Raw genomic sequence first — 60,948 nt, forward strand, 5'->3', positions numbered from 1 at the left:
CATGGACACACAGAAAGAAATGCCTATATAACGCAATGCTTTCATCTCGCCACTGAAAGCCAAAGTTCAACTAAAGCAGTTTGGCCATAGAAGGGGGAACCAAAATGTTTAAAGCTATTGAGATTTGTCAGGATCAGGGCCAGCGCTAGCACTGGGCATATCCGGGCGAGTGCCGGGATCCAGAGCTGCTGGGGGAGCCCACATAAGGCTTTACATAAGGAATCTATAAGGATTGAGGGAGATTTATATAAAATAACCATGAGGGGGCTGTAGACCACCATCTCCGAACGATATAGAGAGACCAAACCATCCTCAGACATAAAAATCTCATCAGTGTTTGTGTGAATGACGTAGTGTGGGTGAATGACTTTCTGAACTGGTAAGTGTTAACAGTGCAACATAATAAAAAGCAAATTGCCAGCACTCCAAAATCCCATAAGGTAACCCAAAGCACTGAGCATATCCGGGTGAGTGCCGGGATCCAGAGCTGCTGGGGGAGCCCACCTAAGGCTTTACATAAGGAATCAATACGGATTGATGGAAATTTATATAAAATAACCATGAGGGGGCTGTTTGATATGATAAACAAGGGAATATTTTAGGAAACCGGAGACTGTTTTGGTTTCAGTATTTATAATGCCGTCATGGGAGTTCACTCTAAAGGGGCCTACTGAGGCTCTGTCTCCCAGGGGCCTACTGAAACCTGGAGCCAACCCTGGTTATGATTCACTTGCAACCCTGAGATAGCTATCGAAAGTTTGGCACAAGTTAGGTAAGGAGGTAAGCGAAGAGAAAAGTGTCATCAAAATGCAATCAGCAAAATGTTAAAAAAAAAGCAGCCAAAAATGCCACCTTTGAAAGTACCTTGAGGGTAATAAATCACAACACTGTAGACCACCATCTCCCAACGATATAGAGAGACCAAACCATCCTCAGACATAAAAATCTCATCAGTGTTTGTGTGAATGACGTAGTGTGGGTGAATGACTTTCTGAACTGGTAAGGTTAACAGTGCAACATAATAAAAAGCAAATTGCCAGCACTTAAAAACCACCAGCCTGGTCCAAAATCCCATTAGGTAACCCAAACCGGTCATGTCCTGCCTACAAAGAATGGGCTGTGTGCCATTGCTTGTGGCTTGGCTGACATGAGGTAAGCAGTGTCCAATTCCAGGGGCGTCCACACAATGCAGTTACAACTGCATCTCAACTACATTGTATTCAGTTTTAAGGTGTTTTTCAGTAAAGTATCTTAATTCGAGACGCAAACAGGGGAATTACATTTATTGAACAGGTTTCCCCTTCAAGATCAAATTCACCAGTTCGGGTTATGTCTTTCGAATTGAACCTAAAGCAACATCAATACTGATTGCAATGCAGTTTTAACTGCAACATGTGAACACACCCAAAATCAAGAACCTGCACCAAAAAAAAATTACAATGTAGTTGAGATGCAATTTTAGCTCCAACTTGTAAACTCCACCTCTGGGTGTAGGGAGGATCTGTGCAAGCACCGCACCATGGACATGCTCAATAGAAGGCTACGGATCCAGTCTCTTACTTGTGGACAAAATTAACCCCTTAAGGACCCAGCCCTTTTTTGTTTTTGTGTTTTTATTTTTCACCCCCCACCTTCAAAAATCTATAACTTTTTTATTTTTCAATGTACAGAGCTGTGTGATGTCTTATTTTCTGCGTAACAAATTGCCCTTCGTAGTGATGGTATTAAATATTCCATGCCGTGTACACATTTGCGCCATTTCTTGTGGGCTTGGTTTTTACAGCTTTCACTGTGCGCCCCAAATGACAGATCTACTTCATTAATTGGGTCAATACGATCACAGGGATACCAAATTAGTTTAGGTTTTATAATGTTTTCATACATTTACAAAAATTAAAACCTCCTGTACAGAAAAAAAATTCTTCATTTTACAGTTGTCTTGCGCTAATAACTTTTTCATACTTTAGTGTACAGAGCTGTGGGTGGTGTCATTTTTTGCGACTTCTGATGACATTTTCATTGCTTTTATTTTTAGGACTGTGCGACCTTTTGATCACTTTTTATAGAATTTTTTCTACTTTTCAAAATGGCTAAAAAATGCAATTTGCGACTTCGGACGCTATTTTCCGCTACGGGGTAAAACGCAGTGAAAACGGTTATTATATTTTGATATATCGGGCATTTTTGGACGCGGCGATACCTAATGTGTTTAGAATTTTTACTGTTTATTTATATTTATATTAGTTCTAGGGAAAGGGGGGTGATTTGAATTTTTATGTTTTTTTAATATAATTTTTTTTTTTTTACTTTTTTTTATTTTTTTTTTTTTTACTATTTTTCAGACTCCCTAGGGTACTTTAACCCTAGGTTGTCTGATTGATCTTACCATACACTGCCATACTACAGTATGGCAGTATATGGAGATTTTGCATACAATCTATTACAATGTGCAGATCGCACATTGTAATAGATAGCCTCGATCATGACAGCCTCGGATCTTTGTGTGATCCGAGGCTGTCATGACAATGGATCGCCGCTCCCCGGTGACGTCACGGGGAGTGACGATCGGAGCCAAGATGGCGGCGCCCACACACCGATCGCAGGTGTTAGCGACGGGCGTTTGCTTCATGAAGCAAATGCCCGGTGAGTATGAAGAGGGCTCAGCCCGCGAGCCCTTTTCATACTCCCCCATGCGCAGCAAGACGTAAGGGTACGTCTTATTGCACTATGGGTTTAACAACTCTACTATCTGCCAGGTTTGTCTGGTATGTTAATAGTGGCATTATGGTGAATACAATATTTCTGTGATGGGCCTCATTGTCTCTTGACATAAGAGAAGTATGAATTTTTTATTTTATTTTGTTTCTTGAAATTTTCAGTTTAAGTATACATGCTTCCACTGTTTTAGAATATCACAATACAAATGTTAGCAGCTGCCTAACCTCTTAATATACACATTAATATATATATTAAATATATTTTATATATATATATATATATATATATATATATATATATATATATATATATATCAGGTAATGTCCATTGTATATGAAAATACCTTCCATGACATTTATCTATTGACTTATCTAAGTTCCTCTTTGCTGACCCTACCTACTTGTATTGCCCGTCCTTCTGGCAATTAGGAGCAACCACATGCACTCACTCACAAATATGCAAGTGCAACACATTAACACAACTTGTACAACTCCACCTAGTACACCTAGTTCCACCTTGTGAAAGTGGCATGGTCAGTTACCAACGTCAATATTTTGCCTAGCATTTAGTATTTCATGGTATCCTGGGCCAACATAATGGGTAAGAATAATTTTTCCACAATGGCATGGTTTCTCAGCAGGGTATGGCTTCCTTCTCAGGTACATCACTAGATGCCCCTCACCATTTACAACCTGTTTCAGCATTGCTCCCAGGTCTGCATCAGGGGCTAACAGCACTGGCTGCTGGGAAAGTGCTAACATTAACCTCTGGACTGCCTCCTCTGCCTCTGGTGTCCAGTGGATCATCACTGGCATCACCTTTCATCAAGTCAGTAAGACACACACATATCTCAGGGTTAATGCTAAGGCCTGCTTCACTTCAAGAGTCTAGTACTGTTTGCACAGAGATGACTTCCTGGTCTGAGCTGTGAATGACCAAATCTTCCAGGTAATGCACCACATAGTCATAATATGACTGCAAGATTTGGTTCATCCTCTGAAAGCTAACTGGGCAGCCCCAAGGACTACCAAGTGCCCCGGGACTGCCTGATGCTCGCAGCAGTTAGACCCCTTCCGAGTCTGACTGTAAACTGTCTAATTCTGCCCCTAAAATGCAGAATGCCCCTAAAATGTCACTTTCCCATAAAAACACTTAATAAAGTATAAAAAACACAAAAACACAAAAAAAGCCTCATATTTGGTATTGCCGCGTCCGTAACAATCTGTATAATAAAACAGAATTGTTACTGGACCTGCACGGTAAATGCCGGGGGGTAAAAAAAGCAAAAAATGTTCCGAAAAAAGATAATTTTTTATTATTACCTTTAAAAAAATGCTCTAAAAAGTGAAAAAAAAATGTTACACACTCTTAAATGAGACCATTAAAAAGAACAACTCTTCTCGCAAAAAATAAGCCCCTAACCAGATTTTTCAGCCAAAATTTAAAAAAAAGTTATGAATATGAAAAGATGGTGATGCTAAAATGAACAAGATTTTCTCCAAATTAGTTTTTATTCTGTAAAATTAAATAAAATACACAAAACCCCCACATATTTGGTATCTCCGCATCCATGACAATCTGCATAATAAAACTGAATCATTATTAGATTCGTAAAGTGAACCCCGTAAAACCCCACACAAAAAAATGCTCCATAAAAGATCATTTTTAATTAATACCCTTTAAAAAATGCTCTAAAAAGTGATTAAAAAAATGTTATGCACTCTAAAATAAGACCACTAAAAAGAACAATCCTTCTCACAAAAAATAAGCTCTTAACCAGATTTGTCAGCCGAAAAACAAGAAAGTTATGCATATGAAAGTCGATGATGCTAAAATTAACATTTTCGCCAAATTACTTTTTACTGGGGAAAAAATCTATATAAATGAGGTCTTTTCATAATCGTGAAGACCCATAGAATAAAGATAACATACTAATCTTATGGTATGGTTAACGGCCAAAATTGCAAATGGTTAATTTTCCACCCAAAATGAATGTTTCAATTTGTAGACCGCACCTCCATTTTGTTTTAATCCCTATAAAACACCTAAAGGGTTAACAAACTTCTTAAAAGTGCTTTTTCATACATTGAGGGGTGCAGTTTCCATAATGAGGTAAAATACGAGTCTCGCTATTATTTAGGCCTCTCGCAGTCAATTAAAATTTGGGCAGGTTCATCTAAATACAGGTTTTGCTGATTTTCCCAAAAATTTAAAAAATGGCACCTAAATTCTGAGCCTCATAACATTCTAGTAAAATATGTGGAATCTTAAAAACCCATCCAACATAAAGCAGACATTTGGGAAATGTAATTTATGAATTTATTTGGGTGCTATGACTATCTGCATCAAAAGTAGAGAATTTAGAACTTTGAAAATAAAGAATTTTTCCAAATTTCGTTTTTTTTCATAACTAAACACAAAAGATATCATCCAAATTTTTAATTCATTTGAAGTACAATGTGTCACGAAAAAACAATCTCAAAATCCCCTGGATATCTTATAGCATCCTAATGCTATAAGCACTTATAGTGACACAGGGCAGATTTGAAAAATGGGGCCGCGTCCTTGAGTCTCGTAGGGGTTAAAATGGCCTCCTTCTTCCAGGTTGGTGCACTTTAAAGTTCACTGGCACTACTTTTTTTGAATTTTCATATGGGCCTTGCCACTTCGCTAAGAACTTACTGTGCACTGCATAAGGAGTTTCCCCTGCGTTTAACTCTGATTCTTGCCGAACAATTGTAAATTCTGTTTTGGTCCTCTTGTGATTTTTGAAGATGTTCTTTTACAGCCACCTTAACCATCATATTACTTGTGTTTAAGCTACATGTTTGATAAAACTTATGTTATCCTCCATTTCCCATGGTTACATTGAGTAAACCTGTGGTGTCTACCATAGACCATTTGAAAAAGGGAAAGATTTGTAGACACTTATGGTACAATTATGGCAAAAGAGAGAAAAACAGGGACGTTGGTGTGCCTCCAACTACTACAGAAATGTAAAGTGGTCAAATTATGAGAATAATATCAGCACTAATTGAAACAGACTAAATTATTGTATATCTACTATGTATATCTAAATGAATTAGAGGATATCTGAATCAATTAATGTAATATATAAACATATTTGTGTGAATATACATAAAAAAAGGATATAAATATACAGTATACGTTGGTTTAAAAAAGTATATTAAAAATATCCATATAAAAGGAAACACAGGAATATAAATATATATATAAATCAGTACTTTTCACAACAATGGTGAAGCGTAACTTAAACAGGACTTGAAGGCAGTGCCGAGATAGTGTCCTAAATAAACATAATTTAGAGATTTAAAAGGTGGTAGAATGAAAGGGATGGGAGCCGTCACGCGTCCTGTGTCAGGAGCGGCTGAGAGTGAAAAAGTTATACAGAGCGCGGTGGGAGATGAAGAAGAGGCTGCGCATACGTGTTCCCATGTCAGATGAGACTTAGCGGAAATACTGAGAATAATAAATGGGAGAGAAGATGTGGCAGAGAGTGCATGTGCACTATAGTGGATACGATGCAAGAATGAGATGAAAACAATGATAAATGATTAAAATAAAAGGCTGTGGGATTAGATTTTTTTTTGTTTTCACGCTCTAATAGAGAACAGCAGGTATAACAACAGGCAATTACAATCACAACCATGTTTTTCTAACACTTTTTTGAGAGTTTGATTAAACCACTTCACTAACTCATCTGTTTGGGGATGATACACAGAGGTATATGTGTGGGCAATTTTAAGCAGCTCTTTCACCACCTTTGAAATAAGAGGTGTGCCCTGGTGAGTAAGTATTTCTTTAGTGAGCAGCATGAACTAAGACAGCCAGCATATATTGGTGACCTCTAGCACACTTGGCTATTGAGCCCCACAAATTCCATAGCAATCCTTTCAAAAGGCAAAGAAACTATGGGACCACGTAAATGTGGTGTTGTAACATGTACCTGATATGTACAACAGGACGTATACCGTATATACTCGAGTATAAGCCGACCCAAGTATAAGCCGAGACCCCTAATTTCTACACAAAAAAACTGGGAAAACCTATTGACTCGAGTATAAGCCGAGGGTGGGAAATGCATTGGTTACAGCCTCCCAGTATATAGTCTGCCACCCCCTGTAGCATACAGCCTGCCCAACCCCTGTAGCATACAGCCTGCCCAGCCCCTGTAGTAGGAAAAAAAATAACACTGTACTCATCTTTCCGACGTCCCCCATAGGTCCTCTTCTGTCTCAGACTGTCTCAGACAGAAAAGGACCTATGGGTGATGTCAGAAAGGTGAGTTTTGTCTTTATGTTTTTAGTTGACTCGAGTATAAGCCGAGTTAGGGTTTTTGAGCACAAATTTTGTGCTGAAAAACTAGGCTTATACTCGAGTATATAAGGTAGTTGTCCTTCACTTCATTATACATGTCTGCTGGCTAGTAGAACCTTTGGGGAATCCTCTCCTGTGTTTTTTCAGCCCACACTATCAGAAATAATATTCTCTGGTCTGATGAGACCAACATGAAATGTTTTGGTGTCATCTCTAAGCAGTATGTGTGGAGAAAAACAGCCAAATGCAATCCCAACAGTGACACATGGTGGAGCCAGCATCATGCTATGGGGTGTGCTTCAACTGCAGGGATAAGACGACTTGGAATTGAAGGATAGATGAGTACAGAGATATCCAGGATTTAAAAAGGACCTGTCACCAGTTTTGGGACACTAAAGAACACTTCAAAGGCGCCAATCATGCAAGGAATCCCACTGTAGGAATTTAAATGCTGCGGTCACCTTGACCATGCCCCTTCAAGAGTTAACGCCACCAATTGGAGACCGCAGGTGTTACACGGGGATGTCAGTGGTGTGACTGGGGCACATTTACTGAGGCCCTTGCGCCAGTTTGCCATCGGAATTTGCAAGTTTTAGGTTTTATTGTTAACTTTTAGGTGCAAACTGCTTGCACAGGTATTTAAGAAGTGCCTGCCCGACAATTGTGTCACACGCGACCCTTTTGTACTGAAGCTGCACTACGGATCATGCAACATAAATTAATAATGCAACATAAATAGGGGGCGTTCTGCTGCTCAGTGGGACCGTGCGCCAGATTTAACTTCAAAGTCTGACAGAATTATGTTGCACGCCCCATATAAAAAGGGCACCAAAAAAAACGTGCGCCAGAAATCCTAAATCTGGCACCCCTGCACTTTACAGAGGAAAACTGCATTTAGTGGAGTTTGCCCTGTTCTTAGTAAATGTGCCCCCTGTGTTTCCCGATGCCGGTTCAGCTATGATTGAGAACTGAAATAGCAGCGACTCCACAACATTGGGGCACATGTATTATCGCATCTGCACAAAAAAAAATGCTCGGATTTTTTGGCGCAGAACTGTTGCGGATCATTTATAATGAGTTTGCGCAAGAAAGAACAGATGTTTCCGACTATCCCGACAACTCCGTCTTTTTTTGGCCCAACTGGACGTGGCCTAACGTTTCCACATTATGCATTTTTAGGCACAATTTTTGGCGCACGATAGACCAGGTAAAAATTGGTCAGAGAGCAAAATTAAGGCGCAGTGCATGTAAGATTTGGGCGCACACTTCATTACTGTCATTTTTCTGGCGCACGACTGATTAATTCCGTCTACCCAGTAATCACTAACAGCGGTGCACCACTTTAATACATCGGGCTGTGCTTTGCGGAGACTGATCTCCGATGCCGACAGTCGTCCTTGCGGCACAATTAGTAAATTCCCCCCATAGTATTACAGCTTGGAACGCTATTAGCCAGACTCCAAAATTTGGTGATTGTATACGTTAGATTACTTTAGTGGTCATACACACAAGGCAGAAAAGGGTTAATGGAGAAAGGGTAATGCAAGGTTTAATTGTATTTTGTGTGTGATTTTCCTGTTAGAGAGTAACACAACCATCTGCCTCAGAAGCAAAATTCCTGTCAGGAGAGAGAGATCGTCCTGTAACTTATATAAATGTTGTTCAGGGGAAGATTTATCAGAAGTGCCTGAGAGCAAAACTGTTGTAGTTGCTCAAGAAAACCAATCAGAGCTCAGCTTTCATTTTCCTACAGCAGTTTGTAAAATGAAAGCAGGGCTCTGATTGGTTGCCATGAGCAACTAGTACACATGATAAATCTCTTCTCCATTTTATCTGATGTACATCAACAGGGGGGCACGGCCATAGATGACAGTCAGGGTGTAGCTAACAGCAACCCAGGCCGTACACCAAAACTCCAACAATGGGGGAAATGAAAACCCACATGTCTGAAATCTAAAGTAGTCAGGAGAGGCACAATATACAACATATTTGCTGTGTGACTGGAGGAGAGGGGGGGGGGTAAGTGGCAGGGCAGAAGATGTGGACACATCTTTTGTCCCTCATGCGCTGCTGCAAAAGTTGGGAGGTATGAAATATGAAGATTACAAATCTATGTGATTTTCATAATGGCTTATGGGGCAGATGCCCTGAAGGTCCCTTTTACTATAAATTCAGTTTTGATCCCTTAATCACTAGGGATCCCACAGATTGGATTTTAATTTGGAAACATTGGTAGACTATGATAGCACAATCCCTTTAAGGCCTTATTCAAACAGCCCTGTCCCCACTCAGGCTATAACCCGGATGTAGCACATGGCCAGGTGAAGAAGGGAGGGGGAGTGAGAGTGCCCCCACATACACACATTGAAAGCTGAGTACTCGGCTAGGTCATGGGGAGACACTGTGAGTGCTATATGTGTGACCAGGTGCCAAGGACCTCTTCTGGGACCGTTCTGCTCGTGGAGTTTGGTGATCTCCATCAGATCCATAGAGATTAATGGAAAAGAACAGTCATGTGCGGCCGTCGGCTCCATTAGTCTGAGGAACGTCTGTCGGACCCCTCCTTTTTGTGATCTGTGGGGAGCAGCACTGAGACCCCCACTGATCAGCAAGTAAGGCCTTATCCCGTGGATAGGGCCTAACTTGCCTTTGTGAGAAAACCCTTTTAATTCTACAGCCATGTCTGATCTCAATCCACAGGAATAATATAACACATACGTCCCACATTAACTGCAAGAGCTGAACTGAATGGACCGGTGAGCACACGTTGTTCCGTTCCTTAGCTGCAGAAAAATAGAGCCTGCTCTATTTTTGACCATATTTACGGCCGGGCAGCATAGTTTTCAATGGAGAGGGGAAGGGTAACTCCAGCGGTAACCCCTCCTCCTTTCCAGCGTGCGAATGTAGCCTAAGTGTCATAGGGGTGATGGGTATGCAAATGAGACTGAAGAGCTTTGTAACCTCTGTAACAATGATTTTCCGTTCACATGTGACAGCCTTGTAACATTTCTGTGACAAACCCAAAAATCTGACTAGAGTCTATAGAAATCCATTTGCATACCCCCAAGACAACCCACTCTTATCTAGTCATTCTCGGTAATTTGTAAAGTATCTGTGACAGATAATTATCTCTCTTTCATACAAAGCCCTGAGATCCCCAGGTACACATGTAATGTATGGACTAAACACTTCTATAATGTGCAGAGACAAAGATACACAGATTGATGATATAAACTGACTTCTTTATTAACTACATTATTATAGGTTTTATATGTAAAGGTTGTTATGAGAAGTCCGAGCAGCAATCCTGTGGCCCTGAAGATGGTGATGATGGGTCTCTGACTCACAAACAATTGTCCTTCAGCAACTCAGGAGAGGAAAAACCCCCAGTGGAGGAAACCTCTAGGGAACCATGGCTGAAGGACTGCCCTTCCCTTGGGTATGGATGAATATTTGTGAGGACAGAGACCGGGCCCAGAATCTGCTTCTTGAAGCGCGGGTCAAGTGATCCTTACATGGTGGTCATGATGATAGCGATGGTAGAGTCATCACTTCTATCTGAAGACCCCGCTCCGGAATAGTAATCTGAAAGAAATATAATAGATTGTGATTAGATGTGGAGCAAGTATATATTTGCAGCATTCAATTTACAAAGTATAATGTATGACTGACTCTCTATTATGTCTTAGGTTGGGAGTCCGGTGCTTGGAGCCAAGTCTTCTGGGTGGTGCAGTATTACATGGCTCGGCTGGGCCGTGTAGTACACAATTTTATGATGAGCATAAATGAAAAACTAATCTCTGCTACATTGAAATATGGACATTATACTTACGTTTCCTATGATTTTATCCAAGACAGATACCATTACACACGTCACAGGGTGTTGCAGTGCTCTGTGCTGGGTGTCCAGTTCGTGGCCCATGTGGTCCCCATTACGCTGCAGAGTCCTGGTTCTCTCTTCTGGAGATGGTGAAGCCTTTCCAGGACACTGTCACTGTAATGAAAAAAAACATCCTTATTTTAAAACCCCAGGATTGTAGAGAGCAATAATAATGTTATTAAGCATGAGAGGTATTAATAAGGTTAACTGACCTGCATAGGCTGAAAGCAGGAACCTACCTGTATCAGGATGAGGAGCTACAACTACTCTATAATGATGGTAATTATTTCACTGATCTATAAAGAAATTATGTTAATAATACAAAAATTTAATTAAACAAGAATGTTTGCAATAAGTTTTGATTGCATTCCATGGAAACCTGTGACTGGCTCCTCTCTGCTAGATTAATATATTGAATTTTTTCTTACCTTTTCTATTATTTTATCAGGACAGACATTACACAAGTCTCAGGGTGTTGCAGTGTCTGCACCATGCCATTTGCTGGGTGTCCAGTTCGCGGCCCATGTGGTCCCCATTACACAGCAGAGTCCTGGTTCTCTCTTTTGCAGATGGTGTAGCCTTTCCGGGACACTGTCAATGATAAATGCTAAAGAAAAAAAACAGATATCCTTATTAGAAACCCCAGGATTGTAGAGAGCAATAATAATATTATTACAGTATGAGAGGTAATAATAAGGTGAACGTCTACTGACCTGCATAGGCTGAAAGCAGGTAACTAGCTGTATCAGGATGAGGAGCAGCATCAACCATTCTGTGCTGATGGAAATGATTTCAATGATCTGTAGAGAAATCATATTAATAATAATAAAATTGAATATAACAAGAACCTTAGAACACATTTTTACTGCATTCCATGGAGTCCTGTGACTGGCGGCCATGCCACATAGAGATAACTGGTTATGTGATAATATGGATATCATGGCCCCCCAGATGATATGATTAAGTTCTAAAGTTAGTGTTTCCATTGATGTCCCATAGAACGGCTAGAATGTGTCCAATAAAACATATTTCTTAATAATAAGATTTACTCCACATGATGCTAGTATATAGAAATGTACAGGACTTACCTTCTCATAGTCTTCGGTGCACAGCTTGGTGTACACTGATACCCGACACCCAATGACTGATGAATTATAATTCAGGACAGTAACATAAGATTATCATGTGTTTTATAGCATTTACTACATTTTATGAGGGACCTCCTTATTGTGGGCTGCAGGATATATAATAATATATGATATATAACACAAGGCAGCACAGCAGATTTCTTTTCAGTTTGTAAAAAGTTCAACAATGTCGCCTTGTTGTAGCAGCAGGTCACCATCTGACGGCTAACATCATAGAAGTGACCAGAAATAGTTTTCTAACTAAGTCTGATTACAAAGGACGGGCGGATTTCATGTGATTGTATTTAGTATAGAAAGGATACAGGTAATAACACCGATGAAGGCCATTGCGCTGGACACCATTCTTATATGGCAGATGGCTCTGCGGATTCCAGGAACTTCGTAGAGTAGTATGGCCTGCCACAGGTTGTAAACGCAGCCACAAGCAAAGGCGCAGAATGCTCCTACCCGGTGCGTCACTGGATAAAAATCGGTCTATATAATAAACAGACATGAGTTAGATAAAACTCCACAACTCTATGAGAGCGGTGGAAATAGACAATACTATATACTCAGTGATCCCATAGATTGAATAGAAAGTGGAAATGCATGTAGGACTACCCTCCACACTAAAGGATAAACTGTGTGATATGTCATTACCACTATCAGCCTACACAAGTACATGCTAATACATTGCCGGTCCTCACTAGTACATGGTAGAACATACAGATGTCCTATATACAGGGGCCCATATAATAAACCGGTGAGCCCCAACAATAATCAAACAACATCTGTACACTTACAATCTTCAATAACTTACCTCAAACACAGACATCACAGCGGTGCCAATACAGGATGTTATTCCCATCGCCAGCAGGATCCTCTGTATCATGGGCTGACGAGCTCCAAAGGCCTCAGCATGAAGCAGGATGAAATTATACTGGAGCAACATCAGAACCAAAGCTGAAAAAAGAGTCAATGATCAGAATAAACCATGTAAAGATTATAAGACAATCTTTAGTGACCAGCCCTAAACCAGACAAATGGAACCTTCCATGATGGACCATTCCATTTACCGGCATAGTCTAATCCGGCCCATCATTATCAATAACAATTAAAAACATGTCTAATTCACTTTATTTCTTATTTCTGATTGTTATTACAGACTGGCATAAGAAACAGCATTGTGTGACTAAGTCAGTTCTTTTTGATACTGGTTGCTAAGGATACACTTACTTAGCAACCACAAATTTTTTTATGAGGTCATCAGGAAATGTCACACTAGAAAACTTCTTGCTGCCTTAATAATCAGATGATAAGTTTTAGACCAGAATTATCTTATAACTTGCTATCAGCAGCAGTAAACACATATTATCATACATTTCTATGAAATTTACTTACTGGCATTGGACATCCCAAGGAATCCGATTTTAAATGTGATGTTTTCAGGATAATAATTTCCTGTTTGGCTGTGAAATGAAACCAAGAAAAGAGTCAAAAGTTAATAAAGAATGTATTGAAATGTATAATCTGAATTTTCAGTGCCTTATAATCTATAGGAAGGAGGGGTAAATTATTGATGTATAAATGTAATAAGTGATATGAGCGTCTTGTGTTTCTCCATCTTACCTGATGTACATCAGCAGGGGGGCATGGCCATAGATAACAGTCAGGGTGTAGCTGACCACAACCCAGGCCGTACACCAAAGGGCAATGAAGAGGGGGACGAACCCCAATCCTCTAAACTCCATAGTATGCAGGAGAGTCGCCGATACACAACTAATCGCTCTGTGTCATCCACAGAAATGAAGTCTGGCTGTCTGTCACTGGAATATAACCTCCTGGCTCTTTATGACATCACAGACAAGCGATGATGTCACAATGGCCTGCTCAACCAATCAGGATGCTTCTTTCAGTTTTCTTTCAATACTAAAGTTATATTCTTGCAGGTAAAAGTGCTGCTTACTTGAAAACATGATGTTTATACAGCCTATGCTTAGGTAACCCTAAATGAATGAAGTACATACAAAGCACATGATATTGTAGTAGATAAGGTTAATAAAATAACCAGGTCTATCGATTCGAACTGATAAGGTCAAAAATATCTCCGGTTAACAGTTGATAATTGCTCTTTGCAAAGGCATCCAGGCCTCTCATGAACATGTACAAATTCTCTGCGACAGAGAGAGTCATAGTCACGCCACTCTTATTGTGTCTATGGCGATGGAAGAATCGTCTATCCTCTAGGCGTACAGTATGCCCCTTGTCTATGGTGATGGTAGAATCACCTCTCCTCGAGGTGTAGAGGATGCCCCCTGTCTATGGTAATGGTAGTGCCGCCTCTCCTCGAGGTATAGAGGATGCCCCGTGTCTATGGTGATGGTAGAATCGCTTCTCCTCTAGGTGTAGAGGATGCCCCGTGTCTATGGTGATGGTAGAATCACCTCTCCTCTAGGTGTAGAGGATGCCCCCTGTCTATGGTGATGGTAGAACTACCTCTCCTCTAGGTGTAGAGGATGCCCCCTGTCTATGGAGATGATAGAACTGCCTCTCCTCTAGGTGTAGAGGATGCCCCCTGTCTATAGTGATGGTAGAACTGCCTCTCCTCTAGGTGTAGAGGATGTCCCCTGTCTATGGTGATGGTAGAACCACCTCTCCTCTAGGTGTAGAGGATGCCCCCTGTCTATGGAGATGGTAGAACTGCCTCTTCCCTAGGTGTAGAGGATGCCCCCTATCTATGGTGATGGTAGAACCACCTCTCCTCTAGGTGTAGAGGATGCCACCTGTCTATGGAGATGGTAGAACCGCCTCTCCTCTAGGTGTAGAGGATGCCCCCTTTCTATGGTGATGGCAGAACTGCCTCTCCTCTAGGTGTAGAGGATGCCCCCTGTCTATGGTGATGGTAGAACCACCTCTCCTCTAGGTGTAGAGTAGGCCCCCTTGTCTATGATGCTGGTATAACCTCCTCTTCTCTGAGCGTATAGGATGCCCTGTGTCTACTTTGATGGTAGAAGCACCTCACCTCTAGGTATAGAGGATGCCCCCTGTCTATGGTGATGATAGAACAGACTCTCCACTAGGTGTAGAAGATGCCTCTGTCTATGGTGATGGTAGAACCTCCTCTCCTCTAGGTGTAGAGGATGCCCCCTGTCTATGGTGATGGTAGAACCACCTCTTCTCTAGGTGTAGAGGATGCCCTCTGTCTATGGTGATGGTAGAACTACCTCTTCTCTAGGTGTAGAGGACGCCCCCTGTCTATGGTGATGGTAGAACCACCTCTTCTCTAGGTGTAGAGGATGCCCCTTGTCTATGGTGATGGTAGAAACTCTTCTCCTCTAGGTGTAGATGATGCCCCCTGTCTATGGCGATGGTAGAACTGCCTCTCCTCTAGGTGTAGAGGATGCTACTGTCTATGGTGATGGTAGAATCGCCTCTTCTCTAGGTGTAGAGGATGCTACTGTCTATGGTGATGGTAGAATCGCCTCTTCTCTAGGTGTAGAGGATGCCCCCTTGTTCTGGCCACAGGCCTATGTTTAAAAAGACCTTTGGAAAGATCTCTCTACTCCACATTCAGGTATTTGTACATGAGATCTTCCCTTAGCCGTCTTTTGTTCTAAGCTCAAAGATCCAAGTCATATAATCTGTCCTTGTATTTTAGTCCCCCCCCCCCCCCCTCTCCCCTAACAAACCTGGTTGCTTTCCACTGTACTTCTTCCAGTTCTACTATGTACTTTTGCACTGGTGTCCAAACCTGTACACAATATTCCATGTTCAGTCTGACCAGTGATTTGTACAAGTACAAAACTATGTCCTTCTTATGAGAATCTTTTCCTCTCTTGATACATCCCATAATTTGTATTTATGTTATTGGCAGCTGCCTGGCACTGGTCAGTAGTATTAAGTTTACCATCCACCAATAACCCCAAGTCTTTTTCTGCTGCAGTTTTACCAAGTAATTGAAAGTTTGGAACATAATTGTAATTTTTTCCCCATTTGCCTGAGTGTATAACATTAAATGCATTTACAGTAAATCTCATCAGCCATTTATCTGCCCAACCCTTCAGCTTCTCCATCTGAAAAATCTTACTATCCTTCTTTGTATTAATTTCTTTACAGAATTAAGTATCATCTCTATCTGTCCATGAGAAATTGCCCTACCAGGACCTTAACCCCTTAAGGATGCAGCCAGTTTATAGCTTAAGGCTCATTCCCATTTTTATACTCTGACTAGAGATGAGCGAACATACTCGTTCGAGCATAAGCGTACTCGAAACTTCTCGTTGCTCGGACGAGTATTTCGCCAGCTCGAGAAAATGGCATCTCCCGCCGTTTTGCTTTTTGGTGGCCAGAAACAGAGCCAATCACAAGCCAGGAGACTCTGCACTCCACCCAGCATGACGTGGTACCCTTACACGTCGATAGCAGTGGTTGGCTGACCAGATCAGGTGACCCTGGAATAGACTAGCCCCTGCCCGCGCTGCTCGGATCATTCTGTGTCTGGATGCCGCTAGGGAGAGAGCTGCTGCTGGTCAGGGAAAGCGTTAGGCTGTTCTATTAGAATAGTGTTAGGCAGGAGTGATTCTACAAGAACCCAACAGCCCTTCTTAGGGCTACAATAACGTTTTATTTTACTTTTTTTTGTTTGCTTGTGGCTGGGCTGGCTGGCATTAGTAGTGCAGCTAGTACCATATTGTGAGGAATTTGCAGGGAGACTTGCTACCGTTGTGTTTAGCTCTTAGTGACACACATATCCACCTTAAACAGCGAAGTGGGACAATTTATTAGGGGTTTGATTAGAATTAGGCAGAGTCTGCTGATTTATTTTTTTTTACCTTTATTTCTTTTTATAGCTCAAAGTCATCAGGCACAGCACAAAATCCAGTTGTGTGCTGTCAGTGTAGGTTAGAAACTAGCCATAGCAATAGGATAGCATCGTTTTGTTTTAAAAAAAATAAATAAAAAACACAAAAAAAAAAATGAAAGTTTACACTTTAATTTGGAAAATGTTTAACCCGAGGGCTAGGGGTAGAGGACGAGGGCGTGGACGTGGGCGTCTAACTACTGCAGGGGTCAGAGGCCGTGGTCCTGGGCGGGGTGAGACACCACCTGCTGATGAGGGAGCAGGGGAACGCCGCAGAGCTACACTCCCTAGGTTCATCATGTCTGAAGTTACTGGGACTCGTGGTAGAGCACTGTTGAGGCCAGAACAGTGCGAAGAGGTGATGTCGTGGATTGCGGACAATGCTTCTAGCCATTTGTCCACCAGTCAGTCTTCCACGCAGTCCACCCATGTCACCGAAATCAGCACTCCTCCGGCTCCTCCACCTCAGCCTCCTTCCCCCCAGTCTGCCCCCTCCCAGCAAAATTTGGCATTTGAACCGGCATACTCTGAGGAACTGTTTTCTGGACCCTTCCCACAGTCACAAGCCACTTGTCCGGTTGCTGCTGAGCAATTTTCCGATGCCCAGGTTTTCCACCAGTCGCAGTCTGTGGGTGATGATGACATTATTCACGTAGTGGAAGAAGTGTGTAAAGAGGTGTCGGACGATGAGGAGACACGGTTGTCAGACAGTGGTGAAGTTGTTGTCAGGGCAGGAAGTCCGAGGGGGGAACAGACTGAGGGATCGGAGGATGATGAGGTGACAGACCCAAGCTGGGTTGATAGGCCGGGTGAACACAGTGCTTCTGAGACGGAGGCGAGTCCTATAGCAGAACAAGTTGGAAGAGGCAGTGGTGGGGCCAGACGGAGAGGCAGTGCCAGAGCTGGTGCATCAGCGCCAAATGTTGCCCGTATTCAAGCTCCCGTGGCGAGGGCTAGATTTTCAGAAGTCTGGAGGTTCTTTAAAGAAACACCGGATGACCGACGGACTGTGGTGTGCAACCTTTGCCAAACCAGGATCAGCAGGGGTTCCACCACTACTAGCTTAACTACCACCAGTATGCGCAGGCATATGAATGCTAAACACCCCACTCAATGGCACCAAGCCCGTTCACCTCCGGCCGGGCACACCACTGCTCCTTCCCCTGTGTCATCTGCTAGTCAGCCCCCTGCCCAGGACCACGGCCCAAACACCTCCCGTGCGAAAACCCCATCTTCGCCTCCACGATCCTCCACAGCATCCACCAGTGTTCAGCTCTCCATACCCCAGACGCTGGAGCTCAAAAGGAAGTATAGCGCAACCCACCCACATGCCCAAGCCCTCAACGTCCACATCTCCAAGTTGCTTAGCCTGGAGATGCTGCCCTATAGACTTGTAGAGACCGAGGCCTTCCGAAACCTCATGGCGGCGGCCGCCCCTCGGTATTCGGTCCACAGCCGCCACTACTTTTCCCGATGTGCCGTCCCAGCCCTGCACAAGCACGTGTCAGAGAACATCATCCGTGCCCTGACCAACGCCGTTTCTGACAAGGTCCAACTGACCACGGACACGTGGACGAGTTCTGCCGGGCAGGGCCACTATTTATCGCTGACGGCACATTGGGTTAACTTGGTGGAGGCTGGGACCGAGTCTGACCCTGGGGCTGGTCATATACTGTCGACGCCGAGGATTGCGGAGCCTACCTCGGTCCAGGTCTCAAAGGCCTATTATGCCTCCTCCTCCTCCCACCCCTCCTCCACCTCCTCCTCCGAATTACCATCCATGGGCAAGGCGCCATCAGTCGGTAGCTCTAGGCACCGCAACAGTGCCGTCGCTAAGCGACAGCAGGCGGTGCTCAAACTGCTGAGCGTAGGCGATAAAAGGCACACCGCCCAAGAGCTATTACAGGGCATCACGGCGCAGACTGATCTGTGGCTGGCACCGCTGAACCTGAAGCCAGGCATGGTTGTGTGTGACAACGGCCGTAACCTGGTGGCGGCTCTGCAACTCGGCAGACTGACACATGTGCCATGCCTGGCCCATGTGTTAAATCTCATAGTTCAGCGTTTCCTCAAGACATACCCCAATCTGTCTGATTTGCTCACGAAGGTGCGCCGCATCTGTGCGCATTTCAGGAAGTCCAGCACAGATGCTGCCACTCTCAGGGCAGCACAGCACCACCTCCAACCGCCCGCTCACCAACTGTTACGCGACGTGCCCACGAGGTGGAATTCAACATTAACCATGTTATCCAGAGTTTACCAGCAGCGCAGAGCGATTGTAGACTGCCAGATGTCAACTTCCACCAGAACTGGTAGTCAGGTCAGTCAGCTTCCTCAAGTCTACAATGAGGAGTGGACGTGGATGTCTGATATCTGTCAGGTGCTGAGTAACTTTGAGGAGTCAACACAGATGGTCAGTGGCGATGCCGCCATCATCAGCCTCATCCCACTGCTTGGCCTGTTGAAAAACTCTCTGATCAGCATGAAGTCGGAAGCTTTGCACTCGTCACAAGAGACGGGGGAAGAAGATTCCCTTGTTGATAGCCAAAGCACCCTTAGGTCTGTTTCTCAGCGCATATCGGAGGAGGTGGAGGAGGATGAGGAGGAAGAGGAGGAGAATGTTGGCGAGACAGAAGAGGGGACCATTGTTCAGTCCTTCACTGTTCAGCGTGTATGGGCAGAAGAGGAGGAGTTGGAGGAGTTGGAGGAGGAGGAAATGGGCAGTCAGGCCAGTGAGGGGAGTGAATTCTTGCGCGTTGGGACTCTGGCGCATATGGCAGATTTCATGCTAGGCTGCCTATCCCGTGACCCTCGCGTTCAAAGAATTTATTCCAGCACCGATTACTGGGTATTCACTCTCCTGGACCCACAGTACAAGCAAAATCTTTCCACTCTCATCCCTGGAGAGGAAAGGAGTGTGAGAATGCATGAATACCAGCAGGCCCTGGTGCACAAGCTGAAACAGTATTTCCCTTCTGACAGCGCTAGCGGCAGAGGGCGTACTTCTGCGGGACAAGTAGCGAGGGAGAGTAGGCGAGCAGGCGGCTTTTCCAGCACTGGCAGGGGTACGCTTTACAAGGCCTTTGCCAGTTTTATGTCACCCCAGCAAGACACTGTCACCTGTCCCCAGTCTCGGCAGAGTAGGGCTGATCTTTACAGAAAGATGGTGAGGGAGTACGTAGCTGACCATACCATCGTCCTAAATGAACACACAGCTCCCTACAACAACTGGGTTTCAAAGCTGGACATGTGGCACGAACTGGCGCTGTACGCCTTGGAGGTTCTTGCCTGCCCTGCCGCTAGCGTGTTATCCGAGCGGGTTTTCAGTGCAGCTGGTGGCATCATCACCGATAAGCGTACACGCCTGTCGACTGACAGCGCTGACAGGCTGACGCTTATCAAGATGAATAAAGCCTGGATTTCTCTGGATTTTCATTCTCCACCAGGTGAAAGAAGCTCAACCTGAATAATGTATGCACTCCTCCTCCTCATTGTCCTCCTTCTCCTCCTCTTTGTACACTAAAGCATAGGAAACTGGCTATTTTTTTCCAGGGACAACTGGCCCTAGCTATAGTACTCTTTGTATTTAATTTTTCTGGAGGGCCACCTACCCGGTCCTCTGGTTTGAAAACTTTTTTGGACTGCCACATACAGGCACTCAATTTATTTAATTTTTCTGGAGGACCACCTACCTGCTCCTCTGGTTTGAAAACTTTTTTGGACTGCCACATACAGGCACTCAATTTATTTAATTTTTCTGGAGGACCACCTACCTGCCACGTACAGGCACTATCCAAATTAAATTGTCTCCATAGCAGCCTCCACATGTCGTCTTTTTAGCTGGCTCCACACGTTGTCTCCATTGCTACCTCCACACGTCATCGCCATAGCTGCCTCCAAAAGTCGTCCATATAGCTGCCTCCATACATGGTCTCCTTATCAAACGAACTGTGTCAGGCAGAATTTTGGGTTGTTTTCATGGCTTCCACATCAAACTTGTTAACTTTGTCGCCACCCTGCTGTGTAATCCACAAAATATACTGGCAAACTTTTATCATTTACCGATATTATTTCAGCGCTTCTTGCGCATCTGTTTACATTCCCCTCACCCGCCATATCCCAAACTTATAAGAACGCTACTACACTTGATCTTATACAAAAGGTTCTTAGAAGTGCTGTTTGGGGAGTAGCCTAGAGACAGGGGCTTGGATTGGCGAAAGCTCGCCTGGCAGCGGAGCGCCAGCTCCATCTCAAGATCCAACTAACATAGTTTTAACTGCAGCACCTTTAATCTACTACTAGTTCACTGCCTCCATACATGGTCCCCTTATCAAACGAGCTGTGTCAGGCAGAATTTTGGGTTGTTTTCATGGCTTCCACATCAAACTTGTTAACTTTGTCGCCACCCTGCTGTGTAATCCACAAAATATACTGGCAAACTTTTATCATTTACCGATATTATTTTAGCGCTTCTTGCGCATCTGTTTACATTCCCCTCACCCCCATATCCCAAACTTATAAGAACGCTACTACACTTGATCTTATACAAAAGGTTCTTAGACGAGCTGTGTCAGGCAGAATTTTCAGGTGTTTCACAAGATACATAGTGGAACTCGGCCCATCTGTCGCCGCCATGCTGGAGACCTGAAGTTGCAATCATAGCAGCGCAATATGGATGCCCCATACTGTCGCTCTTAATCATGGAACCATTTCCGTAAAAACAATTAAAAATAGAACCACTATGCTATTCCATTATTCCTAGGTGAAATATTCAAACGACCCGGCCTGCTTTGAAAATTATAATTTTTTTAAAGTAAATGCTTCTGGCCCCCTGGCCCATTTTGGGTGGGGAGGAGCTGAGAGACAGGGGCTTGGACAGGTGAAATCTCGCCTGGCAGTGGACCGCCAGCTCCATCCCAAGATTAGGCAGCCTCAGAGGCATCCATGCATGCTGCCCCTGCTGTTTCCTGTCCATTTTGCCTCCATGATCCTCCACAGCGTCCACCAATGTCTCATTTCAACTCTCTATACCCCAGACGCTGGAGCACGAGAGGATATGCAGCACATCATCCGCTTATCAAACGAGCTGTGTCAGGCAGAATTTTCAGGTGTTTCACCAGATACATAGTGGAACTCGGCCCATCTGTCGCCGCCATGCTGGAGACCTGAAGTTGCAATCATAGCAGCGCAATATGAATGCCCCATACTGTCGCTCTTAATCATGGAAGTCGTCTCCATGGCTGCCTCCACATGTCGTCCCCTTATCAAAAGAGCTGTGTCAGGCTCATTTTTCGGGTGTTTCACCAGATACGTTATGGAACTTGATCACTATGTCGCCACCATGCTGTGTTATCGACTAAATATACCGTCAACCTTTTGTTCACATAGGAAATTTAGGGTATGTCGCCATGACACTCTCTAGCCTGCCACTGCTGCCGCTGCCTCTGCATGCCGTCCCTTAGTGTCAGGGTCAATTATTGGATGTTTTAGATGCTATCTAGCCTCATTCTGTCACTCTGTCATGGCCATGCTGTTGCCCATAATTTTGGCATAATGGTGCGATTAAGCAGCCTCAGAGGCATCCATGCATGCTGCCCCTGCAGTTTCCTGTCCATTTCCATGGTGTTTCCATCCTTTTCTGAGGTTCCCAGGTGTTTGGCCAAGCTTCCCTGTGCAGAGCCTTGGTCCCCTTGAAAAATGCTCGAGTCTCCCATTGACTTCAAAAAAAAAGTTCGTCTCGAATAACGAGTACCCGAGCATTTTAGTGCTCGCTCATCTCTAACTCTGACATGCAACACTTTATATGGTTATAACTTTTGAACACTGTTACTTATCACTTAATTTTTCCTCACGTGTTGTACTTAATTTTTGTGGTAAATTTTGGCTGATAAGTTTTTGCATTTATTTATTAAAAAAAAAAAAGAAAAGATTATGATTTTTTTTTTAAATTTGCCATTTTCGAAATTCGAAATCATTGCGTTTTCATGCAGATAGATTAATCAGCCCTAAAATTTACACATTTCCAAAAGATTAAAGGAGAAAACCCATCTTAAAATTTCTTATGCAATTTCTCCCGAATACAGAGACCCTTCACATGTGGCCGTTACTTGTTTTATGGGGGCACAGCGAGGTGCAGAAGGGAAGGAGGGACCTACAGCTGCCAGGATTTTAGTTTCCTCTTTGGCCCCTTTTGTAGGCTATAAAATTTTAGCTTTTTCGTTATTGGAGATGGCATTCGTTATGGCATTTTTTTTGTGGGATGAGATGCTTTTTTGAGGGCAGGAGTAGAAAAGCATCAATTCTGTACTAGATTTTTTCCTTTTTTTGTGTGTTCACCGTATAGCCTAATAATCATGTTATCTTTATTCTATGGCTCAATACGATTAGGGGGATACCATTCTTGATCATTTTTTATTGCATTTTTGTGGAATTAAATTGTTAAAAAACTGCCAAAAATTATGATTTTTACCTGTTTTTTTATGACCTTCATTGTGTGGGTTCAATAATGATTTACTTTTATTCTGTGGGTTGTTGCGGATGCGGTGATATTATATATGTGGGGTTTGTGTTGGGATGTTCCTCCCCTTTGGGGTTCACCTGGCTGAGCACTGCACCTATGCCATACGTGCAGGTATCTGTCTGTACCACAAATTGACAGGTGAATTCAGGGCTTTGCAAGAGTGCTGAGCTTGCCAGAGCCTTTTTCCATGCAGTAAGAGTGTACATTCTTTAGTCCAACCAACTATTTGGGACAGTTTCTTTTTGGTTTTGGGAGTGGGCCAGGTGACAATGGCGTCCACCTTCCCTCGTTCGGGTTTTAGGGTTCCTCCACCCACCCTGTGTGCAAGATACTGTACCTCTGTGATAGCTATTTGGCCCTTCCTAGGCTTAATTGTCAGACCGGCTGTATGGATTCGCTAAAGCACCTGTGAGGGGTGGGTGGGTGAGGTGATCCTCCCAGGTCTGACGGAACACAGCAATGTCATCCAGGTAACCTATAGCAAACCCTTCAAACTCCTCCAGCAGCTGGTTAACCAAGCACTGGAAAGTGACAGGTGCATACTTCATACCAAAGGGCACCACTATGTATTCGCATAGTCCGAATGGAATGATAAAGGTGGACCTCTTTGGACATGGTTATCTGCCAGTATCCCCTACTCAAGTCCGTAATCATGATTTATTTGGTACTGGGGAGCTGATCCAGCAACTCATCAATGTGGGCATCGGATGCGTATGCATCAAACATGGTGATGGCATTCACTTTTCTGTAGTCTAATCCTCCAATCCTTTTGGAAATGAGGATTACAGGAGAGGCACACGCGCTGTGTCACTTCTGGATCTCACCCAGGCCTAATATTTCATCTATTTCTCTTTTTAGGTCAGCTCGCACTTCTAAGGAGACACAAAAGACTGACTGCCAGATAGGATGATGATCTCCAATGCCCAAATGGTGGACAGTGAGCTGGATTTGCCCTGATTTCCCAGTGAAGGTGGCTAGGAAAGGGCTAATTATCTCCCACAGCTGGGACTTCTGAGCCTGCAATAGCTGTTTGTTGACGAGGGCATCTTTTAGGGACCCTTCCTCCTTTACTACTGCTACCAGGTCTGCTAGGCCTTCCTCTTGCTCTTCTTCTGGCACACTGCAGACTGGCAGGGAAGACGTATCCCGCTCAACATGCGCTTTGTTCTTGAGCTTTATGTATCTTGAGGACATGATCAATGGTGACAACATATTCCACCTCACTGAGACACTGATAAATTGAATACGGTCCTTCCCTGTGAGAGATATCAAATTTCTTTCCACACCCACACTTTTTTACCAGCTTCATAAACTCTTTCTCGAGCAATCATAGCATCTTTTCTGACTGGTTGAGCCTGGGCCATGTTCTCATGGACAAGACCGGTCAGAGTTTAACCTCATGTGTACCCAATGCTCCCTCCCAGGATTCCTTATTGAGAGATAAAGGGCGCCGTACTTGTCTGCCATATAGAAGTTCATATGAAACTAAGCCAGTGCATGTCTGAGGTACTTCTCTGTAAGAAAATAACAGGTTTGTCCATTCCCAACCCTGTCCCTGGGCTGCCACAAACATCTCCAGCATCTGTTTGAGGGTTCTATTAAACCGCTTGCATAGGCCATTGGTCTGCAGATAGTAGGAACTAGCCACCAGCTCTTGGACCTGTATTTTCCTACAGAGGCACTTCATTCTACCCTTGAGAATATGTTTAACAGGGCATTGGCTACCTTATCCGCTTGGATGGAGGACAGTGCAACAGCTTCTGGCTATCTGGTAGCGTAATCTACTACCGTCATGATGAACTTCTTTACAAAACTGCTGGTTACCCATAATGGCCCTACAGAAACCCTCTAGAACAGTTCATCAATTATTGGCAAAGGAATCAGGGGAGTCTTGGAAACATGCCCAGACTTTGATAGATGATGCATGAATGGCAATAATTGGTCACATCATTCCCCATACCAGGCCAATAAAAATGCTGTTTTAAACGTTTACCTATATTTAAGAAAACAGATATTTGGTGAAAATTTGCAATAATTCTCGATAGATCCAAATTCAAAATGTTCTACTTTTTACACACATAGGAGGTCATTTACTAAGGTCCCGATTCACGTTTTTTGCGACGGATTAACCGAATTTTTCAGTTTTGCGCAGATTTTTCCTATATTGCCCCGGGATTTTGGTGCATGCGATCGGATTGTGGTGCAAGTGACGGAAATCCGGGGGCGTGGCCGAAAAAAAACCCGACGGATTCGGAAAAAACGCTGCATTAAAAAAAAAAAGTGGCGGCAGCGACACCTGGTGGACGTCGGAGGAACTGCCTTAGTGAATCCCGTCCGGACCTAAATCCACCGCAGAGAACGCGCCGCTGGACCGCGAATGGACTGGGTAAGTAAATCTGCCCCATAGTCAAAACAGCAAAAAAAACTTGATAACTAACATTTACCGAATGTCTGCTTTATGTGGACATGGTTTTTTATGCATCTTCTCATTTTTGCAGGATGTTTTGGGGCTTTGAACTTTAGCTGCGATTTTTCACATTTTCATAAAAAATGAAAAATCATGCGTTCGAGGACCTGCTCAGATTTCAAATCACTTTGGGAGGCCTAAATAATAGTAAAACCCCTTTCATGGTTTTACAGGGGTTAAAACAAAATTGGATGCAATATTAAAATGTTAATTTTGCTTTTGGTTAAATGAAAGTATTTTTCAAAAAATGTACACATACTTTGTGGATAAAATACCAAAATGCTCCAAAAAGTTTGATACCCAATCTCTCCCGCGTATAACAATATGTGGTGGTAAATTGCTGTATGGGCACACGCCAGGGCATTGAAGGGAAGGCGTGCAGATTTGCTTTGTCCCTTTTTAGCTATAAAATCTTTATTTTATGGAAATTTGGACATAGAGGGGCTTATTTTCTGCAAGATTCACTTTACAAATACTTCATTTTAGTGGCTCTTTAACTTATTGATGAGATTTTATTAACTCCTGAATGTATGGAGGAAAAGAAAATAATCAATTTTGGTTTCCTTTTTTTTTATTTTCTGGGGGCCCTACACCGTACCATAAAAATAATATATTAACTTTATTTTATAGATCACTGCAATTATGGTGATAACTCCTTTATATACTCGAGTATAAGCCTAGTTTTTCAGCACAAAAAATGTGCTGAAAATCCAAACTCGGTCTATACTCAAGTAAAAAAAATATATAAAAACTCACCTTTCTGGCTTCCCCCACTGCTGGCTATATACTGGGGCAGGGACTGCCTATATACTGGGGCAGGGGGCTGGCTATATACTGGTGGATATGGTCTGGCAGGCTATATACTGGGGGACAGGTGCTAGCTATACACTAAGGGGCAGGGTCCGGCAGGCTATATACTGGGGGGGTCTGTGACCAATGCATTTCCCACCCTCAGCTTATACTCGAGTCAATAGGTTTTCCCAGGTTTTTGTGGTGAAATTAGGGGCCTCGGCTTATACTTGGGTCGGCTTATACTCGAGTATATACAGTAGTTTTTTTTTTTCATGTATTTTTCCAATTTTACTCAAGAATAACAAGTATAGAGAAAACCTCAGTTGTTTTCATATCTTCATATCGCCATCTTTTCTGAGACATACCGTAACCTTAATATTTTTTTTTTAGTTGTTTAGGGATTATTTTTTTATGTGTTGAGTTGTCATTTTCAGTGGTATCATTTTGGCGCACATAACTTTTTTGATCACTTTTGGAACATTTTTGTAAAGGGATTTTATGAAAAATTTACATTTTTGGCAAGTTTTTTGGGTTTGTTTTTCACTGTGTTCCCGAGTGGGTACAATAAAGTTAGTATTTTAATGTAGAGGTTGTTACGGATGCAGCGATGTGGCTTTTTTTTGTGATTTGTGTCTTTTGTACTTGAATGTGTATAAGGAATTTTGAGGTTTAGGGAACTTTCACTTTTATTTAATTAATTTTATTAAAAAGACTTTATTAACTGTTTAAAGACAATTTTTTTATTTTTACAGGATGGCTTGAACAAGGGATGCTCTGATCTCTTGTTGAAGGTATACAGACATATGACACTGTGTTATGTAACACACTGAGCATGCTCTGATACTGTTCCACAAGGCTTGTAGATGGCCTTGGCACAGCAATGCTAGTACTTGCATCGGCATTAACTCTTCCACTAACACTAAAAGGGGTTTTCCCACCAAACAAGCTAGGCTATATCCACAGGTCACCCACATCACCGAAACCCCTACAGATCACAAGAAAGTAGATGTCCAATGGGTTCCTCTGTAGAACCCCTCATCGGTCCCACGCATGTCCGTTCTGCTCCATTCATCTCTGTGCAGCTGACAGAGATTTCAATCCATAGAAATAATATAACTCATTACTACTCACTGTCATATGTTTGCTATTATTTTGATCAGAATCTTACTAATACTACATTTAATGGACCATGTTGTGTATAAACCGCCTCGAGAAACATCTCAATTGGTTTCCAGGTAGTCCATGAATGTTTTGAAAAAACAATTAATCTTGAGTTACAAAATGTCTATTGCACACATCAGCCTAAGTGTCATAGGGGAGGTGGGTATGCAAAGAGACTGAAGAGCTTTGTAACCTCTGTAACAATGATTTTCTGCTGATCTATGGTCAGTAATCCATGTGCCTGTCCCCAAAATAACCCACTCTTGTGTAGTCTATAGAATAAGATGTGAGAATAATATGTACCACATATAAATTACTTATTGATGTAGCATAATGGGTTTATGCAAGGTTTCCTGTGTGTGAGTTAGAAGAGAGTCTGGGGGCCCATGTTCTTGTGAAAGTGAATTCTCGTGAATCTATAAGGTTTCTATGACAGATAATTAGATATCTCTCTTTAGGGAAAAGCGCTGGGATCCCCTACTAGACATGTAATGTGTGAACTTAAAGAGGACCTGTCACCCATAAATTAGGCACTAAAGTAAGCAGCTCCTAGTGTTTAAACAAACGCTGCAGTGTTAGAATGAGCGCTTTGAGATCGATCCGGCGTTTACATTGTACTCCTCCGCAGTGTTATATAGCATTATCAGAGGTTTCCAATAACGCTATATAACACTGCGGAGTACAATGTAAAAGCCGGATCACTCTCAAAGCGGACCAACGTATTCATGAGGGGGGCAGGATTGTGGGCAGGTTTAGGGGCAGTATCGGCCGCATGACGCGCTGCAGTCATGGTCGGCCTATGGAGCGAGCGGGGCGATCCGGGGAAGAGGCAGTGCCTCAGACCGCCCCTTCATGAATACACCGGACAGCTTTGAGAGCGCTCCGGCGTTTACATTTTACTTTAGTAAGCAGCTCCTAGTGCCGATTTTAACACTTCTATAATGTACAGAGACACAGTTAGATACACAGCTTGATGATATACACTGACATCTTTATTAACAACATCATAGGTTTGATATTTAGAAGTCCAGTGGTTGGAGCCAACTCTTCTGGGTGGTGCAGTATTACATGGCTCTGCTGGGCTGCGTAGTACAAAAAGTTGTGATGAGCATAAATGACAAACTCAGTTTACAGTAAAATCGAGTGGACTGTTAGCAACTTACCTAATGCCGAGGGTGCATAGGAACCTCCTGGGCATTCAAGATCAGGCCTAAGCTGTCATTTAATCTCCCAAAGCGGGGAGCTGCTCGCGCTAAATAAATTGTGTGCGCATGTGCAGTAGCTACGATTAAACCGATAATATGTTGGCTTCGGTAAAGGCAACAGAAAGCACAGAGCCCGGTGCATACGCTGTGGGGTTATTATAGTGGAGTGGACGGATAGCTGCTGTATTGTGGAAACTGATGGACAGGAATACAAATATCAGTCCTGATTTTTATATATATAGATATAGAGTATGATATACAGTAATTCTGGACTCAATACCTATATAATTAGAAGTACATGAATGTGAATGTGTGTGAATGAGATTACGAGAATTGGATTTGATAGAAAGTTGGTGGTTGGTGCCTAATGATATTTTGGAATTCCAGGATATTAGTAACAGATGTCAAGAAGTGTAAAACACTTTTTTAATATGTATATTAAATATTATATATTAAACATAATAAATATAAATCACTTTTTTGTGTGTAAATACATTAAATATATTTTTTAAAAACATCAAATATATTAAATGAAATACATCAAAAATATTTTAAAGGGGTAGGCTATTAGAGCCTTCTGAAGTTGTGGGAGGAGGGTTTAGACGGTGTTTTCCAAGGTCTCATTGAGACCGTTGGGTACTAGGCAGTTAAGTCGGTATATCCAATACATCTCCCTTTGGCATAATTTGATATATTTGCTACTGCCTAGTGGGATTTGTTCAATAGGGGTAATTGAAAAACCTGAGATGTAACATGCACCTCATTACACTGGATACGACATCACCACACATGTGCAGACCTTACCAAACAGAGATGACATTAATTCAGGACTTGCAGAGGGGTCACTCAGCAAGAGCTTCTTGTGGCAGCATGGCAGGGAGGGATAGCAGACAAATCATCCCATTTTCATCATCCCATATTAATGAAAAGTAGAGTCTGTACTATGCACTGTTTGCCTCACTAATGTGCGGATTGCGCCAGATTAATCAAAAGTGTCGCACAGTCTTCATTAAGCTGGGACTTCCGGGCTTGCGCTGTCTCACTGCACATCTCTCCGGAAGACTCCACCCCCAGAAGAGGGCGATTCAAGCCAAAACACGTATCGGGGACGGTGTTATCCCCCATACCTGAGCAGTTGTGGATTGGACAATGGGTAAGACTTATTTTATGTCATTTCTTCTGTTTTGTTAGCAGTGGAAATATGAGTGTGAACTGTCAACTTTTAAAGTTCATTTTCCCTGTGTCATCCATTTTACATGTATTTCACTGAACCTGTATAGGCACATGACAGTTTGTTACTTCTTATACTTGTTTGTACCCAATGAGATAACTCCTTTTCTGTGTACCCTTACCTGTGGCTTTTTGCACAATCTGCATTCTATTTTAATAGTTTTGGACTATAAATAATAATGTTCTATACCTAAAATGATTGTCTTGCTTTGACATCTTGTCTTCCATGGTTCAATAGGGGACACAATCAGTGATGTAATAAGCTGGAACACCCGGCACTGCTCGGGAAGTGTGCACCAACTTTTTTTTGGTGCACCTTTTACTTAGAGGATGCAACACAATTCTAGTTGCAGTAATAAATGTGGCGCATGGTCCAAGTCAGCAACGGAAATCCCCTTTTCGGCAGCAGGCACAATGCAACCACAACCTAATACTGGCACAAACACTTCATAAATACCTGTTCACCCAGTTTGCATAGTCAGACAGAAAACTGACACTTGAAATGCGGCCACTGGGGCACATTTATTAAGAACGGTGCAGTTTGTACTACGTGCAGTTTGCCTTTGTATAGTGCAGGGTGCGCCAGATTCAGGATTTCTGGCGCTCACTCTGCATGAATCTTGCACCCTCTGCACTGCCCCGACAGAATGCACCACTTTTTTTTTGGTGCACTTTAGGGCGTGCAACAGAATTCTGTTGGACATTGCATGTTAAATCTGGTGCATGGTCCGACTGAGCACCAGAACGCCCCCGATTTGTGTTACGTGATGACTTATGCAGCTGTGCCACAAAAGGGTCACGTGTGCAGACACAAACGTGGTGCAGACACTTCTTAAATACTTGTGCAAGCAGTTTGCACTAGAAAGATGTCCTATCTTTTTCTGGGGTACGGAGCGGTACGGTGCCGCACGTGTGCCCATTGCCGTCTATGGGGGATGTATATCGGCCGCATATACATCAGCCATATATATGGCCCCCATACGGCAGTGTGAATGTAGCCTAACATGGTACAAATCTACACTACCCGCATCAGAGAAGCAGACTGTAGGCTGCTGCCACTTACTGGCCGCAATATTTATATATCTTCCTTGGGAGCCTGGGGCCCTGGTTGTCCATCCATAATGTGGATCCACCATTGATAAGTTGCAATGTATTTGCAAAAAATACACAAAATGCTGCAAAAATACTGGTACTGTGTGACTGACCCATTTTAGAGGAGTACTGATCGTATAGTGACCTTACTGTGTTCTGGCCCTGATAGTCTACAACTACAGTAAATACATCATAGAATCCTATAGTTCTGTTAATTCATTTCATTGGACCTGAACTTGCAATTGCTGGTTTGGGTCCATGCCAAACAATGCAGGTTCAGAACTTGTGGTTCAACTCAAACCCTACCATTAAATAACCCCCTCCCCTACTAATACAGATCACGGGTGTTAACCCTTTAAATGTGGGCGGCACGAGCATGACACCATTTTGCCAAAGAACATCATTCCCTATGATGTCATCGAGGAGCGACAATCCTTGGCAAAATGGTGCTGCCCACTTCGCTGGCATCTTTGCCAGCACTAATCGCTTGTACTACTGGTGGGGATTTGGGTTTGGTACCCAAACCCCAACATAATTTTAAGGTTTAAGTGAATTTTAAACTTCATCAGGTCCACTTATCCCTAACCTTAATACTAAAACATAATGCAAGTGCACCACTAAGGCTTCATTGGTGCAAACTCATGTGATCAGTAACAAGCACCGCATGTTTCACATTTTTTAAATGCAAAATAGGTCCTGGGGAAGATTTATTAGAGGTGTCTAAGGTAAAACATTTCTAGTTGCCCATGGAAACCAATCAGAGCTCTGCTTTAATTTTAAAAACAGCTGTGGAGAAATGAAAGCCGAGCTCTGATTGGTTGCCATGAGCAACTTAAACACTTCTGCTCTCAGGCACTTCTGATAAATCTTACCATATATTATATTATATATAATTCTATGGGATTTCCATGATGGCTTAGAACGCAGCTGTATCCAAGGACCAATACACTATAAATTCTATTTTGATCCCTCAATTATTTGGCATCCCAGTTATTGGACCCCCAGGGATCGTTTGGAAACATTTATAGACATTGGGCGAAGAACGTGTAAAGTGCTTGCACATGTATTTATGAAGTTTCTGCAAAAGGCATATTACACCACCAGATATCTTTTCTTAAAATAAACTACAGTGACAGCACTTGAGTGGGAAATATATTGGGCACGGCCTTTATTTTCTACCTTACTTTAAACAAACCAAACTTTGTAAAAAACTTTATTACTTACTTTTTGTAAAACAAACAAATACAACATAAGTTTAGACATAAGCCATTTTCTGACTGGAAATTGCTACACACCATAGACAAATCATTATTTAAAGAAACCCCGCACATGTAACCAGCCTTCTGATATTCACACCTTCTGATAATTCTGATAATTCCCTGCAATAAAACTAAGCCACACATGTATTCTATTCTAACGCCCCATCATCCATTCATTCTTCAGCCATCTCTGATTTCAATCCAAAAGAATAATATAATTGAATTACTCCTCAATGTCCCCCATATGTTTGCTATTATTTTGGTCAATATCCTACTCCATGTACTGTACCATTATGTGTATGTACCACCACCCAAACATCGTATTTAGTTTCCAGACACTGTCTCCTGAGTTCGATGTACAGACTGGAGACACAGAGCTAATTATTTCTTTTCACTTGGGGCTTTCATAGACTATCACATTTATAATAAGTCTCATTAACATAATTATTAAAGCAATTATCTATGTTAATACAGAACAGCACCTGTTGTTATGCAATATGATAGAATGGCTATAATTAAGCAGATGTGTGGCTGGCTTGTTAATGGAATTTGCCCAAATTGTACAATTTCATTTTGAATAAAACAGGATTATCATCCAGCGATTAGAAGTATTCCAATAGTCATAGGTCATAGGAGGTTGGTTAAATAATTTACAGGGTATGTGTGCCATCTAGTGGCTAAATAACATATAGCACAGGACAGGCCAAAATCAAATTACCTATTGTAAAAATGATAATCTTGCTACCAAAGGTCTAGTGCAGCACTATTACTCATTGGAATTTTTTATTTTATAAAAATGTATAGTTTAGATTTCACATATAAAATTTTTGCAGATGTTTTTTCACCTTTTTTTCAAAAAATTATATTATAGAAGAACCGTGTCTACTGAAAAATAAATGCAAACATCAGCATATAAATCATGAGAGACGAAGATATGAAAATTGGGCTAAAGAGCTTTGGAGGGAATTAGCAGAGCAGCTCAGAGCTACGGCTCCACAGGAATAACTGAGCTCCCTGTTACACTACCTTCTCTCATCCTTCCCCCTTCATTGATCCGATATACTGGCCTAATGATGTCATTGCCAAATTTTAGTGCTAAGTTCACACTTCTAACAATTTACTTGATTCCTTCTCTCCATAGTGCTTCCTCTTTTAGATTTACTGGGGGGACATTTATCATATGCCGTTGCAACATCCCCCACCGGGGCCTAGCCTAGTCGGTGGGTGTGGACAGCCGGGGCCAAGAATACCGGAGTGGCTGGCTTATGCGGCCTTGGGCACACTATGGTCACGATGCTTGGTATTGGGACCTGAGGATGGGCATACAGCCTGGCAGGTCTCCAGCAGGTGGTGTATGCAAGAATAATGAAGGGAGAGGCTGATGAAAGAGGTATCTCCCTGGGGCAACCCCTGAGGGGTATATAGGATCCCTGGGTGATGGAGGTTGGGGAGCCTGTAATGGTGAAGCAGCCTAATCCAGGCATCACACGGAGGTACATTGTGAAAATTAACTCACGGTCCTTTATTTGAACTCGAACAGCAGGAATGGCCTAACATCAACAGCAGCAGGTTCAGCACGCTGGAAAGCTTGTAGGAGGTAGCTGGTCCACAGGAAGCGTTGCTACGTTAGGAGCCACAGTTGAACCCAGTTGGGGCATCTAAACTCTGGTGGTGCCAGGGCGCTGCCATATTCCTGGTGATCGGTGCCCCCCTTATGATTTCAACAAGACTCATTCGACTTAATCCATCACAGCCTGGAGAGGTCAAACTGTAATAGACGAAGAGGATAGTCACTATATACTGACATACAGTTGTATTGCAGTATATTGTAGAAGCAATCAGACCTCTAGGGTTCAAACACCCTGGCAGGCCTAAAAAATTAAAATAAAACGTAAACATGGTAAAAAAAAATTTATAAAAAAAGGTAAAACTTAAAAAGTACCGCCCCCTTTCTCTAAAACGCAATACTGTAACTTGCAGCTGATGGGCCCCAGTGTAAGTCTGTGCCAGGCCCCCGATATCAATTTCCGGATTGTCAATTTTTTTGCCATTTTACATACATAAAAACTTGGATAAGAAGTCATCAAAAGCTCATCCAGTTGTAGAGATATCCTGCAAAAAAAATGACACCTTACACAACACCATACACTGAAGAATGATAAAGTTATGGGTAACAGAATATGGTGATATGAAAAGGTTGTTTCACATTTTTTAACCCATTCACGCGCCGCATCATACATGTACAGCACAGAGGTGCAGGGGCTATATGAAGAGGCTCACAGGCTCAGCCTTCTTCATACAGAGGTGGAGTTTGCTACATATCACAAGCGGAAAAAAGGTTCAAAAATAATAAATGTAAAAAAACCCTACAAATTCAAATCGCCCCCTTTTTTATAGAACTGATATATAACGTTATAAATAGCAAAAATCACAAACATGTAAGGTATCGCAGCAACTCAAAATGCCTGATCTATCAAAATATAAAAACGGTTATTGCCGGCAGTGAACCCCATAACAGAAAACAGCGCCCAGATGTCCAAACTGCTACTTTTACATCATTTTATGTCACATAAAAAATGTAATACAAAGTGATCAATATGGTGCACAGTACAATTGTAGCAATCAAAACGTCAACTCATTTTGCAAAAAATGACACCTCACACAGCTCCGTACACCAAAGTCTGAAAAATTAGCCTATTAGCTATTAGCCTCAGAAGATGATGAAAAAAAAAACCTTTTTCGTACACATTTGTTTATTTTTTGAAAATATATACAATAAAACCTTTATAAATTTGGTATCACCGTGATCGTACCAAACCAAAGAATAAAACCGAGCCCAAAAGATGAGCCTACAAGACAGGTGACATAAATGCGGTTTTTTTTCCAGTTATGGAGTTATTTTTTGGAGTTAAGGAGTTATGGATTTTTGAAGGTAGAGAGCGAGAAATGACTGAAAAAACCCTTCTGTCCTTAAGGGGTTAAAGGTATTAAAACATAACAGTAAGACATAAATGTGGCATCTCTGCAATCATATTCACCTAAAAGATAAAAAGAATGGGGGGGGATTTATTAACCCACTCGAACATTTTAACGGATTTGCGCCAAAAAACTTTAAAATGCCTTGCGCCTCATGTGTCAAGGCTTTTAGACCTTCTTTTGACACTTTTACAACTTGTCCGATTAAGAGGGGCGGCAACTTCGGAAAATGGTAGTGTTTTTGCTGGAAAGGTACCTGGTCAACAAAAAAATAAAGTATGTGCGCCAAAAATTCTGCTGCACATTTTAGACCTAACTAAAACTAGGTCTAAAGTCCAAACTAAATACAAAGCCAGCAAAAAAATGGCACAACTGAGTTTTTATGTCAATTCCACTGCGTTTTGGATTTTTTCCAGCGTCCCATTACAGTGCATGGAATATTACTGTAAATATTTTCACTAGGAAGTATAATTTATCCTACAGATAATTAGCCCTCATACATCTGTGTACATGGAAAAATGAAAAATAATGGTTGTGGCTTTTGGAAGGTGGGAGGTAATGACAAGAATCTTTACTACTGCAATGGAATTTCACAGCACATAAAGTTTCCATGGACATTAAGTGATGGATATTTTTCTTGTATGCTCATGTATAAGCAGGAACCTCAGCAGTGCACATAACACACAGCACAGCGCCTCCTCCGGCCACACAGAGCAGTGCAGGATTCCTCACATACCAGCCGCTCCCTCCTAGGCGACCCCTGCCGGCCGCGCTGTGTATTACACTCCTATGTGACGTCTCCTTCTAGTTTCACTTTGTTTCAGCAGAGATTGAAGCGCTTTGACCTCTAATACGAGCGATGAGCTGTCACCCGGGACCTGAGCGATGATCCCCCGGTACCGAGCATGTGAGTACAGAGCTATAACAGGAGGGGGTGCGGTACCGGATGTTATGCAGACATTGCTGCGTTTTTTTATTAAGAAACCTAGTTTCTTGCAGTCTGTCGCCTGCACACGTGTGGCTAGTGCCGCAGCGACAGGTTGTGATGCCAGGGGCATGTGTGGCATCATGAGGGGATACAGAAGGAGATATTTTGCGGTGCCACTTACCTGCTGCCAGAAATGTCCAGAATTGGAACAAGTGAAAGAGTTGCTAATGGATGAGCTAGTTTTAGCTTTTGGAAACCTAGCAAAAGTTTTAAGTGGTTACTAAAGGAACCTGCACCTGAAGTACACGCACGCACACACATCAGCCATATCATAGTATATAAGGCCGGAAAAAGACGCAAGTCCATCAAGTCCAATCTTTAAGAATTAAACAAATGTTTTATCCCCATAACCCGTGATATTTTCCCCCTCCAGAAAGGTATCCAGGCCTCTCTTGAACATGTACATAGAGTCGGCCATAACAACCTCCTGTGGCAGAGAGTTCCATAGTCTCACTGCTCTTACAGTAAAGAACCTTTGTCTATGGTGATGGTAGAATCGCCTCTCCTCTAGGCGCAGAGGATGCCCCCTGTCTATGGTGATGGTAGAACCTCCTCTCCTCTAGGCGCAGAGGATGCCCCCTGTCTATGGTGATGGTAGTACTGCCTCTCCTCTAGGTGTAGAGGATGCCTCCTGTCTATGGTGATGGTAGAATCGCCTCTCCTCTAGGTGTAGAGGATGCCCCCTGTCTATGGTGATGGTAGAACTGCCTCTCCTCTAGGTGTAGAGGATGCCTCCTGTCTATGGTGATGGTAGAACCTCCTCTCCTCTAGGTGTAGAGGATGCCTCCTGTCTATGGTGATGGTAGAACCTCCTCTCCTCTAGGTGTAGAGGATGCCCTCTGTGTATGGTGAAGGTAGAACCACCTCTCCTCTAGGTGTAGAGGATGCCCCTGTCTATGGCGATGGTAGAACCTCCTCTCCTCTAGGTGTAGAGGATGCCCTCTGTCTATGGTGATGGTAGAACCTCCTCTCTTCTAGGTGTAGAGGATGCCCCCTGTCTATAGTGATGGTAGAACCTCCTCTCCTCTAGGTGTAGATTATCCCCCTGTCTATGGTGATGGTAGAACCTCCTCTCCTCTAGGTGTAGAGGATGCCCCCTGTCTATGGTGATGGTAGAATCGCCTCTCCTCTAGGTGTAGAGGATGCCCTCTGTCTATGGTGATGGTAGAATCGCCTCTTCTCTAGGTGTAGAGGATGCCCCCAGTCTATGGTGATGGTAGGACCACCTCTCCTCTAGGTGTAGAGGATGCCCCCTGTCTATGGTGATGGTAGAACCACCTCTCCTCTAGGTGTAGAGAATGCCCCCTGTCTATGGTGATGGTAGAATAGCCTCTCCTCTAGGTGTAGAGAATGCCCCCTGTCTATGGTGATGGTAGAATAGCCTCTCCTCTAGGTGTAGAGGATGCCCCCTGTCTATGGTGATGGTAGAATTGTCTCTCTTCTAGGTGTAGAGGATGCCCCCTGTCTATGGTGATGGTAGAACCACCTCTCCTCTAGGTGTAGAGAATGCCCCCTGTCTATGGTGATGGTAGAACCGCCTCTCCTCTAGGTGTGGAGGATGCCCCCTGTCTATGGTGATGGTAGAATCACCTCTCCTCTAGGTGTAGAGGATGCCCCCTGTCTATGGTGATGGTAGAATTGTCTCTCTTCTAGGTGTAGAGGATGCCCCCTGTCTATGGTGATGGTAGAATAGCCTCTCCTCTAGGTGTAGAGGATGCCCCCGTCTATGGTGATGGTAGAATTGTCTCTCTTCTAGGTGTAGAGGATGCCCCCTGTCTATGGTGATGGTAGAAGCTCCTCTCTTCTAGGTGTAGAGAATGCCCCCTGTCTATGGTGATGGTAGAACTGCCTCTCCTCTAGGTGTAGAGGATGTCCCCTGTCTATGGTGATGGTAGAATCACCTCTCCTCTAGGTGTAGAGGATGCCCTCTGTCTATGGTGATGGTAGAATCGCCTCTCCTCTAGGCGCAGAGGATGCCCTCTTATCCTGGTCACAGGCCTAGGTATAAAAAGATCTTTGGAGAGATCCTTGTACTGTCCGTTCAGGTATTTGTACATTGTAATGAGGTCTCCCCTCAGTCGTCTTTCTTCTAAACTGAATAATCCCAAATTTTGTAATCTGTCATTGTATTCTAGTCCCCCCATTCCCCTAATAATCTTGGTTGCTCTCCTCTGCCACTGTTCCAGCTCTACTATGTCCTTTTTATACTCTCGTACCCAAAACTGTACACAATATTCCATGTGTGGTCTGACCAGGGATTTGTATAAGGGCAAAACTATGTCTTTATCATGAGAATCTATTCCTTTCTTGATACATTCCATAATTTTATTTGCTTTAGCAGCAGCCGCCTGGCTCTGGTCACTAAAATTAAGTTTACCATCCACCAATACCCCCAAGTCCTTTTCAGCTCCAGTTTTACTAAGTAATTGACTGTTTAGAACATAATTATACTTTTTGTTTCCATGGCCCAAGTGCATAACGTAACATTTATCTACATTAAACCTCATCAACCATTTCTCTGCCCATCGCTCAAGCTTCCACAAATCCCTCTGTAATGCTAAACTATCGACCTCAGTATTTATTACTTTACACAGCTTAGTATCATCTGCAAATATTCAAACTTGACTACAAGGTCATTAATAAAAGTATTAAAAAGAAGTGGCCCCAATACTGACCCCTGTGGCACTCCACTGGTAACATCAACCCAATCTGAGAATGTGCCATTAATGACGACCCTCTGTTTTCTATCACTAAACCAATTACTTACCCAAATACACAGATTTTCTCCTATTCCCAGCAGTCTCATTTTATATACCAACCTTTTATGTGGCACGGTGTCAAATGCCTTTGAAAAGTCCAGATATACAACATCCAGGGCATCCCCCAGATCCAGTCTTGAACTTACCTCCTCGTAGAAAGATTAGTCTGACAGGACCGATCTCTCATAAACCCATGCTGACGCTGGGTTATAAGGTTGTGCACAGTGAGATACTCCAGGATAGCATCTCTAACAAACCCCTCAAATATTTTCCCCACCACAGAAGTTAGACTCACAGGTCTATAGTTTTCAGGATCACTTTTTGATCCTTTTTTGTATATTGGTACCACATTTGCTATGCGCCAGTCCTGTGGAACATAAGCAGTCCTCAGTGAATCTCCAATTATTAAAAATAACGGTCTGTCTATCACGGTACATAGTTCATGCAGAACCCGGGGGTGTATGCCATCTGGCCCCGGTGATTTATCTATCTTAGTGGTCGTGAGGCTGCGCCGTACCTCATCCTGGGCTAAACTGTTGACATCCCAGCTGCTACGGGGCCCGATGTGTCAGGGGGCCCCGGCATCCGACCTGAGACACAAAAGAAAGGATGTGCACCATTATATACATATTATGCTGCACATTGTAAAGTATAATATGTATATACAGTGCACATGTTCCACAGCACACAACATGAATCTACAGCTCAGATAAGAAATGTTGGGGGAGTGGGAGGGGACAACAGAAAAACAGGACTAGGTAACTCTTATCCTGCCGTGTACTTCCCCCATGTGGTCAGCAGCTACTGGGACAGATCTGTGTAAGTGTATAATTGTGTGAGTATAGAAATATGTATATTTTCCCAGGGGGCCTCATTCAGAAGTCTGCTATGGGGTCCTGCCTTTCCTAGTTATGCCCTTGTCTGCAGGGAGATAAGGGCACACATTACAGAATGTGGGAGGATATACTGTACAACTTTTCCACTATCAAATCCTATGCAGCAGAAGTGAGTAGATAATGGATTAGATATTTTTCTAAAAACAAGTAGGTTAATCTAGAATGTAAATGTGTTATGTAAATATTTTAAATATTTCAGATATATATTTTAAAAGGTTTGTTTACTATAAGAATCTACTTCTCTGTTCCTGCTTCCAATTTCAGGCCCTCTGTCTAACAAAAAGTTACAGGAGTTCATTGGACCCACTTCATCCATAGAGAAACCTGGAGGTTCATTTTCCCTGGGGCTTCACTTCTTGTGTTGCCCCCTGGTACAATATGACCTGTGAATGAAGAGGGTCTCATGGCCTCCTGAACTGGGTACACGTAGAAGCGGGGAGACCCAGGCTTGGCTCACTTGGGGGTCTGTCATATTCATGAAAAAACACTAACCAGATACCATAAGTAACACTAGGGGAGAGATCGGTATAGTTATCACTATAGCAGCCACTATGGGGCCCTAGATGTCAGGAGGGCCGTGCAGCCAAAGATACATAGTATTACTGCATCAGGTGCTACATCTAGTCTTCTTCTACCATAAACAATTGTTAAGGAGGTCAAGGAGACAAGATTGTAGGTGGCCTTTAACACATTAAGGTGCCCATACATGATATGGCCTTGTGGAGGTAAATATATGTGGGTAACATTTTATCACACCCCTGAGTAAGTCCCATGATCAAGTTTGATGGGATACATTGTGTGCTTGCTGGAACATCTGGCCCGAAGGCTCAGCGGCCAGAACCAAACTCAACCTGTCAGTTCATTTCCAGTTGCTGTGCGTTTGGGACGGACATTCCACAAGAACACGATGAGGGTTGGACGCATCAAACTCGCTTGTGGTCAGTAGGCCTCATAGCTGGAACTTTAGTTCAATGCAGTGGACGTGGACGCACAGGACTCAATCCCTGATATTTAGCCGCAATAGTTTCACTGATCGTTGTCAGCAAAGGCCCAAAGCTTCTGGGTTCCTGCACACAATCTGCATTGCTAGTATATGTTTTTTACAGATTTAGATGCTGTCAATTTCATTTGGATTACAGTAACTATCAATGTTACTATAAAATTTACAAATATAATTCACTTAATTGCTTCTGTATTGGAATTGTGATGCAGTTACTATGTTACGGTAGCGGAATGTTTCCGCAAGAGATGGGAGATCTGCAGCACGGGAGAGGGAAATTCCTGCAGCAAAATCCATGTAAAAATTTAGTGAATCCATATGTATTTGTCATTATCCACTAAAATGTTTTAGGGTGCATTCACACGTGGTGTTTACATTGCATTTTGTAAACAGAAATGTTAGCACAATGTAAAGGACACAGCCTTTTTTCGCTCACCTTCAAAAATCTGTAACTTTTTTTTTTTTGTGTGTACAGAGCTGTGCGAGGGTTTATTTTCCATGTAAAACAAACAAAAGTTTAAAAAAATATGAAAACCTTAAAGAGGACCTGTCACATGTAAAATTGTACAGCGCAGCAGTGTTTGCTAGCGTTATCGGATGTTTCCGATAACGCTAGCAGTGTAAGGGTGATGCCACACATGGCGTTTTTGGTCTGTTTTTCCCAATTATCTTAATAGATAAACAGGTTGTAAGTAGCCAAATGCATGGTAAACAGCCAAAAACGGACTGTAAGCGGATGTTTAAAAACGGATCAAAAACGCCATGTGTGATATCACCCTAACACTGTGTCGTTTGCTGTAGCACTAGGAGCAGGTCCCAGTGCAGTTTTTACAGGTGACAGGTCCTCTTTAGGGCGCGGTCCCACGTTGCGTTTGCAAACGCAGACGCAGACCAAACCGCGCCCACCGGGCGTTCCGCGGTCCAATCGCATCGGCGTTTTCAATAGAAACATAGAGAAACGCCGATGCGATTGGACCGCGGACCGCCCGGTGGGCGCGGTTTGGTCTGCGTCTGCGTTTGCAAACGCAACGTGGGACCGCGCCCTCAAAGTGTGACTCCCCCCCCCCCCCCTTACATTTGTCTCCAAAATAGTCGCAATTGAAAAAAATGATGCCTTACCCAGATCCGTACACCGTAGTATGAAAAATCTATTGGCAAGATGAAGAATTTTTTTGGTACACTAGATTTAAACTTTTTAAAAATCTATTAAAACCCTATTTGAAGCACACTGTGAAAGCTGTAAAAAAAAAAACACAAGAAAATGGCACAAATGTTTTTTTTATTGTCAATTTCAACACATTTGGAATTTTTTTCGCTTCCCAGTACATGCCATGCTGTATTAAATGCTGACATTGGGAAGCACCATTTTTTACAATGTAAACAAGCCTTCATATCACTCTGTAATTGGTAAAGAAAAAATAAAATTATAGATCTTTGAAAATGTGGATCAAGAAACAGACAAACAATAACAAAATAGGGCCTGGTCATTTTTGCAGCTCAGGAAGTCAGGTCACACACAGTGGCCATGTGTATGAGCCCATAGAATCACATGAAGATGTTTGTTAGCTGTTAACTATGTGCGTTACACCCAGCTTTCCTGGGCTCCTGAATGGCATCAGTGATTACTTATACTGTGATACATTCCACCTTGTTCCCACATCACTACATCATTTGGTAGGTTTGCCATTCAGGAATCTGGAAAGGCTGGGTAAGGGGGTAAAATAATTTTTTCCCAGCTACAACATTACCGTGGTAGCTTTCAAGGTGAGAGAAAGTGATTCTAGGCCAGCTAATCTTTCCAGTCATTCCCTAGATAACCATTGACGCAAGCAGCCAGACAGATGAACTTCAGTGCCGTGTGATGTGTAGAAGGGTCACCAAGCTGTCTGCTTATGCACAAGGGGTTAAAACTTCCAAAATTTTGCCTTCTCCACTGAGCAGGGAAGGGAAACCACAAGCAGAAATGCAGTCCCTCCTTAGCCAGAGGGGAGTGTTCTCTGGGTGTAACCCAAGCCTGGAGCTGGAGGGGTTTGGTTTGTTGCTGCTGTCACTGACAGTCAGCGCAGACATGGAAGGTAAAGAGGAGGGACAGACAGACAGCCAAACAAGGAAGTCCTCTGCTTCAACACTGCATTATCAACCAGAGGAGGCTGCAGCACTTCCTAATCTCACCATGTCAGGTCAGTGCTCCAGGACCCCCCTGTGACCAGTCCTATGTAACCCTATGACTAAACTTCTCCTGTGCAGGAGGTGACATTGAGTAACTTTGTAAGCTGTCATTTATGTCTGATGTAGATAACATTGTGTCATTGTAGTGTTATTATAAGCAAATTCAGGGGGGAAATGGAAGTAGCTCAGTCATGGATCTGGGGTGATGTGAGGACAAGCTGCTGGCACTTAGGGATATAAAGCTGCAGCGATAACTTTACCAACCCTGTGCCATGGCAGGCAGACATGAGAGCTGCTAATCCACGTGAACGATTCTGATACCAGTGTCTTGTATCTGCTCTCTATTTCATAGCAGAAAATGGTCAATATTTACTTTTTTATATAACTTTTAATAATAAACATATTGTTATGGCTTCACATTTATGTTAGAAGCTCCATTAGTTTTTTTTTTAAATACCATATTTTGATAAAATAATGGACTTCATTACAGTCAAGGATATGAATTTTTTTTATTGTCTACATAGAACACAAAAAAGAAATGCTAGTGAAGATGTTAACCCAACACAACACAAAAATTGCTAGAACCTGAGATTACAGCCAGGCAAAAACAGCACTAGGAAAATAACATCAATAAGTATCCATTACTTATTGACATCCATAAGTGAATCCATTACACAAAATTTATACCTAAGTTATCCCTAAATACATGTACGAGAAAACTGAACGCAAAAGGTTTTGTGCGAAAGGGGCCTAAGATAACTAGTGCTACCATAGCCAAGTGTCCCACATCTATGGAGTGGTTACAGAGAGGAGCCGTGTTATATTTATGTTAAATGTTTCTCTGTATACATTTATGTATAAATAAAAGAAATACACATACAGAGTTCATGGCTGTGATCCCTTGGAAGAATGCAGTAAATAGCATCAACCTCATAATTGTGGAGGCTGTTTTTGGTATGAGCCGCCATAAATTACAACGTCAGCCTTTTCCAGTAATTCTTGTTCCTAAAAGCAATTTCTAGGAGCCACCACAGGTTTTTTTTTTTTTTTACTGCTGCTGAGCATTGTGTATATATAAGTTATGAATCTAAATATATCATAACATTAATATTAAATATAAACTGCTCTATATATGTAGCATAAGCTCAATCAGTTTCCTTCTCATAGTCCTGTGGTGGGTAGTAAGACAACTGGCTGCAGCAGGTGCCTCTTCCCCGCTGTTCATCCTGCAAGAAGAAACCTGAAACTTCAAATCAGCCCCCATTACCTGTCAGAATTGGACATTATTCAGTTTTTTATTTCAGCAGTTTCTTCTATCAGTTCTTAGTAAATCCGTATTACAGCCATTGGGGCTCATTTACTAAGGGAAAATCCGCTGTATTTTTTTCTTTAAAAAAAATGTGTCGCCTGACACGCACTTACATGCACCAGGAATAGGATGGTGAACTCCGGCGGACCTCGGCGCAACAGCAACACCTGGTGGACATCGGGCGCACGACCTTAGTGAATCGCCGGAAGAGCCGAATCCTCGTCGGAAAACGTGCCGCTGGATCGCAACAGGACCGGGTAAGTAAATGTGCCCCGAATGTATCCCCCAAACCCTCATGAGTTGTAGAGAGATTGCTGAGGGCTAACGGTTATCACATGTGTATTTGGAGCTGAAAGGCAATGTCTAGGATTATAAAAACATGGCTGCTTTCTACCAAAAACAGCACTGCACCTCTCAACAGGTTGTGTGTGGTACTGCAACTCCATGCACTTTAATGTTGACAGAGCTGCCGCTGTTTTATATTTCTAGTCCTAGCCAATTCCAAGTCCATCTAAATAGGTATATCTTCTGTCCCTAGCAAGCAGCAATTGTTGATATTAATTGTTCAGTGCCATTATTTCCATTCCAATCATTATTTGGTCATAGATTTGGCCATCATTATTAATGGCCACAGAAAAGTTAAAGGGAACCTTATTTTCACAAATACAGCCTGTGACGGGTTCCCATAGAGCCATATTAACTAACTGATACCTTTCTTTTAGCTAAAAATGGTTTCCCTTACATCCCCATAAATCATCTTATATTACCAGACATCAGAGGGGACGTGTCCTACTCGGCCAGGCCCTCCCATTTACTTCTCCCCACGTCCCATACCTCTTCTCACCATGTGGTGTGACAAGGGTGATGTCATCTAAGGTCCTTTACCCAGTTACATTTGAAACATTTACCCCGTGTATGCATTTGATCACATGGCAGTATCTTGGAATGATCACAGCAGCCTCCATGGACTTCTACTCCTCCCAATCTTCCATTGAGGTTACTGTTATTTTATGTGATCAGATACCTAAAAGGGTAGACACTTCAAATGTAACAGGACACACTTGACATGAAGTGCCCAAAGATGTAACAGAACTCTCTCTCTCTCAATGTTCCAAAAAGCAGCATGTCCTAGCAGTGAGACCTGTCAATCAGGAGCAAGGAGGCATGGCAGTGCAGTGATCACTGCATATACTTCATGCTATTGTTATCATAGGACTTGAATCAGGTGAGTTGCATATAAGCATAGAAAACTTATTTATTAATTTTTTTTTAATTATCAGGGATAAGAGCAGTGCTTCACAGTAATACATGAACAGAGGGAAGGATGAATCATATTTTTCATTCAGACATCATCATCTCTGTGCTTTGAAAGGCTAGCCCAAGGGTTCTGCATCTTAAAGGGTCTTTTTGAGCTTGTCATTTATCGGCACTGTTCTGCCTGAGGTTTACAAGATGCCACAGCTTTGATTTTATTTATGTAGCGTGTACAGAAGATAACATGTACAAGATATGACAGGGGAGGATGAATTAAAGGGACGCACCGTATCTTATTGACCTTGGCCCATTGGGAGCCTCATATCTTTGTAATATGTCTTTAGAATATTTGCTATTTTTACATAGCGATGTGGTAAGCCAAAAATGTATAATTTATAGCCTATTCGCAAAATACGCGCCACCCTCCCTTTTCCCCCCCAGGGGCATGTGAGATTTGCTGAGAGTAAGAACATTAGAGATCACACGATCTTTCGAGTTTTACTTGGTAGATTATGTGTCCATTGATTTGCAATCATAGTATAGGTTTTGTGCCCTGCTCTATGTCATAGGGACTGTGACGCTCCCATTTAAGTGTTTGTGTCAGAGTTGCATTCATGGCCACAGCATAATGTAGGGAGCTGTGATTGTCCCTGTAAGGATAACAACCGTCCTGTTAAACAAAAAACAAACCAGACAAACTTGCCTGCGCTCCTCTTCATTCTAATCCCGGTGCACCCGCAAGATTATGAGACTTCCAAGTGAGGCTAAATTCACAGGAACGTGTGCCCGCTGTACCGTAACACTGCGGGCACACGTTGCCGCTCGGGAAAGGAGGAAGGGGTCAGCAATTGATGCTGCTATAATTTTAGTACATCATATAATGAGAAATTTTCTATTTTCATTCACTTGTTTTCTGATCAATAAAATACAATGGAAGCATTTCCACATGGTCTACTTATTCCTAATGGCCATTGATTCGGCAACAGCCCAGACATAGAATGATCTCGCCTCTATGATGTCCACACTAGACCTAATACTCCTGTACCACCCAATATCATAGTACTATAGCTTTAATCCAGCAATAAAACCCATGACTATAGGAGTCCCGCTGGTTATTATGGCTTCCATCCAGAGATGTAGATGCTGACAATAAAACATTCTTTATTAGTTTATGGTCCCATCTTTAGAAGATTCAAGAGAGTGAACATATATGTTTTATATAGGTTATAAACAGAATACCATAAGGTAATTATGGTTTATTACATAACAAAAATAAGAAATGATAAAATGACATGGAATGGTATTCCCTATCTGACAATATAATAAATACCTATCATTCCTTTCCTAGAGGTCATAGTGTATAGAGCAGGGGTATGGCAAATGTCAGCAAAACTTGTACAAAAATTAAGTTCCCTTTAAAAGGCAATTCTGTAAATGCCATCTGCTATCAGATTTACTGAGAGTAGACTGTCCTCAGTGACATGCTTGTTACCCTAGGGCAGTGATGGCAAACCTTTTGGTGTTTGGTGTCCCAAACTGCAACCCAAAACCCCCCTTATTTATCACAAGGTGCCAACAAAAAATTAAAGCAGTAACTTATTGCTCGCTGTTGTTCAACAACGTTCGTTTATATTGGCCTCCTGAGTACAAGATGGAAAATTTTCATCATTTTAGCTTCTTTCCAGTGTCCCTCTGTATACAGAGAATCATGGGGCTAGCAGGAGGTCCTCCAAAGATAATTCGCCCTTTCTACTCATTCTCCCTGTTCCTACATTCCCAAGCAGCGAAGTAAGTATCACTTTAATATAGGACCAAAAGCAGCAAGTTTTGGAACTTCAGGAAGATTGTTTGAATGTGTGGTGTGCTGGGGCAATGGCCCGTGTGCCCACAGAAAGGGCTCTGAGCGCCGCCAATGGCACCCGTGCCATAGGTTCGCCACCACTGCCCTAGGGGAACCTCCTTTTTTTTTTTTTTTTTTCTTTAACACCCGTTTTATCGCGGAATATACTTTATAAAAATATGTAAATCATCCAGAGGCACTCCAGCCGACATCACCTCAGCGCCTCTTGGCTCTGCACATATTGAGTGGTGGGGAAGACAAGAGGCGCTGAGGTGATTTTGGCTGGAGAGCTCTGTTTCATTTACATATTTTTACAAAGTATTCCCTGAATAAGAGGTATTCTCTTAGTAATAAAGTGGTGTTGTGACAAAAGGATATTCCATATCTTTATTATTAATCGGTGGGACCCTTACCAATCGGAGAATGAAGGGGCTATAACACTGAAACATGTAAAGTGAAACAGGACACGGCACAATCTGTGATTCACAATGCGAAAAACGTTTTTGGGAGCCCTTAGGTTGTGTTCACATGTGGCGTTTGCCTTGCATTTAGAAACACAAGGCAAATCACTGTGGGTGGTTCTCGGGCCAATGGCATATGTGTTTCCATAGCCCATGGGGGATTGCCTCGTGTTTTTAAGCACACGGCAATCACCATGTGTGAACGCAGCCTAAATCTAATGCTGAATACATGATTCAAGGTACTAGAGCCCAAGATACGGGTGTCTAAAATAACGCTCCCTCTACAACCTCTCAACTTGACTCATTTTAGGCAAAAAGTGACTTTTTTTTTCTTTTTATACATATTAATATTAACAGAAAAGAGGGGAACATTTTAACAGAAAAGAGGGGAATTTAGAAAGGTCATCTCTAGATTACTTGTGTAAAAGCTGGTAATAGAGTCCTTTTAAATGTTATGATGAACAAACTAGGAAGTCCTTCTTTTTTTAACCATATAGTTGCCACACATGTCTTTTATGCTTTTAGTACAGTGTCAGGAAGGCACAGATTCCCCTGCTCATGTGTAAAGGAAAGGTTAAATTTCTAGCTTCTACGCCCATTAGCAAAAAGTTTGTTTCCATTCCATTAAGCAACATCAAATCCATTGTCGGAAGCTGCAGATGGTTATTTTGTATGCATGGAGGAAATTCTGCATGGAATACAGGTTATTATATGTTAAATTAGATGAGTCAGCCGAGCGCTAGGTAAGCGGATTAGTGTGCGGTGTGACGGCCACGTCAAATAAAATAATTAAACCTTTAGTATTAAATCTGGAGATTGATGCAGACTGCGGCTATACTAGTCAGTATTCTGCCTGGGTGCTTAAAGGGGAGGTTTACCTTTGCTGCACCTACACTCATTGCTAAGTATGCTGCTATTATCACAAGTGTTAGATTATAGCCTGGGTTTATAAACTGCTGTCAAACGTTGAAGGCAACCTATTCCTAAGGCTACATTCAAACTGCCGCAAGGGGGACGTATATACGGCCGGCGTATATACGGCTGATATACGTCCCCCATAGATGGCAGTGGGCGCACAGCGCCCTACGGGAGCAGTACGGTGGAGCACACATGCGGCTCCGTACCTGGGAAAAAGATAGGACATGTCCTATCTTTTCCCGTATTACGGCGCCGTGCGCCATACATCTCCATGGAGAGGGGCGGGGGTGAGCAGCACTACGGTACGGCGGGCAACGGCCGTGTGAATGTAGCCTAAGAAATTCCATGTGGATCCGAGCATGCATTTCTATAGGAGGATGGTGGGAGGACTAGCTGAGGCTGGCCATGGGGGCACAGTTGTACGGTGCAGCGTCCTACATCTGACCTATATATTTAAGCTGTAGTGTGACTATTGGATAAAACAAGTATGTATGTAACATTATTTTACAACATTGTAACACTCCATCTATTGAATCCTTTGGTTGTTCCAGAAGTGCCCTGATAAAGACACATTTTTTTGGCTCCATCCCATAACCCACCACAAAGGAGTCAGTAATTGCCATATTTAACACGGATTTGTAGCACAGTCGCTGTCAATGTAATTGTCTTGCCTGAGTGCATATAGCTAAGTGATTCCATAGAGTCTCCTGGGGATCATAAAAGGATTTTGATTATCTGTACAAATATAGGGAAACGTGGCTTTTTGGAATCTTTTGGGAAGATTGAAAGAGTGATTAAGATGGAACGTAGCAAAGTCATTTATGTTAAATTATACAATGAGCAATTGTATGCACAACACTAGGTCTTCTGTGCTGGACCTAATTCCCGGGAAATGTTTTATGGTCAGGAGTAACGATGGAAATGGCGTTTAACATTTCATTATGGGTTAAAAGCCTTGTAAACTGTAGTTATTCGGACATAGTGGGGTAAGAACTCGCCATTTTCAGCAAAAGCAGTCTTATTACCGCCTCACTGTTTGTGATGTGTTGAGTGTTTGGAGGAATAGCTGTGGACATCTATTGAATCTGCATGGTCAGATTTTCATCAATCTATTCAGATATTCACACACTAGTTCTTACTGTTGTGCTGTTTTTCCTATTTTTCAGACCATACATATTCGGACCGGCTCCTCCAGGACACAGCGTACCTGAAAAGTAACCGGAATCTGACTGAGAGGATTGTGGACAAAATCATTTTGCAGCTAAATCGTGTCTATCCTCAGGTTCTTTCTAATAGGGAAGCTGAAAAGGTAATATTTTTCCTGCAGTTTTTTTGTCCTTCGTTAATCTGGTTGTTCAGTGGTTTGACATACAAAGTATATGGTGTATAAGGCAGCGGCGACTTGCCAATGTGAGGGGTCGTATTGAAACCACAAGTCACCAGAAATTCAGTAGCGATGTTAGGGTACAGCATTTGGTGATTGCGATGCAGACCCACGTCTGGTGTTCTTACACCTGTTCTATGGGGCCATGTACAGCCCAATATGATGTGTGTATGACTTTATTTTACCTCTGGTTCTCCTGCGTGTACCTGACCTCCTTCTCTGTAAGCCCTTCTATATTTTTCTGCTGATTGCTAGGGTCTTAGTAATAAGGAATCAAGTAATGCTTACTAAGTTCTGCAAGAAGGAAATAAAATCAACCAAATTACAAAATAAAAAGATGGGTGGCCAAAGATAGCAAAACAGCTATGGCTTTGGTGACTGCAGACCAAGAGAAGGTGGAGATACTAAATGGGTTTTTAGCTCCTTTTATAAGATAGAAGAAAGAACTTCTGGTGCGGACGGTGCTAGTGTGGGTCATGCATCCTGTAATATACTAGACTGGCTGAATGTAGACATGATCCAATCTACGCTCAATAATATAAATGTATACAAGGCTCCTGGTCCAGATGGGTTACACCCCAGAGTTCTGTTATTGCTGTGCCATTGTCTAAAGGTGAATGTGGTGCCAATATTTAAAAAGGCTCTAAAACTTTGCCAGGTAATTATAGGCCTGTAAGCTGGCGTAGTCAGAAGTTACAGGGTCGTGTCTATGGGGCAACTGAAATTGTGTACAGCAGGACTGATCAAATTATATCTGTGAAATAGAAATAGTTGGGGCTACTCAGCAAACACTTCCCACCTGCAGATGATTGTGCTGTTGGGTAGTTTAGAGTATCACTAAACAAGAAAAAATAGAAAATTCCAAAAAGTATCCAAAGCACCAGCATTCAGCACATCCTATTGGAGCTATACGCTCACCGGCCACTTTATTAGGTACACTTGTCCAACTGCTCGTTAACACTTAATTTCTAATCAGCCAATCACATGGCGGCAACTCAGTGCATTTAGGCATGTAGACATGGTCAAGACAATCTCCTGCAGTTCAAACCGAGCATCAGTATGGGGAAGATTTGATGCCTTTGAACGTGGCATGGTTGTTGGTGCCAGAAGGGCTGGTCTGAGTATTTCAGAAACTGCTGATCAACTGGGATTTTCACGCACAATCATCTCTAGGGTTTACAGAGAATGGTCCGAAAAAGAAAAAACATCCAGTGAGCGGCAGTTCTGTGGGTGGAAATGCCTTGTTGATGCCTGAGGTCAGAGGAGAATGGGCAAAATGGTTCGAGCTGATAGAAAGGCAACAGTGACTCCAATCGCAACCCGTTACAACCAAGGTAGGCAGAAGAGCATCTCTGAACGCACAGTACGTCGAACTTTGAGGCAGATGGGCTACAGCAGCAGAAGACCACACCGGGTGCCCCTTCCTTTCAGCTAAGAACAGGAAACTGAGGCTACAATTTGCACAAGCTCATCGAAATTGGACAGTAGAAGATTGGAAAAACGTTACCTGGTCTGATGAGTCTCGATTTCTGCTGCGACATTCGGATGGTAGGGTCAGAATTTGGCGTCAACAACATGAAAGCATGGATCCATCCTGCCTTGTATCAACGGTTCAGGCTGGTGGTGGGGGTGTCATGGTGTGGGGCATATTTTCTTGGCACTCTTTGGGCCCCTTGGTACCAATTGAGCATCGTTGCAACGCCACAGCCTACCTGAGTATTGTTGCTGACCATGTCCATCCCTTTATGACCACAATGTACCCAACATCTGATGGCTACTTTCAGCAGGATAATGCGCCATGTCATAAAGCTGGAATCATCTCAGACTGGCGGCAACTGTGTGATGCCATCATGTCAATATGGACCAAAATCTCTGAGGAGCTTCCAGCACCTTGTTGAATCTATGCCACGAAGAATTGAGGCAGTTCTGAAGGCAAAAGGGGGTCCAACCCGTTACTAGCATGGTACCTAATAAAGTGGCCGGTGAGTGTATACAATATGAGGAAAGATGTGTCTAAAATACTTTATCTTTAATACAAATCATAAAAAACATAAACAAGTCATATCATTAATACTTTATCTTTAATCAGCTACATATACTGGTCTTGTTTATGTTTTTTATGATTTGTATTAAAGATAAAGTATTTTAGACATATCTTTCCTCATATTGTATATAGCTCCAATAGGATGTGCTGAATGCTGGTGCTTTGGATACTTTTTGGAATTTTCTATATCTGTGAAATGCTGTATGTTTGTTAATAACAGTGGATTAGAGAATGTGTTATTTTGTTATCCTGAGCACATATAAGATACTTGTCTTCATAGGAATACCCCTTTAAGTTGACCGCCAAAACTGTTTTAAATGCTGTGTGTATATTGTGGAGACCTGTACTTTGAAATTTATATTCTATGGATTTCAATTTCTAATTTTTTTATCAGTTTCGGAGTCTGAAGACGCCTCTGCGCACACGGCTGTCTGATCTTCTCAAGCATCTACATAGGACGGGGGAGCGAGAATGCCAGGAGTTTTACAGGGCGCTACAGAACAATGCAGACAATGTGTATGCCACCCTGCCCAGCAGAAGCAACCACAGTAAGTCACAGCGGACAGCACAGGGACCCCAAAACCTTGACCAAGTCCTACCCCCATTGTAGCCAGGGCTGCTACCTGCAATGATCTTATGTGAAACCAAATGGATAAAATCACTGCCTTAAGTTTTAATACTTATAGCTTTTCTAGATACAGTGATATCAGTCATATTTATTTTTTGATGGTTTTAATATTTTTACATTTTAAAGGGGTAAAATGAGAGATTTTTGGGATATTTAATAACTTTATTAAACATTTTCTAAACTTTAGGTGAGTATTGCTGCTATGACATTCACTTATTGAGGAGGTGTTCCCACTAAGGACACTTATCACCTGTCCACATTATGATCACAGTGGTCAGACCCTGGACGACCATTAGAACAGTAGGGACACATGTCCCCTCAAGTACCCCCTCTAGAGGCACCTATGCATTACCTGCTAATCTTATCATAACTAAGATGTTGAGTATTTTAAACCAGTAAACTTTTTCTGTGTTTCTTTATTATCGCAGATACCTCGGATGTGTTAGCCCTCAGTCCAAACCAAGAGAATATTATCCTCAATGACCATGGTAAGTAACTAGTACAGATCTTGTGATTGCCCCACAGCACTTATAGTTTACATGCCCACTATGGATGTGGTGGTCAGGATACCTTGGTCCTAGGTTCTTAGGTAAACACTATGGGGAACGTTTTTCAATGCTTGCACCTCAATTTTCTGGGGTACAAACCTTGAAGAAATGGCAGTTCCATTCGTACGGCCAGAAATTGCGGTTATTTTTCCCCTTATGCCACTTCCATGCTGGGCGATGGAGTAGGAGTGATACAATCTGCACCTGCTATAGCTTGGGCCAGTAACTAGTGCAGACAAGACTGTAGGGACTTGTAAACTAAGCCCAAAATATTCATAACCGGAAAACCACCTGTAAACGAAAATTAACCTGAGGGCAGGGTGGGTGGGAGACTTCTCGCCGCTCAGTCCTGAGGGCAGAAGGAAAGAGGCCCCTCCACGTGCCCCCAGTGCTTTTAAAACCACGGGGTGGGCCCCAACATGCCCGCCCAATCCAGCCCCTTTTTGGGACTGCCTAAATAAGGGGCCAGTCGCCTTTTTAGCCACCTTCTGCACCATCACCGGAAATCCCCTACAGTCCCCAGCCCCTTCTCTATGCGATTTGGGGCTAAAGAGGACTGGTGTAAAATTGTACACTGGTGCAGCCGACTGCCAGATTTATCAAGATCCAGCGAAAGGGATGGGGTTTTATTCATACGCATTGCATGCGTGTCTTCATGCTTTGAATGTGTAGTGCAGCGTACAATCGTAATTTTTATAAAACATACTTGAGTTGCGGTTACTAGAAATAATGAAAAACTTCTGTCAATCTGCATCATTCTGTGACTTAAAGGGCATCTACCCCCAGGATGAAGGACTGTATGCAAATGAGCCTAAAAAAGTTTTAGTGTTAGTGTTAGAGTGTTAGTGGAGACTAAAAAAGTTGGTTTTTATGTACAGCTTTCTATGCCGATTGTAACTTTAAGAGTGGTTATCTCCGTTTCTGGTAGGCATCCATAGTCTCCCCCTCCAGTCTGTCATCTGAGGGCAGAATATAGAAGAAGCTGCAGGAAACATTTTCACTTTACATTATTGCAGAAGTACATGCACCCTCTCTCTGCATCTGTAGCTAGACCTAGGAAAGGCTGATGGAATAATGCTGTACATATTTATAACGTAGTTTGGTAAAGGTTACTACTTTTTAAAAAACCCTTTATTTGAAAAAATGACAAAAAATCTTCACATTTTCTCACATTTATAGTAAATTATTGGCAATTTTAAAAAAATGTTTAAAAATTATGATATGTAAAGCTTTTCCAGAGATATCATCATTTTAAGAAGTGCATAGCTGAACGTCAAACATTGACCTGGGTTTTTTGGCCCCAATGACCATTGGCACTGAAAGGGTTAATGTCCTTCATTTTCTGTAATGGTGCAGATCCTAGCGGATGAACCCCCCACATATTATATGTATTCTCATGCATGTTTTCCATTCCCAGGACCTGTCTTCTTCCTGGCATGCTTTAGTGTGGCAGCGGGACTGGCATTTTTAATGTATTACAATAATCCAGGTAAGTTTTTTTGTAAATAAGAAAAAAAATATAACTGTAAAAAAAATACAACAAAATAAAGAATAACACGTAAGATTTTTTTTCCAACAAGGAACATTATCTTCACATCTGTCTTCCAGGCTCTGTCAAATAGGTGGAAAAAAATAATAAAGTCTGTTCCTTTAACAAAAAAATTACATCAGATGTGAACTGAACCTAAAATCAGTTACATAATGTTAAAGGGATATTCCGGTGACAACTTGCTGATCAGTAGGATCCCTATGATCCCTATGATTGGTTGTACCATATGAAGTGGCTATTTGGGGATCAGTTGAACCCCAAATGAATAGAGCAGTTGGTTAAACATGTTGTCTGCTGTTCCATTCACTGTTTATGGCACTGATGGAAAAAGCGCAGGACTGCTCTCCGCTATCTCCATCAGAGGTGAATAGAGCAGCAGGGAGCATGTACTACCTGACGCCCCTTTAAATAGATAAAACTAATGAAAAGACTCCTCCCCTGTCTTCAGTGTAATGTAATAACTAAAAATACTGTAAAATTCACTGTAATAAGGAAAGAAAAAAGTTCCTCCAACTCTGGTATCCTTACAACACAGATTGTGATCAGTGTACACACCAAGACCTTATCAGAGAAGGTCTTCAAACACCAACTATACACATGACATCGCCTCGGGCGTAATGTTTGTTTGTCTGCCAGCTATCTCTGTGACTCCTGAATTCTCTTATAAGATCTTTGAAAATAGAGCATGTTTTGTGTTAATGGATTATGTGTAAGGCTCAGTTCACACCTCCATCTAAGTTTTCCATTTCACACTCCATTGAGGTCTCATGCAGACATGCGTGTGCAAAAGCGGGCTCCAAATTAGGCAGGGTTTGCAGCCCATTTTCAGTTGGGTGGAGATGATGGGGTGGTGATCTCTTTCACCCCTCCTATCTCCATAGGAAGCTGAGCTGCTGCGCAACAAAAATGGGCAGGTGTAGGACCTTTGTGCCATCGTGACTGCCCAAGAGACCTCTGTTTTGAGCTAGCTGTCCTTTTTGTGGCGGGCTCACAGCCGACATTTACAGTCCCGTGCATGAGAACATAGGAGAACGCAACAGAAACTAAAAACAGAACACCTTCCATTGCCCTTTGACCTCGTACCATCCGTTTTGCTTCCATTATTAATGTGAGAAAAAAAGACCCAGGCTGTTGGTTTGTTTCCTGTTTTTTGATCATAGTAGGGGACACACACAAAATGCTGAACACAGGTGTGTAGCCTAGTTCCTAATACTCATGACTTACCATTAATGTTTCATTGCAGAGGTGAGGTCACCTAGCTCAGCCAAGAAAGTATTTGGATATTCTGCCATTGGATTTGGACGACACATCAGAAACATCTTAATATCTTTTTTGGAAGAGACGGCACTGAGTCCATGAAATCCGCAGCCTCTGGAAGCTTAAATACTTGAAGAAACCTGCCATGCACTACTCGAATGTATACCTGTACCAAAGATTAAGGACGTTACCTCTTCATGGTGTTCTTAGATTATATCCAACCACACAAGGGAAAAAACAAATATCTTATATACATAGAAGGAGGAATTTTATTGGAATTTTCCAAAAAATATTGTCATCCAAAGTCTTCGGAGCATATATTGGGGACCAAAGACCAATACGGAATGTTCTGTTATTACGAGAACTTTGGTAAATGTAAATGAACCGTTACGAAACAAAGTATCAAAGTTCTTAAAATGGGTCAAGCTCAGTTTTATTTTTCTAGTGTTTGGGAACTCAAAAGTTTTCTCATTCTGTAGTTTCAGAAAATTTGTTTTTTCATTATTTTTATAGCGGATAAAAGGGTTCTCACTTGACTTCAATGGCGGTCTATGGCCGTTGCATTCAGACATATTCATGTCAGGCTTTTGCATGTTGGATGATATAGATGGTTTTTCATGTTATAAATATTTTAAGCTACATTTTGCTTTTTGGATTTATGGGGGTTAAAGTTACTTTTATTTTAAACTGCCTAAGAGTTATGTGACATGAGCAATTATCTGCTCGGTGTACTCTGTGTATAGCTTAGAGACATAATAGACACAGCATGGACACAATAAAACATCACGCCAAGTGCTGGCCCCTGCAGATCAGATATACTCCATGGACACAATAGAACAACACACAGCGCCCGCCCCTGCAGAGTGGCTACACTGTATAGACATAATAGGATATCACACCCAGTGCAGGTCCCCACAGTACTTAACCCTTAAACAATATTAACCCTTAAACAATAAGACATTACACCTAGCGCCGTCCCCTGTGGAGCTGCATGGACACAATAGGACATTTAAAGGACATCTAACATCAGATCACCTGATGGTAGATGACTATGACATATATCCCCGTGTGCCCCAAGTTTCATTTCTTATATCGTTGCATGGCATGCAAGATAAAATACAGTGTATAAGATATGCAAATTAGCATGTGGTGCTCTGCAGAGCACCCTCAGACTCGGGGAGATTTGAAAAGAGATCCGATGCGGCTTTCAGAAGCGGCTGGGATTATATTACAGTGCAGAGCATCACAGGGTCATATCTTATAAACATATAACTTTGTATGGCTGCATTTCTGTACATAATAAGAAATGAAGCTTGGGACACACTGGGAAGGGACGGGTAGGTAAGTAATAGTCATCTACCATCAGTTAATATGAGGGTAGATGTCCTTTAATTCAGTGCTGCATGTACGCATACATAGGCAGTATGATACAGCTCTGAACGTGATCACTACCTGTGTAAAATGTTTCCGACATAAGGGCTTCCTTTTCATGACAAGTAAATATAAAATACTGTACCAAACAGTAAAAGCTTTTCTGGTGTTCACTTGTGGCACTTTTGTTAGCAAAAAATGTTGTATATAAAAATCTGTTCCATACATAGTGGGGGTGATTCTGCAAAAGTTTGTAGATTCCTACAAGGTTTTTCCATATAAACAGAACTGTTTCTGGAAAGCTGTGTTCTGATGGTGAGCATTTGGTAATGCACCTATGATTTAAAGGAAATCTACCATCTAAATCCAGCATGATAAACCAGGGACACTTACTGATAGGTCCAGGCACCAGGTGACTGGTAATTTTCTTATGTTATCCATGGCCTCCTTCCTTCTAAAATCAACTTTTAAAATTATGCCAATGAGGCAGGAGAGCTTTGGAAGTTTATTGCCACAGCTACTCCGTGTTGTAGCTTCTCTTTCACTGTCTCCCCCTTGCCTTGCTTCCATAGTATTTCTCTCATCCTCCGCTTGCTGTAATCTTACACAGTGGGAGGAGGAAGTGCTCATCCACAGTGCAACAGCCTTTGAAGCTACAGCATGGAGGGGCTCTGGCAACGCACACAGGGCCTCTTTGGCTCACTAGCATAATTTTCTAATTTGATTTTAGAAGGATGGAGTCATAGATGACAAACATAAGCAGATTACCACAGTCACGGTGCCTGGATCTATAAGTACGGTAAGTGTCCCTGGTTTATGGATGATAAATTTTGATGGTAGGTTTCCTTTAATCCTTTGAGTGCCTTCCTTCCTTTGTTGCTACTACACTATATGTCGTTATAGACGTAAATTTAGCAAAATCTCAGAAATCAGGTAGTGCTATGAACTTAATATGGGATTTTCCTCATAAATGTTTGAGGCTTTACCCACATCTAATATATATTTATTAACATTATTTTAATGCACTCTTAGCACTGGCTTTGTATTTTGTCCAAATGCACATTATATTACAGATAGACATTATACCTGGTCTTGGTCTTACACATTAGATGTGTATCAGTCAGGGTCGGCACGGGGTTTCAGTAGGCCCCTGGGTGACAGAGCCTCAGTGGGCCTTTTTGCAGTGAACTCACATGGCCGCATTAAAAATTCAGTTATTATTAGTAAATTAGTTATTGGATTCCACTGCTGGGTGTCCATGGGGGTGTCTTTTAGAAAGCAGGGTTGATTGTCTTATCAGCCCAATAATGGACAGTTCTGATCTCTCAAGGGATCCCTTCCCATAAGCAGCTCAGGCCTGACAGTATTTATCTCCGGTCAAAAATGTTTATATTCGGGTATATAAAATGATCTAGATTCTCTCCGGTGATTCAGCTACAGATTATTGTATTAAGAAAGATATTGGGACAGATGTATTATCATCTCTGTGCCTAAAAAATGCCAGGATTTTTCGGGGGTTTTTTGGGCACAGAATTGTTGTGGATCATTTATAATGAGTTTGTGCCAGAAAGAACAGATGTTCCCGACAATCCCGACTCCTCCTTTTTTTTTTTGCGCAAGTGGGCGTGGCCTAACATTTCCACATTATCCTCCACATTTATGTGTATTTTGTCAGCATTTTTAGGCGCAATTTTTGGCGCACAACAGACGAGGAAAAAAATGGTCTGAGAACAAAATTAATGCGCCGTCCATGTAAGATTTTGGCGCACATCTCATTGATATCTGCATTTTTATGGCGCACGACTAATTATTACCGTGTACCAATTATTTACTTACAGCCGTGCACCACTTTAATACATCGGGCTGTGCTTTCCGGAGACTGATCTCCGATGCCAACAGTCGTGCTTGCGCCAGAATTAGTAAATCCCCCCCATTGTATTTCATTCTTTATTCACACTTTCCTGTTATAGCTTCACCATACATAAGGCGACCGCCTAAAATTGCACTGAAATAGTTAAAATAATAGTTATTTTATGGGAAATTTAAGTATTGTAGCTCCCTGCTTCAGCAATGTATACAACAAATGGTTCGGACATTTTATGGACAATTTTTTTTTATTCATGATTGTCAGAAACTCAAAGCTTTTAAACGGCCTATAAGACAATATTAGGGAATTTCCTTCTTCTACACTAATCCACTACACGATGTGCTGCCCTACACTCCCATGTACCCAATGGATATAGTAACATGAGCCGCCCTGCAATATACACGGTGCTCCAGAGCTAAAATCATTGCTCAGTGCTTGCAGTATTTTATAACCTTCTCCAGGGTGTAAGGAGATACTTTGTACACACTGTTGCCTTCTACTGACTGTCTATGATCTGCAGCTATTATAGTTTATGGCTAATGTACTATTTTTCTATATTAAAGGTTTTTATCACTTAAGTCTATGTTTGTTTTCTATTTATGAAAATAATATTTACTGATATGAATGAGATCCATATTAGTTCTTGTTGGGAGTTCTGGTAGTCAAACTCTCCTCTATTTTGTGGATAGGGGATAAGTTGTCTTCCTTGGCCAACGCTGATGCCGTGAAGCCAAGAATGGACAGAGCTTAGTACATGATATTAGTACAGGAGCTTCCAGAGCTTATTACATCACTCTATAGCACATAGAACTATGGTTTCTGGGGTCATTGTAAAGAGGAGAATCTCATCATTCATAACACACCAGGCCTATAGTTATGCTTGCGATAGTGATAAAGTTGAGAATGTGAGCTGCAGATAAGGTTCCAGTTCCTGCACATATCAGTTTCCCTGGTTCTGTAGTGACGGAACCACATTCATGATGTGTTTTGAAAAAGGAGATTCTCATCTTTACAATGACTACAGAACCAGAGTCTGTTTGATAATATACTGTATATAATTTACTATACTGTAAAGATGAC

The 60,948-nt window shown here is 42.3% G+C and overlaps 2 protein-coding genes across 7 annotated transcripts; one reads left to right on the forward strand and one right to left on the reverse strand.

Annotated features, from left to right (window-relative positions):
* Positions 1–10,277: 10,277 nt before the first annotated feature.
* On the reverse strand, positions 10,278–13,852 carry LOC140104537 (DNA damage-regulated autophagy modulator protein 1-like). Of its 5 annotated transcripts, XM_072128111.1 has the most exons (10): positions 13,693–13,852; positions 13,465–13,532; positions 12,884–13,026; positions 12,387–12,558; positions 12,025–12,080; positions 11,650–11,736; positions 11,365–11,543; positions 11,176–11,232; positions 10,889–11,050; positions 10,278–10,641 (listed from the first exon to the last, which is right to left on the reverse strand). In XM_072128111.1, exons 1-7 carry the CDS (start codon positions 13,812–13,814, stop codon positions 11,472–11,474), a joined length of 720 nt encoding a protein of 239 aa, XP_071984212.1. In that variant the 5' UTR covers positions 13,815–13,852; the 3' UTR covers positions 10,278–10,641; positions 10,889–11,050; positions 11,176–11,232; positions 11,365–11,471. The 5 variants fall into 5 exon arrangements, with proteins under 5 accessions (XP_071984212.1, XP_071984213.1, XP_071984210.1 ...); XM_072128112.1 differs by lacking the exon at positions 11,176–11,232; XM_072128109.1 differs by having other exon boundaries at positions 10,889–11,232.
* A 22,552-nt stretch (positions 13,853–36,404) lies between these two features.
* On the forward strand, positions 36,405–60,446 carry CARD19 (caspase recruitment domain family member 19). 2 transcript variants are annotated; one of them, XM_072126719.1, is made up of 6 exons: positions 36,405–36,533; positions 50,387–50,529; positions 53,043–53,196; positions 53,705–53,764; positions 55,242–55,313; positions 56,617–60,446. In XM_072126719.1, the coding sequence occupies exons 1-6, from the start codon at positions 36,512–36,514 to the stop codon at positions 56,730–56,732; spliced, it is 567 nt and encodes a 188-aa protein (XP_071982820.1). In that variant the 5' UTR covers positions 36,405–36,511; the 3' UTR covers positions 56,733–60,446. The 2 variants fall into 2 exon arrangements, with proteins under 2 accessions (XP_071982820.1, XP_071982819.1); XM_072126718.1 differs by lacking the exon at positions 36,405–36,533 and adding an exon at positions 43,083–43,449.
* The last annotated feature ends 502 nt before the right edge of the window (positions 60,447–60,948 follow it).

Source organism: Engystomops pustulosus, chromosome 10 (genome assembly GCF_040894005.1).
Source record: "Engystomops pustulosus chromosome 10, aEngPut4.maternal, whole genome shotgun sequence".
NCBI classification, from domain to species: Eukaryota; Metazoa; Chordata; class Amphibia; order Anura; family Leptodactylidae; genus Engystomops; species Engystomops pustulosus.

What these genes read in the sequence shown, in the direction of transcription:
- LOC140104537 (XM_072128112.1), bottom strand. Translation starts at nt 13,814, where the DNA reads ATGGAGTTTAGAGGATTGGGGTTCGTCCCCCTCTTCATTGCCCTTTGG. An exon ending in CCCCTGCTGATGTACATCAG is followed by an intron (nt 13,533 to 13,692) that starts GTAAGATGGAGA and finishes TTCATTTCACAG; the next exon opens with CCAAACAGGAAATTATTATC. An exon ending in CTGTGATGTCTGTGTTTGAG is followed by an intron (nt 12,559 to 12,883) that starts GTAAGTTATTGA and finishes TTTATTATATAG; the next exon opens with ACCGATTTTTATCCAGTGAC.
- CARD19 (XM_072126718.1), top strand. Translation starts at nt 43,131, where the DNA reads ATGTGTAGAAGGGTCACCAAGCTGTCTGCTTATGCACAAGGGGTTAAA. An exon ending in GCCCAGCAGAAGCAACCACA is followed by an intron (nt 53,197 to 53,704) that starts GTAAGTCACAGC and finishes TTATTATCGCAG; the next exon opens with ATACCTCGGATGTGTTAGCC. An exon ending in AATGTATTACAATAATCCAG is followed by an intron (nt 55,314 to 56,616) that starts GTAAGTTTTTTT and finishes GTTTCATTGCAG; the next exon opens with AGGTGAGGTCACCTAGCTCA.